The following is a 72089-nucleotide window of genomic DNA, read 5'->3' as shown; positions in this document are numbered from 1 at the left end:
AACTTCCCGTTGGAATTTCAATCACCAAGTATGGTCCTCCTTGACCCACTTAGATATTCCTCTTACCTAACCTCAATTAGGATTTTCCCTTACTAACGTGTGGTCATCCCTGATCCACTTGGACTTTCCTTTGCCATCGTACGATCCTCCTTAACCCACTTGGACTTTCCTTTGCCTAATCACAATTAGAACTTCCCTTTGCCTAACAGCAGTTAGGACTTTCCTTTGCGAACGTGTGGTCCTCTTTAACCCACTTGGACTTTGCTTTGCTTAACCCTCGAGTTAGGATTTTGCTTTGCTCAACCCTCGAGTTAGGATTTTGCTTTGCTTAACCTCTAGTTAGAACTTTCCTAATCAAGTATCTGATCAACCTTGATCTACTTGACTATTTCTCACATATTGTTCAAAATATATTGTCCAAACATCAAAACTCAAACTTGAATCCACTCAAGCTTAGTCAACTGGTCAACCTTGACCTGAGGACGATTATGTTAGGACCAAAAGAATTAAGATATCTCCACAATTATATGATATTATCCACTTTGGGCCTAAACTCTTATGATTTTATTTTTGGGTTCTACCCAAAAGGTCTCATACCAATGAAGATATCATTCCCTTATAAGTCCATGATCCTTCATATGTGTTTTCAATATGAGACTTTGTTCACAACCATTGCAACACAACAATCCCCCCCCCCCCCCAAATGAAATACCGCCCCCTCAAGCCTATCTTCTTGATATCATTTGGTCCTTAATCCACCAGGACTTTCCTCCCCCTCAATCCAACCGGCTTACTAAGACTTTCTTACCTCTCGGTCCACCTGACCTACTAGGACTTCCTTGCCTCTCAATCCAACCGACTTACTAGGTCTTCCTTACCTAACCACAACTAGGACTTCTCTACCTGGTGTCTGATTGTTTTAATCCAGATATGGGAGCCCCGACTTCCTTCGTTAAAGGTAAATATTTCACCCATATGGCTCGATTGGATCATAACTATTACGTACGCGGTTAGTCCTTCTGGCATTGTAGGCTCTAATACTAATTGTTAGGACTAAAAGAATTAAGATATATCTATAATGGTATGATATTATCCACTTTGGACCTAAACCCTAATGATTTTATTTTTGGGCTCACATACCAATGAAGATATCATTCCCTTATAAGTCCATGATGCTTTCTATGTGTTTTCAATGTGAATTTCGTTTGCAACCATTATAACCCAATAGATTGTACCAAGAATCTCTCAGCAATCACTTGTTAGAATTAAAAGAATTCACATATCTCTACAATGGTACCACTTTAGATCTAAACCCTCATAGATTTATTTTTGGACTCTACTCAAAATGATCCTAATGGATTTTATTCTAAACACCCTCAAACATCTGGTCAATCGAACTCAGTCCTCTCCTCTAAGATTTTTTTTTCACCACCTAGAGTTCACTCCCTTAGGATTTTCACCAAGCATCCAGTCACCTTGACCTGCTTAGACTTTTCACCATTTAGAGTTTATTCCCTTAGGATTTTCACCAAACTTTCAGTCACCCTTGATATACTTGGCCTTTTCACTTAGAGTTCCTCCTCTAGGATCCCCACCTCCTTGGTTCAACACCACTATTCCACCTATATGGCTCGATCTGAACTATAGCTCTAATATAACTTGTTAGGACCAAAAAAATTTACATATTTAATTTCTATAATTGTATGATATTGTTCACTTTGGATTTAAATCCTTATGCATTTATGTTTGTGCTCTACATAAAAGGTCTCATACTAATTGAGATATCTTCCACTTGTTAGGACCAATGTGAAACTTTTATGATATTCCTGATAGTTTAGTTGAAGAGTTCTATATTTGTGATGGTATTGAATATAATGATATTCCATTTTAATATAGACTCGTGAACATTTTGCTTATATATAATACTTTTATTATTATAGTATAATTGAGTTGGTGTAAAAGTAACACTTCAATAGAAGAATAGAAGTACTACTTTGTAAGTGCTTGTACTCTACATTTACACTCAAATAAACAAGAATTTGCACCATGACATAAGAGAACTATTAAATATATAAAATAAAATAAAATCTAATAATAGATAGTTAATCAGTGGATCAGCAATCTAATTGGCAACAAATATCTAATTTAAGAGAGGATTATGAGGAGAAGAAAAGACTTTGAAAAAGAGTAACCTTAGCATATTTCATAATATAAAATACTATTGAAAAAAGTGTAAACTTTGAAGAGTTGATATAATCGATTGACAATATGTACAACAAAAAAGATGCTAATATATATATATATATAATCAAAGTGTAATTGACCATCATTATGTTCTAGTCCAAAATTTCACTTCATTAGAGTGAAATTTTATTGTCAAAAATAACAATGTAAGATAAATGAGCTACTATATTTTGTGATAAAAATATCTTCAACCAAGATTTTTTTTTATTTTAAATACATTAGTAAGAGCTTATTTAGGATTTTAAATTTTAAGAGAATTAAGTAATATTATATAGAGATAAATTATTAATTGTACCACCTTCAAATATTTATAGAAATAATATTGAGTGACATAGACTAGTGATAAATTCCATTTTTAATTGTTGTGGAGTCAAACTTAGCAAATCATTCACTAATTTATTTGTTGGATGCGAAAACTTTTTGTTAGCCCAATGATTCTTTTAAGTGGTTTGGTGAGATTATTGATGTACCTCTATATTTCGTTAGTTATAGCTTGTTACTATAGATGGTTAGAGTAGACATCTCCAAATGATCTATAACACATGTAATGTAGCGAGATTATGATAACAACAGCAATCTTAGAGTCAAATTCTAGTTGAATAATGAGTTGGACGTATTATGATGAATACAATTTCCAAAAATCTAATCAAGCATGAGGAATGTTTTGAAATATATATATATAGATATATATATTCTTACATCATTAGGTAGGGTAATTTCCCTATTACCACATGGTATCACCCTATTGGTGATATCCTTGTTCATGAAGACTTTTTATATCTTTCACTCTATTTTTTTAAGTAAGATTTTTTTTAATAATCTCATGAGACAAAAGGGGGCCACATAAAACAGTGAATTTATCTTCAATAATGAAGTGTCATTATTCCCCTAAAGTCTATTGGCAAGCAAACATATGCAACTTTTTATCCATTCTACTTGGACCACACCTTCAAGTGGACTATAGCTCATCCATATATGTCCCTATCCTACCTAGTTACCTATATAGAGGAGGAAGAAGAAAGCATTAGGTGAAAGGAGATTAGTTAGCTCTAACCAATCAACTAATTAGGGGGAAGAATCCACACTATATTTGAATCATGGAATTGGATCACTTTCACATACAAACACTCAACACATACTTGCCCTCTACCGACAATTAAGTTAGCACTAGTCAATTCCTTGACCAAATGCATCCAATCAATTGAATCAAGTCAGATAATTAGCAACAAACTAAAGTGATTTGGCCTTAGTTTCGCAGCTATTAACTACTATTCGTAAATCTATTAATTTCCTTATATACATGTTGATGCACTTTTCTTGATCATGTCTTTGACAGTGACCATGTCTAGATACTCAAGAAAATTATTCACTTGGAGGCTTTTTGTCGTAGAAAGTGATGTCTGTTTTATTAGGGTGTGTATAGAATACAATTCTTCTACCTTGGATTCATGGGAGTTAGTCTCCTTTTGGTTCATTCAAAGTTGACATAATTGCTCAATATTTGAAAAAAAAATAAATAAATAAATCTACGAATAATTAATTCTTTGAAAGTGTGTCATGATCTAAAGATGCTCATCCAAAAGGCACCTAAAAGACACCAAACTCATATCATATATAATATACTTTGGGGACCAAAATAGATATCATATCATAATTATTTGTATATGTCCATGTGTTGTGTCATGATTGTCAACAATTAACTTTTTCATTTGGTTGGAGAAGGATGATTACACGCTAATCAAATTCAGTTGCTTCCAAGTTCATGGACCATCAATTCAATTATTGGACTCTTTTTCCATAGGCTTTTGTGACATAAATGCAACTACAATTAAACAAATACTTTTAGTTTATAAGAGCTATTACGATCGGGAAAACTTCAACGAAACACTTAATTTCTAGGTCAGTGTGGTTCGAAGTATAGACCCAAAAGCATATGAAAGATTCATTGATTGAAACTGGATTGAATATGAGCCAAAGTATAGGCATAGCTTAGATCATAAAAATTAAATACATATTGATCGGTGGACCATGCTCTGCTAGATTCAGATGTATCTAGATCGCCCTAGGCATAGTTCAATTTGATTTGATGTGCAAAATGTGATTGTCGAGATAGGTGCAACTAGATGTGATACAATAAATTATATTAATCATCTTGCCACCTTAATTAGGGTTTTAGTGGCTCCTCTACATTTTTGCATCTTGATTGATGAACACCGATACCTTAATCTTCTACCAAGGGGAGCATTCCAAGGGTCTTAAATGAGTTGCCTCAACATTAAATTAGGAATATGCATGCTTACAACAAGGAATAGCTACAATTTATTATCAATGAGAACTTCAATATTATGTTCTGGAGGGGCAGCTAAGGTGACGATTTCACCTTCGCTCCAATGAGAACTTCAATATTCCTGATAAATATGGGTGGAAGCACAAGATTGGGAATTAATTTAGCTAGCATGAAACAACTTAATTAACTGAAATTTTCATATAAAAAAACTACTTATAATTAATTGATCATTTGACTCTCATTTTCTAGTTTTTATTTCCGTTTTGTGAAATTTTAAAAAAATAATTCAAGGATCAATTTGGAGAATTAAAAACATTGATGTTTAATATTATAAATTATTTGCATGATGCCTCAGAGGCCCTCTGGGCTTTACAGCCTTCTGAGCTTGGATCAAGATCCATTTAGAATTATAATTGTCGTCCACCATCTCTTCGGACATCAAGATTACACAGAATTTTACCATGTCATAGCTGGGCTCGTATTCACCGTGATTTACTCCCTCTCATACTTGTGGGGCCGGGTTGAGGGGGCCGCTGGGTTGGCGGTTCCAACCTTTTGCAGCAAGATTACACAGAATTTTATTTTATTTTATTATAATATTATCGTGGAATAAAAACAAAATAAGCCCAATATATTAATTATCTATGATTCATCATCTAAAATTGAATACTACAAGGTAAAGGATCCTTTATCTACACTCAATCTCTATCTAATAAGCTTTTGACTAAATTATTTTTTTCTATTTATTATTTAAATTAAAATAAATTTAACAGAGTAAAAGTAACATTCGATTTATTTTAACTGTAAACTTTCACAAATACAAATCCATAATCATGATTTGTCTCTTCCCTGTTATTTTTCAACAAACAACTATTAAATTAAATCTTCTGCATGCAGCTAAAAGGGTCTTCAGATTAGAATCCGGAAGCTCGAGTTCATCATGATTTAACACGTCATGAAAAGCAGAATGCAATTACACGATCAGCTCAGGAGAGACAGCAGTAACATAACATATGAAAAGTTGAAAACTATCCCTGCATGTCATGTCATATCATCTCACTAGTTCAGTACCCTGTTAGCCATTTCCTTCCATGGGAAACGCAGGGGACATCTTTCAATGAGTGATTGCACGTGTGGTACTAGTAGTTGCAATTTGAGATGAAAGTCTTAAACAGATGACTGGAGAAGTTTGGTATGTACATGTAAGAACAGAACCAAAGTTTATTTAACTTGAGGACTATGACAAAGCAGAGGAAAGGATAGAGTGCAGTACAGATATCATCAGTTTGGCCGAAAGGAGATTCAACCATAGTATGCTTCCTGAACTTCAAGGTGTCGCCTTGTTCTGAAGGCCAATTGAGTTGTGCTTCTTTGAAGGCCCGGAAGGTGGTATTGGCACCCCCCTAGGCAGGAAACCCGTCAAGTAACCTGGGTTTTTCTTAGCAATGGAACTCACCCTGAGACCCCTTCTGTCGCTTGAGCCATGACTACATGAAACAAACAGCAGAAGCAGAAGAAGCAACGCTGCAATGACCGAGTCCCTTGTTGGATGACTCATTGGTCTTGACATGGCGAAAGGGGAGGCTAGAAAGAGGCTGCAGACCAGACGAGAGAAATAATGTCCGTGAAGGACAAGGGCTTGAACTTTTGGGAGACTGTTGGTGCTTGCATTGCACTTTTGGGAGACTGTAGGTATTTATAGTGTTGAAGAACAAGTTTGGGTGTAGTACAAGCACCAATAAACGGTGTGGCATTGAATGTGGGGGAGACCAATTGGCTAGATGTAGCAAACTTTTGAGGATTTACTACAGCAGATGACTGTAGAAGGGCTTGTGAGTTAGGAGTGAGGTAAAATATTGAATGTAGGACACAGGAAGGACAGGGAACGAGTCGATAAAGAGTGGAACGGATGAAAAATAGGCCAAGTCTTGTCTATTGTTAGGTGAGCAAAGAGGTCCACATGAATTCAAATGTCAATGCTGAATGAGGAATTGGAAGAAGCGCACGCAGAGATAGGTAATTGGATTCGTGAAGTTCTGGAACCTGATAATCAAAAGCCAATCAGAACATATTAATTTCCTCAGGTTTGTCAGTTGAGGTGAAAGGGGTATTAGTGATAAAACTCTGCAAATGAATCAAAGAAAGCACTGCAAGGCCTATACTATAAGTACCACCTGATGATATAGTTAGATCAAGAAAATTTTGTCCTTGGCACTCTGTTGCATGGTGCTTACCAGAATCCACTCAGTCATCCATTAACACTGAACTGATCCAAATTGATGAACATGGACACACAAAAAATTGCCTACTTGGTTGTTTGCTTGGCTGGATTAGTGTACATGTGCAATTTCTCTAGCGTGCAAATAAGAAAAATTCCTCATAAGATGGATACGTAGACACCAGAAAAGGAAGAAAACCAACCTGCTTCAATTATGCATATACTCCATCTGCTTTCTGGGAATTCATTAATTTCTTAACTGATGGATGACCCACCAATCAAAAAAAACCTACTCTTTTCAACCGAAGGATTACCACATATCAGTTAAGAGTTGGGGGGCTTTAGTGATTTTTGTGGTTCCTTGGATGACATACTTAACTAGGCTTTCTATATATATATATATTGTTTTCCATAAAATTGATAGTTGGGAACTTAGGAAAGGGTGGATGGCTACTGATACTGGGCAAAAGAAACCCTTCACTGCCCCAGACACAGCAAAATACAACATTGGGAGGGTCACACTAAAGTTATACTTGGCCATTCACAATGAGCACTGCTGATAATGCTGTATGATGCCCAATATCCAGAATTGGCATCATGGATCAAAAGATCAATTTCTCATTCAGCATTGAGGAGATATGCAGAAACCATGGACTAGACCAATGGTTAGACAGTAGAGTATTTCTCATTCAGCATTGAGGAGATATGCAGATATCTCCAGAAACCATGGACTAGACCAATGGTTAGACAGTAGAGTATTTCTCATTCAGCATTGAGGAGATATGCAGATATCTCCAGAAACCATGGACTAGACCAATGGTTAGACAGTAGAGTTAGACTGTAGGTAATGGTGTGTTAAACTAATTATAATTGACAAATTATTTGGTTTATTAATGGTTAATTTGGGCATGATTGGTTCAAATACAGCCATTGTTGTTGCTCCAATAGTGGTCGACTTCCTGGTCTCTGACTGTCAAGGCCCGGGACCTAGGCGTACCGACATCGGTATTGTTCGTAAATATAAATGTTTGAAAATAACAAGTCTCATAAAGTGAATACCAAATCAGTAATAATATAACAGAAATATTATCTTTACAATGTGAAAATCCAAAAGAGAAAAGCAGAAGCGTACAAGATAACATGAACTAAAAAGAAAAAATCGCTTGAACAGAACTTCATTAGCAGCCTCAAAACGTCTCTTTGTCCTCTTTCTCGATTTGTTCCTCATGTTTATCTGGGGATGGAAGTAAAAGGATGAGTGCTTGGAAAAACACTCAGTAAGTGGGGGTCGATCGAATACAAACCATAGAAAGACATTTGGAATTCATGACAAGAACATAATTCATGAAACATGGCAGAAACATAACTTAATCGAAAACATATACTTATAGTACTGTTAATCACCTTTTTTTTTTATGGTGTTACTGATCAGTCCCCTATATGTAATTCCTCTAAGGGATGAGGTCATATGTCACGCCCCGAGGGTAAAGTTGTCAGACGAAAAATCGAACAACACCTCTCCCATAGTAATGACAAATGAAACATGTATACAATGTCACAATACTACTCACAAGTTATCAACAACAGTTCACACGGCTGAAATATATACAACCACGCAGTTATATACACAGCTCACACGGCTGGAACAAAAGAAAACATAATCACATAATTATATAATGAGCAACCCACACGACTGTATCAAAACACAGAGGAAGTCACAAAATAACAATCTTAAAACCATAAAACAACTAACTGCGAGCCGGCTCGACTTGACACAACAACAAACCAAAATACATGCAACCACAAGACTAAACTCCAAATCCACATCGAGTTATTACAATACCAAGTTCACAAATTCAAAACACAAATAAAGCAGGAAACAAAAACATAAAACTATCCTCGGAAGTGACGTGAGGCTGACATTCAGGATCCTCCAAGTGTCCTTGTATCATCTACATGTTACTTGACGAAAGAAAAACCAGTTCAAGGGGTGGTGAGTGCTAGGACTCAACAGGTAATAGACAGATAGTGCATGAACATAATATATAGAGAGAGAGAGTCAAAGGTATACGTCTCATAGGAAAAAAAATATCATAAACTACAGAGGTATCATAATGAATGTCCATACCTGAATTCATATACTAAGCTAGTAATAGAAGTCAAGGGTACTGAGGAACTGTAATAGTACTGCTCATAACTACAAAGATAACATGTGAGGTATATACATACTATAATAAGTAAGTCATTGTCTAACACATGAAATAGGTATATAATTCAACATATGTAAGCATATCACATGGATACAATAAAATAATTGCATAAGTAAGCAATCAACAGTATAAGCAAATATAATAACAAAAGCATATGCATGGATGATCACTCCCGCCCGCCCCTCTGCACCACGACCCCTATATGATGGAGAGGCCGGAACAATGACAACTGTACACACTCCAGCTACCACTACTCTCGAGTGGCCGAGTGGACAGGTGTTGAGTAGCTAACTAACTACATAGCAATGGGGTCCCTGTTGCTCGCAACTCTAGCTACCACTACCATAAGTGGTCGAGTGGGGGCACAACAGGACAAGCAGTATCTCCTCCAGTTACCACTATCCATAAGCGGTCGAGTGTGCGACACTAAAAATGGCTGACGACTCTCTCACACCACAAGAAAGACAATAGTTGTCAGTATGCATGTAATGATATAATGCACAAGATGCAATAGTCATACATAAATAAATAGGAACCAGATATGCTACAGTAAGCCAGCATACTCAATAAGGTATGTGAATAAACAACAATCAAAACAAGTAAGCATGGTATCTAGTATCCGCTAAATATCATGGATGACAACGAGAAACTGTATAGATATGGGTTCGATCAGCTCAAAGATCAAGCAGATAAGTATCAAGCTCAAGAAAAATACGAATGGAATCAAGGTAGTACAACAATTATCCGAATATATAACTCATACACTAAGGTCAAAGTATTAAAGAATCAAGGTAAGAAGTACCTGCCTTTCTCTGTCAATCGTGCTAAACTATCCCACGTCGAGACACTCGTCTCGAATCAAAGTCCTGCATCAACATATGTACGGTTTCAGCTAATTTAAAGTACACTAATTAGCTAAATTCAACCCCCAACTTAATTAAGAAAAATCCTAATCGAATGACCATTAATTATCCTAATTAATGATTAACTTTAATTAATCCAATCCGCCATCACCACTATTCATCACACTAATCAAATCCTATGTAAAAACGAAATCAACTCTAAAACTCACCCAAATTCGGATGCTGATCCAAGCGTTGCTGGTCAAGCCTTCGTGAGGAGTCAATGGTGATCTCCACCGGCAATGAGGGGAAAGCGGGGGCATGGTGACGGTGGAGAACTAGCGCACAGAACGAAGATGGGGTGCAATCGTGTCTGGCTGCGAGCTAGCCACATCTGGCCGAGGTGGCGACAAGGCGGCAGTGAATGGCGGCCAGCGATGGTGACGGGGTGGCGACGTCAGGCAAAAACATGAGAGAAGAGGAAATCGCGAGGAAGAGAGGAGAGGGCGCGATGAAGAGTCACGGAAGGAACTCGGGCGGAGGAAATAGGAACCTAGGTTTATATACTTAGGTTAATAATAAAAACTTTAGGTTAATTAAATCAATTAACTCCCACTTACGTGATATCCCAAATAGACTTTCTTTTAGCTTATAAATTCATCCCCTTAAACATATCATACAGACTCTGTTTAAATCTCAAAATAATTATAAAAGAATCCCGAAAAAATCCAATAAGATTATTTCTCCTAAAACCCTTATTATTTAATTTTTCGTATCTTATACCATATATTGGTTATTATTACTCGCCGCATCAGGGTCATAACTTGTCATACCTTATCATGTTATTGGAAATTCCCTTTCCCATATCTAATTTGAGTCATAACAGTGCATCTTCGAAATAAAAAAAATGAATGAGCAATATAAAATGATCAATAATGAAATGAAAACATAGATCACAAAAGCCTAAAGAACAAATAGAATGGTACAAAATGTGGATTGAATGGAACAAAAACGCAACGTGTTAAACTCACGATATCAGAAGGGAAGAAAAATAAAAAGTCCACTTACTGTAGGACCGTTAGATTCGATAGAGGGGGGGGGGGGGTGAATATCGATTTAAAAAAAACAAGAGTTTAAACGCAGCGGAAAAGTAAAATAGACACAATGGTTTTACTTCGTTCGGAGCCTGTGACGACTCCTACTCGAAGGCCCGTGGTCCTTGACCACTTTCGTTGAGCAATCACTAGCAATTCGGAATAATTACAAAAGAACCGTACAGGGAATGCTAATGAAACTGAAAAACAAATACCGACAAAAGGGAAAAGAACGGAGCGTAGTGTCGGAGCTTTGTTGGCGTCACACTGAGCGTCGAGCAGCAAGACCAGCAGTAGAAGAGTTCTCAACTTGATTGATTGATCTGAAGCTCCTGTCTGGGGCTTCTTTTATATGCTGTTCCGGGCGCCTGGATTCCTTCCGGGCGCCTGGAATGTGACGAAACTGCTCAAATCGAGATGGAATTCGCCTTCCGGGCGCCCGGACCACCTTGTTCCAGAAAACTCCCTTTTCCTGCAAAACAAAGTTAGTCCGAGGCAAATATACATCCTGTAAAACAGATTGTTAGCACAGTTAAAGTTCAACAGATGGATAAACAGAGTATGACTTAGATTCCGTCTTTCCGAGACCGGAATCTAGTCACGATCTCGACTTAGATATCCGAAATGGATCTAAGTCGGATCGACGCCTAATGTTCCCTTCCCGGGAACGCGTCCTCACAGTCACTCCCTTCCAGTGACTTACCTTGCTTACCTACCAGACGTCCGGTCAGCCCGTCGACCCGTCTGGACTTCTCGCCAAGCGTCCGGTCAGCCCGTCGACCCGCTTGGACTTCTCGCCAGCTATCCGGTCAGCCCGTCGACCTAGCTGGACTTCTCGCCAAGCGTCCGGTCAGCCCGTCGACCCGCTTGGACTTCTCGCCAGCTATCCGGTCAGCCCGTCGACCTAGCTGGACTTTTCCTGCACACTTGATCAAAGTGTCAGACAACAACACAACTAACTTAACCTATTTGTCATTCATCAAAACCTGGGTTAGACCATTAGTGCTACCCGCACCAACAATCTCCCGCTTTTTGATGGAATGACAACCTGGTTAAGTTAGTGAAAACATATGCAAGAAAACAACATGCATTTATGTGGTTGTAAAGTTTGTTAGTTTGTATTTTCAAATTGGTTTAGCTAACTTAACTAACTTAACCACCTAACCCTCCTCTCCCTTTGGCATTCATCAAAAAAAATGAACACAGGTAAATAACCATAGTGAAGAGTTACTGTAACAGGTAATCAAATTTTGAAAGATAGCTAAGTTTGGTTCAAAATTTGAAAGATAAAAGTGTAATTTTTAACACCAAGTTTAAAAAATAGTCAAGTTGACTTGGGGTAGACATGTTGAGTAAATATTTATGTTTAAGTAACATTTAATTTTCAAAAAGGTAAATTTTTCAACTTCGATTTAAACTTTTCAAGAAATAAAATTTTGCCAAAATTAATTTTTAAGGCTAATTTTGGAAATAGTTAATTTTTCAAATCAGGTTTGAAAATTAGGTGGGATTAAACTTTCACATTTTTCAAATACTTAGTTAAATTTAACTTTTTGTAAATCAATTTTCAAACATAGGTTAGGTTTTAAAAGGCATTTTTTCAAACATACAAAATTTGAGTTTATTCTCCCCCTGAACTTGATACTTACTCTAACCAGCTGTCTAACCAATTAGCTACTAACTGACTATCAGAAGATAGTAGCTTTCACTTGGTTAGTCAGATTAAGTTAATTATAACCAGTCAGTGTTTGACTTGACTGATGAACTTTAATCTGATTAATGTCTGAATTGTATTTAACGTCCAGACTTATGTTGATGCACTGAAATAAGCATCTTAAGTCCAGACAGTTGGCCTATGCATCTTACCCCTTTCTATGTTTGTCAAACACAAGCAAGGTAAACCTAAGGTGTTGGTGAGATGCTCAAAAACTAGTCCTATGAGTACATGCTTTCTAAGGATTCAAAACTAGTCTAAGGCCAAAACTGTTTTTGAAAATCTAAAAATGGACAGTTTTGAAAACAACCAAATTTGACTTATAATTTGAAATAGTGATTTTTGAAAACAAGTTTGAAATTTAAAATTCCTAGTCTATTGAGATATAACATAATCAATGTAGGTCTGAAATATTACTAGATAAATCCAAAATATTTTACAAGTAGTGTAGCTACAGAAGTAGGTCATCACTAAAGCTACTGAGATGATGAAGGGGGTGGTCCAGATCCCAAGGATCGAAGAAGTGCCATCAGCTCAGTGTGTCGGGTGTCTCCGGCAGCTCGTAACTCGGCAACCTCTCGCCGTATGTCCCGATGAAAATCAGAGTTCTCCTGCTGGAGACTCGCCATAGCTCTCTCTAGTCCGGTCATACGGTCGGCTAGAGTGCGGGGAGCGTGTCGTAGTGCTCGAGCTGGGGGTGGTGGTGGAGCCGGTGCGGCTTCCTCTGGAAATAGTGCGAGATGAACTCGTCCATCTGTGGGTCTGGATCGAGCTGGTGCTGTGCCCCCCTCCGCCAAGACATAGTCCCGTCATCTCTATCTATCTGGATGCCGGCTAGGGAAAAGTTCCGAGAGGATATAACATCGAACTCGGTCATATGGGCAACGTCTCCTCTAGTGACATCAATGTGCAACGAGGACATATAGGCTGTCAAAATGTGACCAAATGGCATATGGACTCGACTGTCAGTCACAAATCCAGCTGAGTAGATGATGGTGGAGAAGATATGTAGGCTGATGTCAATTTCTAACCTATGAATCAGGGCATAAAGTAAGAATGAATGGAAAGGGCGCATCACAGCGATGTCTCGAGTAGTCAGTGGTAAAATGCAAAGGACTACAACCCTATAAAGAGCGTAGTCCTGGACTCGAAATTCTACTGACCTAAACTGTGTCACCGTGGGATCTCTCTCTCCCCCGAAAAAATACGAATAAATCGTATCGAGAGTAATATGTGAGTAGGGATCTTCGAACGGTAGATCCCTCGGAGGATAGCACAAAAAGGAGCAAGTAGATGGACGCAACTCTAAAAACTCTCGGATGGTCGTAGGGGAAAATACGATATCGGTGCCTGCTGCCCTAGTGGTATAGGTGAAATCGTCTACTTTTGCTAGGTTATTGCAAAATTCGGCACACAGACTTATGTTTATTGGACTGGTACATTCGACAAGGTTCCTTAAATTATAGTGACATATAACCTCTAAAGCAGAGGGACATGACCTTAGAAAGAATGATCTATCTATGCAGGTAGTCCTAATGGCCTTGTAAATGGTGGACTCAAATTTAATCCTAAGTTCGTCTGTGGGAAACCTAGGGTCTGTACTAGCATTGGAGGGTCCAGCACCAGTATTTGTTCGTTTCCTACTGTATATAAATAAAAGAATATTCAAAAAAAATTTAGAAGACAAAAAATAAAATTTTAGAGAGGGGAAGAATTTTTTACCGAGGAGCCATCGAAAAATATAGATTTGACGACCTCGGTTGAATCGCAACAGCGTCTTCACCGTAAGAAAATTTTGATTTAGAGTACTTTCGCACTGAGGTTCAAAGTGAACCTTGGCAAAAGTGAGAAGTAGTGGGGTAAAGGTTGGGGGCGCCTGCTGCCCCTTATTTATAGGGGACTCCGGGCGCCCGGATCCTTTCCGGGCGCCCGGGATTGCTAGGGCGGGGCACCCGGAACCCCTTCCGGGCGCCCCGGAGGGGAATACCAGGGGCGCCCGCCCCTGGTTTTTGACCTTTTTTTTTTTTTTTTTTTTTTAAATTAGGTTTGAAGTTTAAGTTTTAAGTTTGAATAAAATTTTGAAATTAAGTTTAAAATTAAAATTTTGAAATTAATTTTTAAATTAAAATTACAAAATTAAAATTTTGAAATTAATTTTTAAATTAATTTTTAAATTAAAATTACAAAATTAAAATTTTGAAATTAATTTTTAAATTAATTTTTAAATTAAAATTACAAAATTAAAATTTTGAAATTAATTTTTAAGTTAAAATTTAATTTTTAAAGTTAAAATTTAAATTTTGAAATTAATTTTTAAGTTAAAATTAAAATTTTGAAAAAAATTTTGAAATTAATTTTTAAGTTAAAATTAAAATTTTGAAATTAATTTTTAAGTTAAAATTAAAATTTTGAAATTAATTTTTAAAGCCTTATTCATCTCACCCGAACTATATTATCAATCAGGGAATCCTATGATTTTGTGAGATGAAATTGGTTTGATTACAGACTTTTGGTTTAACTTGTGTTAGATTCAGACTTAGCTTTGGTTTCCACAAATAGGCATTCTTCGGATAAACTTCTAAGCTTGGTGAGTCACAAGGACATCATTAGAAGTAACCAACCTTTCGAGGTTTTCCGAATAGTCCTATCCACGGAACTTAATACTAAATCTTGGTCTAACTGGTTAGGATTCGTTTAAGGGTAGCTTCGGTCAGTTCCACTTGGCCAAATGCACCAGATCGAAACCATATCTTTCTAGACATGCGATGCCCAAGTTTCCCTAACGTACTATCATCCAAAGATTTCACCAATACCATGATTCAAGTTAAACTTGGTCTCTAATTCTAATTGCCCTGCCGGGTTTGTTAGTTTTGGGTTACCCTGTCGGGTAAGTTAGTTTTGGAGGTGCCAGCTATTCTAGAGCCTCCCCCTGAATTATTGGCCATTAATTTAAGTTTTAATTTTAGGCTTGTGTCGATTCTTTTTATAGTTATAGTTAACTTGGTGATAATTTTGTTGTTTCTTAAACTGTTTAGATTTTAAATTTGATTTAGGTTTGTATTTTGGATTTTGGTTTGGTTTATTTATATAATGTATTTTTTCTTTAGGTATATAATATTGATTAAGTCCTACTTGCGTGGTCAGACACGCTTTCGGAACCCAAGCTAAATTGGTTGACTTGTATTGGGTTATTAATGATTTGAAGGTTTTATTTGAATTCGACTTATATCCTAGTCCGGTTTTATTATAACATGCTTTTTGATTATTTAGGATTAAGTCTAGATTTTTTGATCTTGTTGTAAATTTTTCTAGCATTTCTTTTAAATCTTTAACATCATTTTTTAACGATAGATTTTCCTCTTCAAGTGTTAGATCTTGAGTTGGATTCGAATTTTTTAATTGTTCCTTGAGGTTTTGATTTTCCTCAAGAAGTGATTTATTTTCATTTTCTAATTTAGTTAATTTACTGTTTAAACGGGAAATAATTCTAAAAAAATTTTTGTTTAAATTAAAGTATACCTCATTCGGGCCTTCGGAAACGAGTACGAACTCGTGGCTTGTTTCGGGTTCAGACCCGTCTTCATCTTCCGACTCGTTTTCTGTTTCGGCTTCGCGGGCTATCAGTGCGAGGTGGCTTTGATGTTTCTGCTCTTCTTCCTCCGATTCGTCCGAGGAGTCGTCCCACGTTGCTTTGAGTGCCTTCTTTTTGGTTGGCTTTGGTTTGTCGAACTTTAGTTTTGGACATTCGTTCTTGTAATGTCCCTTTTTGTTGCAGCCGTAGCAAGTCACGTTCTTTTGTTCTGAGGGAGAGCTGATCTTTTGAAGATCCTTTTTGCTGAAGCTCCTCTTTCTCCTGGTGAACATTTTTCTTACCAAGTTCACCAGGTGTTCTTCGTCTTCAGAATCTTGATCGGAGTCTTCTTCAAGTTCAGACTTGCTTTTCTTTTCTTTGGAGGAACCTGCAAATAGAGCTATACCTTTCTCGGCTCCAGCATTAGTTTGTTCGTGTAATTCTAATTCACAAAACAGTTCGTCTAATTTTAAGTTGGAAAGATTCTTAGAAATTTTGTAGGCATCCACTATTGATGCCCACAAACTATTACGTGGAAAGGCGTTTATGTAACGACCCGCCTTCTACTACTAGGCTGTAAGGCGAATCGCTACAGTTATGGTTAAACTATACTGTGCGGAAAGCTAGGCTAATTAAAATTTTTCTACTAAACTGATCAAAACATAATGCTCTGGGTGTACCTAGGAGTTGTACACTTGCTAGGGGAGACAACCTATGCCTCCCGAATGACCTGCTAGCTGTAATCAGGCATTTCAATCGATCCACAGGTCGATTGGGCTGTCGGATCGATCACGGGATCGATCCAGCTTGATACTGGCACGGTAGAAGTCTCTGGATCGGTCGGCGGACCGATCTACTGACACCCACGCGAACACTGGCTGGATCGGTCTGCCGACCGATCCAGCTGCTCATTGATCGGTCGGTGAGACCGATCAGTGGCTCACTGATCGGTCGGCCGACCGATCAGTGACTGCAGATTTCGTCCCGAACTCTCTGTTCGCGGATGGATCGGTCGGCTGACCGATCCTGGGAGATACAGTAGCTACTGTATCCATCTGGATCGGTCGGCTGACCGATCCAGGAAGAGGAATGGCACTGGATCGGTCTGCTGACCGATCCAGGTTCTAAAAGTCTGAAACGAAATTAGAGTTTCTGATTTCCAGCACTGATTCGTGCCAGAAATCGCATACACAAGTTCTAGATACATGAGAACACTCTAGCATGCAAATACTAACATTCTAACATCAGATATTTAACATTCTAAGCATAATCTAAAGCATGGTTCGTTAACTCATGTCAAACATGGAAATACTAAAGTTCATATGCTGAATTGAAATTACTAAAGAGTTCAAATGCGTAATTTAAAGCTTGTTAGAGCCCTAAGATCTTTCATTCCAGTTCCACACACACACATCTTGATCTGCATTGCCCTCCAGCTTCCTCTGCTAGTCCATTTTCCTTTTACCTGTATCTGCAGTATAAGGAAAATAGTATCTGTAAGCCAAAAAACTTAGTAAGAAACCATCTACCTCACAAAAACATGCGGCGATGCGAATATGCTTTGAAATCATGCTGTTTAAAACATATGCTGAATGTACTGAATAAACTAAGCATGGCATGGCATATAAGCATACAATCATGGCAAAGTAACCAAATAAACACTGAACTGAATATAGGCTAAACTAACTGAAACTAAATCTGTAACTGGAAACAAACTCCACTAGCATCACTGATTTTGAGTTTTGAAATCTAATACATAATAAGTGAAAATACTAAACATGTTGTTGGGCCCGGCAACTGTACTTGCTGTGCGCGCATCCCTACTAGACCCGGGGTTGCAAGTCCCGAATTTAGCAGGGTTGTCTAGGCTGTCTGAACCTAGGGACGACTGTGGGAGTCCAACCCAATGGATATCTAATCCAGTACAGTGCCACTGAAAATAAAATACTGATATCTATAGCTAATTGATATAACATGCTGTTTCTAGGTTATCTGAACCTAGAGCTAGGTTATCTGAACCTAGAGCTAGGTTATCTGAACCTAGAGGCGACTGTGGGAGCCCACCCCTTGGACCGTAGTCCCATATAGCTAAAATAAACTGATTTACTGTTTTTAAACGCTTCTAATGCATTTAACTGTACTATTAAAATGCCTAAGTTGCTTTTTTACTGATCTAGTTATTTTGTCGAACATTTAGTATGCCCCAACTCTCCTCTTTATTAGGGAGATCACCTTTAGGCACCCGACAACGTCTACAACCCCAACTGAAGAGGGTAAGCGTGTCCGGCCCATCTAAAGGTGCTCAACTAAAATCCCTAAATCTAAGAGGAGGGTTAAAACACCCTACATGTCAACAAAATCTACATATTGCTAATCTAATGCATAGAAAATCCAAACGGAGCTATTATACTGCAGGTGAGGGGTTTCTTACCTCTTGATCGTAATTTCTTACGATTCTATTCGCTAGAGTTCCGGTGGAGATGATCCTCTCGACGATCCGATCACGTCTTCGCGTTCCTCTCGCGGAGAAGAACCTCTTTCGTGTTGGAGTCGTCGCCGGAAGGTGAACCGATGGACCTTGGGCTTGGTGTGCCGTGCGTGAGGAAGAGGAGAAGAAGAGGGCGCCGGCGTGAGGGTTTGAGAGGAGAAGGTGCCGAACCAAAATAATAATAATAATCCCCCAACTCCAACTTAAGTTTATTATTTATATTAAGTGGTTTAATGAACCCAACTCTAATATAAATATATTTGGTTCTCCTTTCTTTCAGCACGGCCCTGCTGGGTTCACCGGTTACTAATCTTATCTGTAAACCATAGGTCTCGGGTTCGATTCCCGCCTAAGCTATTTTACGGTTCTAATTATTTTTGCTACTTCCGGTACTCGGAAAAATTCTGAAAAAATATCTAAAAATTCCAGAAAAGTCATAGAATAATTCTAAAATAGTTTTGAGAATTTTCGGGCGTTACAATCCCCCATACCTTATAAAAAGTTCGTCCCCGAACTTAAAACAATTCTGGGTACTTCTGTCTCATGCTGACCTCTGTCTCCCAAGTCGCCTCTGCTGCTGTGTGATTTTGCCAGCTGACTTTGACTAATGGTACTTCCTTGTTCCGTAATTTCTTTACTGCTCGGTCTATTATCTGAATAGGCCAACTGTCATAGCTGAGATCATCACGGACCTGTACCAACTGGGGCTCAATCACCTGGGTGGCGTCTACTTCTTCAGCATGGAGACATGAAATACATTGTGGACGGCTGACATCTCCTGAGGTAGCTCTAGCTTATATGCTACCTTGCCCACTCTCTTCGTGATAAGGTATGGTCCCACATATCTGGGAGCTAGCTTGCCCTTCTTCCCAAAACGCATGACTCCCTTCATGGGAGCTACTCTGAGGAAAACTGTATCCCCAACTGAAAACTCTAGGGGTCTGCGTCGTGTATCAGCATAGCTTTTCTGGCGGCTCTGTGCTGTCTCTATCCTCTGGCGAATCTGCTGTGGTATCTGCCACTAGATATGTCTGAAGCTCTAGTTCCTTCTGTTCACCACTCTCGTACCAACAGATTGGTGATCTGCACCTCCGCCCATAGAGTGCCTCATAAGGTGTCATGCCGATAGTGGTCTGATAACTGTTGTTGTATGCAAATTCTGCTAAGCTCAGATATTTACACCAACTTCCCTTGAAGTCTAGGGCACACGCTCGGAGCATATCTTCGAGTACCTGATTTACTCGCTCCGTCTGACCATCTGTCTGAGGATGGAAGGCTGTGCTGAATTTCAATTTAGTGCCCAATGCTGACTGTACACACTCCTAGAAGTGTGATGTGAACCTGCTGTCTCTGTCTGAAATGATGGTTCGTGGGACTCCATGTAGTCTGACAATCTCCTGGAGATACAACTGAGCTAGCTTCTCCATGGAGTAGGATATCTTGATAGCTAAAAAGTGGGCTGATTTAGTCAACCTGTCGACTATTACCCAGATGGCATCAAAACCATTCGTGGTTCTGGGTAGCCCCACTATGAAGTCCATCGAGATATCCTCCCACTTCCATTCGGAATCAGATAGCAGAACTCCTCACAGTCGTGATGTTACGCCTTGACCTCTCGGCGGTGAGGCGGATGCTAACATATCTGGCGATGTCTCGCTTCATCCCGCCACCAAAACGTTTCTTCGGTCTTGATACATTTTGGTGGAGCCCGGATGCATCGCATAGGGAGTCTGTGAGCCTCATCTAAAATCTCTCGTAGTTCCTCCCGATCCGGAACACGAGTCTATCACCAAAATACAACACCCCGCCATCGGACACTCAATTCTCTACCGATTCTGTTAGCCCTTACTTGATTTTCTGAATTTCAGGGTCCTGATCCTGAGCTGACTGAATATCACCAAGCAAGGTAGACTCTAAGGTCATAGTAGAGAGCTTTCCGACGATGAGTTCGAGACCAAAATCCGCGATCTCCTTCTGTAGGGGTGGTGACATGGCTGCTAGAGATAATAAAGTAGCGCTGGATTTTCTGCTAAGGGCATCTGCTACCCTATTGGCTTTCCCTAGGTGGTAGAGGATGTCTATGTCATAATCTTTGACTAGCTCTAGCCACCTGCGCTGTCGCATATTCAGATCCTTCTGAGTGAAGAAGTACTTCAGACTCTGATGATCTGTATACACTCTGCACTGAGCTCCATACAAGTAATGTCTCCAAATTTTGAGAGCGAACACTACTGCTGCAAGCTCAAGATCATGAGTAGGGTAGTTCTTCTCATAATCCTTGAGTTGTCTGGAGGCATAGGCGATTACCTTGCCATCTTGCATCAGCACTGCTCCTAATCCCAATTTAGAGGCGCCACTATATATATCAAAGCTATCTATTGTCAGAATAGGTGCACTAGTCAATCTCCTCTTGAGTTCACTGTAGCTTTCCTCTGTCCACTGAAATTTCTTGTTCTTCCTGGTGAGAGTTGTCAGTGGGGAGGCTATCCTGGAGAAGTCCTCTACAAACTTCCTGTAATATCCTGCTAATCCCAGAAAGGTCCTGATCTCGCTGGCGTTCTTAGGTCTCCTCCATTTACTTACTGCTTCTATCTTGCTGGGATCTACCATAATACCATCCTTTGAGATGACGTGACCCAGGAAGGACACCTGATTTAGCCAAAACTCACATTTCGTGAACTTGGCGTATAGCTAGTTCTGCTGAAGGGTCTGCAATACTAGTTTCAGGTGCTCTGAGTGTTCTTCCTGAGTTCCTGAGTAGATAAGAATGTCATCGATAAACACAATAACAAACTTATCTAAATACTCCCTGAATACCCTGTTCATGAGATCCATGAATGTAGCTGGAGCATTTGTCACGCCAAAAGGCATGACTACGAACTCGTAATGTCCGTATCTGGTCCTGAATGTTGTCTTCGGTATATCACCCTCCTTGACTCTGACTTGGTGATATCCTGATCTGGGGTCAATTTTTGAGAACACTGTTGCTCCCTTTAACTGGTCGAACAGGTCATCTATTCTGGGAAGAGGATACCTGTTCTTGATCGTGACCTGATTCAGTGCTCTGTAGTCTATACATAGCCGCATGCTTCCATCCTTCTTCTTCACGAATAGCACAGGCGCTCCCCATGGTGAGTGACTAGGGCGTATGAAGCCCTTGTCAAGTAGCTCTTGTAGCTGCTCATGAAGTTCCTTCAGTTCTGCTGGTGCTATGCGGTAGGGCGCTTTGGAAATAGGATTGGTGCCGGGGAAGAGTTCTATCCCAAATTCAATCTCCCTGACTGGTGCTAGGCCTGGTAACTCTTCAGGGAAGACTGCTGGGTAGTCACATACAACTCGGACCTCTGCTAGCTGTTAGTCCTCGTCCTGGCTGGTAGTGACTACATGTGCTAGGTACCCCGTACATCCCGAATCCATCAACTTCTGTGCCTTCATAGCTGAGAGAAATTTTCTGGCTTTTCTCTTTGGTTCTCCGATGTACTCGAACCGTGCTTCGCTTCGGGGACTCTTCTCTTACGGCACTCTATGGAAGCACCGTATTTGATCGAAAGTCCATCCCAAGGATGACGTCGTAGTCGGCCATTTCAGCAGGATCGGATCACGGAAGAGTTCCTGTCTGCTATAATGACCGGCGCCTGAGCCAGTGCGTCGATGCCATGACCTCTCCTGAAGGTAGTGCCGCCACTGAGTACTCTGGGGTATTTCTAATTTCTCGGAGAACATCCCGGCTATATATGAATGGGTTGCCCCGATCAAATAGAACAATAGCACTATACTGAAAAATGCTAATCTGACCTGTGACGACTGTCGAGGCATTTGCTAGTCCTCTCCGGTGAGTGAGTAGATCCTCGCATTCATAGCTGGAGGGGCTTCTAATCGGCCCTAGCCTGATGAGTGGACCTTCTAGAGCGGCATGCATCTGATGTAGCTGTGTACTGGATCTGCTGTGGCTGAGGAAGACCGGTCTTGTTCGGGCAATGCTTGGGCATGTGCCCTTCTTGTCCACATTCAAAGCATCCTCGTGTGCCCTTGCGACAAACCTCTGGGTGGAATCTCCCACAAGTGGCACACTTTGGATAACTGGGTCGCTTGCTAGATGGTCCTCCTTTTGAGTCACTCCCTGATTTGCGCTTGCTGTTGGAGTTCCCTTTCCAGTTAGAGCTGTGGCCTTGCTGTTTTTGAGTGTGAGAGTTTCCTTGGCCCTTGGACTTTGAGGAGACTTGCTTCTGCTGCCTCATGCTGTTCTGGTAATACTCTGTGGTCAAGGCACTGCTCACCAATTCCTCTGTGGTTTGTGGCCTATGTATGCCACCAGCCACGTTTACTGCTATCTCTGGCCTTAGCATCTTGAGCATCAACCTGATCCGTTCCTTTTCTGTGCTGACTAGCTCTGGGCACAGACGGGCCAACCTATTGAATTTCTTCACGACTTCCTCAACTGATAGGTTGCCCTGACGAAACTCAGTGAACTCGTCATAGTGGCGGTTTGTAACCCGCATATGAAAGAACTCCTCAAAGAATTCCTTCTCAAAGTCAGCCCATGTCATCTGGTTCACTGGGCGCTTCGTTCTGATTCTTTCCCACCACATGCGTGCGTCTCCTGTCAGGCAGAAGGAGGCACACTTCGCCTTCTCGTGTTCTGGCCAGTCCAGAAGCTCCATCATGCTCTCCAGTGTTTTGAACCATGCTTGTGCATCCCATGGTTCACTAGTGCCTGAGAAGTTCTCTGGCTTGACTCGCTGCCACTGGATCAGATAGGCTTCCTTTCTTGGCTCAGCTGCTGGGACTGCTGGTGCTGGTACTGGTGCTGGCGCTGGCGCTGTGGGCTGAGCTGGTGGGTTAAGGTGGCTATCTCCTGTTGCTGTTCAGCGAGCTGCTGCTGTAACTGAGCCACCAGTGCTGTAAGGTCTGGAGGAGGCACTGAACTGCCTGCCTCTTGCTGGGGCTCAGTAGCTAGTGCCCTTCTAGCTGGGCGTCCTCGTGCCATTTCTAAAGACATAGAGAACATATGTATAACTAATACTATCACAGTTCTATAATCACTGATATCATGTTCAAAAACTATCTCATACTAGCAGGAAGTAGGCATATAAACATGAATTGTAATAATAAACAAGAAGCATAAATAAAGTAGAGGTGTTCTTACTTGGAAGCTGCAGGTACAATGCTGATGTGTGTGTAGGAAGTATGGAACACTGCTCTGATACCACTCTGTAACGACCCGCCTTCTACTACTAGGCTGTAAGGCGAATCGCTACAGTTATGGTTAAACTATACTGTGCGGAAAGCTAGGCTAATTAAAATTTTTCTACTAAACTGATCAAAACATAATGCTCTGGGTGTACCTAGGAGTTGTACACTTGCTAGGGGAGACAACCTATGCCTCCCGAATGACCTGCTAGCTGTAATCAGGCATTTCAATCGATCCACAGGTCGATTGGGCTGTCGGATCGATCACGGGATCGATCCAGCTTGATACTGGCACGGTAGAAGTCTCTGGATCGGTCGGCGGACCGATCTACTGACACCCACGCGAACACTGGCTGGATCGGTCCGTCGATCCGGACAATCCTAGCCGTCCATCACCTGCATCCTGCGCAATGGTCGAATCCCAATCGATCGACCGATCGATTGGGAACATTTGGATCGATCGGTGACCGATCCAGAAGAGGATGTGCTTCTCGGATCGCGCGAGACCATCCCTGTCCAAAGTCTGAAACGAAATCAGAGTTTCTGATTTCCAGCACTGATTCGTGCCAGAAATCGCATACACAAGTTCTAGATACATGAGAACACTCTAGCATGCAAATACTAACATTCTAACATCAGATATTTAACATTCTAAGCATAATCTAAAGCATGGTTCGTTAACTCATGTCAAACATGGAAATACTAAAGTTCATATGCTGAATTGAAATTACTAAAGAGTTCAAATGCGTAATTTAAAGCTTGATAGAGCCCTAAGATCTTTCATTCCAGTTCCACACACACACATCTTGATCTGCATTACCCTCCAGCTTCCTCTGCTAGTCCATTTTCCTTTTACCTGTATCTGCAGTATAAGGAAAATAGTATCTGTAAGCCAAAAAACTTAGTAAGAAACCATCTACCTCACAAAAACATGCGGCGATGCGAATATGCTTTGAAATCATGCTGTTTAAAACATATGCTGAATGTACTGAATAAACTAAGCATGACATGGCATATAAGCATACAATCATGGCAAAGCAACCAAATAAACACTGAACTGAATATAGGCTAAACTAACTGAAACTAAATCTGTAACTGGAAACAAACTCCACTAGCATCACTGATTTTGAGTTTTGAAATCTAATACATAATAAGTGAAAATACTAAACATGCTGTTGGGCCCAGCAACTGTACTTGCTGTGCGCGCATCCCTAGGGTTGCAAGTCCCGAATTTAGCAGGGTTGTCTAGGCTGTCTGAACCTAGGGACGACTGTGGGAGTCCAACCCAATGGATATCTAATCCAGTACAGTGCCACTGAAAATAAAATACTGATATCTATAGCTAATTGATATAACATGCTGTTTCTAGGTTATCTGAACCTAGAGCTAGGTTATCTGAACCTAGAGGCGACTGTGGGAGCCCACCCCTTGGACCGTAGTCCCATATAGCTAAAATAAACTGATTTACTGTTTTTAAACGCTTCTAATGCATTTAACTGTACTATTAAAATGCCTAAGTTGCATTTTTACTGATCTAGTTATTTTGTCGAACATTTAGTGTGCCCCAACTCTCCTCTTTATTAGGGAGATCACCTTTAGGCACCCGACAACGTCTACAACCCCAACTGAAGAGAGTAAGCGTGTCCGGCCCATCTAAAGGTGCTCAACTAAAATCCCTAAATCTAAGAGGAGGGTTAAAACACCCTACATGTCAACAAAATCTGCATATTGCTAATCTAATGCATAGAAAATCCAAACGGAGCTATTATACTGCAGGTGAGGGGTTTCTTACCTCTTGATCGTAATTTCTTACGATTCTATTCGCTAGAGTTCCAGTGGAGATGATCCTCTCGACGATCCGATCACGTCTTCGCGTTCCTCTCGCGGAGAAGAACCTCTTTCGTGTTGGAGTCGTCGCCGAAAGGTGAACCGATGGACCTTGGGCTTGGTGTGCCGTGCGTGAGGAAGAGGAGAAGAAGAGGGCGCCGACGTGAGGGTTTGAGAGGAGAAGGTGCCGAACCAAAATAATAATAATAATCCCCCAACTCCAACTTAAGTTTATTATTTATATTAAGTGGTTTAATGAACCCAACTCTAATATAAATATATTTGGTTCTCCTTTCTTTCAGCACGGCCCTGCTGGGTTCACCGGTTACTAATCTTATCTGTAAACCATAGGTCTCGGGTTCGATTCCCGCCTAAGCTATTTTACGGTTCTAATTATTTTTGCTACTTCCGGTACTCGGAAAAATTCCGAAAAAATATCTAAAAATTCCAGAAAAGTCATAGAATAATTCTAAAATAGTTTTGAGAATTTTCGAGCGTTACAGTTTAAAGCGTACCTTATTAAGTCTCTGTTCTCCATTTGGTGGCCTATCGCATGAAGCCCGTTGAGGATGTCCTTGATCCTCGCGTGTAGTTGATTCGCTGTTTCTCCTTCCTGCATTTTTATATTAAAAATTTTATTTAGAAGCAGGTCTCGTTTTGTTACCTTAGCGTCGCTCGTTCCCTCGTGCAGTTCGATCAGCTTGTCCCATAACTCTTTAGCATTTTTGTGTGGACCGACTATGTTCAGTTCTTCTCTTGTCAATCCGCACTGTAGAGTGTTGATCGCTTTATTTTCTGTTGATGCCTTTTTTTTTGAGATCTGCTGTCCAGTCTTCAGGATCCACTAGATTCCCGGCGTTGTCCACTGGATTTTTGTAAGGTTTCGTAATGCTCATCCACTGGTCGAAGTCTGTTTTGAGGTAGACCTCCATACGCTTCTTCCAGTAAGGGAAGTCGTCCCCGTTGAAGAGTGGAGGTCGCACTGTGTTGAATCCTTCTTGTTGGGACATTCTGTGCACCGGTAAATAACCAAAAAAATATCCCAAGACTTGGTCTTGGATTAGTAGTGCGGGAAGAGAAAAATAGAAAAAAAATCTAGATTCGTGTTGCACTAATTTAAATTGATTAGAGAAATATTAAGTTAACGAAACACCAGTTTTAATTATTAAAAAAAACAAAAACAATTCACCCCCTGTCTGATTGGTGGTTGCACCAAATCAGAGCGGTACCTGCTCTGATACCACTTGTAGGACCGTTAGATTCGATAGAGGGGGGGTGAATATCGATTAAAAAAAATAAGAGTTTAAACGCAGCGGAAAAGTAAAATAGACACAATGGTTTTACTTCGTTCGGAGCATGTGACGACTCCTACTCGAAGGCCCGTGGTCCTTGACCACTTTCGTTGGGCAATCACTAGCAATTCGGAATAATTACAAAAGAACCGTACAGGGAATGCTAATGAAACTGAAAAACAAATACCGACAAAAGGGAAAAGAACGGAGCGTAGTGTCGGAGCTTTGTTGGCGTCGCACTGAGCGTCGAGCAGCAAGACCAGCAGTAGAAGAGTTCTCAACTTGATTGATTGATCTGAAGCTCCTGTCTGGGGCTTCTTTTATATGCTGTTCCGGGCACCTGGATTCCTTCCGGGCGCCTGGAATGTGACGAAACTGCTCAAATCGAGATGCTCCACGTGGCGACGACTTGGCTGGATAGAATTCGCCTTCCGGGCGCCCGGATCCCCTCCGGGTGCCCGGACCACCTTGTTCCAGAAAACTCCCTTTTCCTGCAAAACAAAGTTAGTCCGAGACAAATATACATCCTGTAAAACAGATTGTTAGCACAGTTATATAGATAAGCAAAAAAGAGTATGACTTAGATTCCGTCTTTCCGAGACCGGAATCTAGTCACGATCTCGACTTAGATATCCGAAATGGATCTAAGTCGGATCGACGCCTAATGTTCCCTTCCCGGGAACGCGTCCTCACAGTCACTCCCCTCCAGTGACTTACCTTACTTACCTGCCAGACGTCCGGTCAGCCCTTCGACCCGTCTGGACTTCTCGCCAAGCGTCCGGTCAGCCCGTCGACCCGCTTGGACTTCTCGCCAGCTATCCGGTCAGCCCGTCGACCTAGCTGGACTTCTCGCCAAGCGTCCGGTCAGCCCGTCGACCCGCTTGGACTTCTCGCCAGCTATCCGGTCAGCCCGTCGACCTAGCTGGACTTTTCCTGCACACTTGATCAAAGTATCAGACAACAACACAACTAACTTAACCTATTTGTCATTCATCAAAACCTGGGTTAGACCGTTAGTGCTACCCGCACCAACACTTACTTGGTCAGAAACTTGTTCGGTTTTGGACAGAAACTTTACGGGACTTGAACCTGTACTTGTTGATCGAAACTTGGGCAGAAACTTGCACGAAATGTGGTCGAGGTTTGGACGAATTTCTCTTGGATAGAAAGTTTTCAGCGGTTTGACACTGATTTTCAAAGGATTTGAGTGTCTATTTGGAAGACAATGTCTTGACTATTTATAGGCGTGAAGGGGTGGCCAAGGCATATGAAAAGATGACTAGATGGAGGGTTATCCATTAAAAAGGTTAGGTGAAGGGTCATGGTTAGATGAATGGTCATGGCTAGATGGAGAGTCATCTATTAAAAAGGCTAGGTGAAGGGTCATGGCTGTTAGGATCAGTGCGGGCAGAAAGAGGGGGTTAATAGCCCTGCAAAGAAAAACGAAAAACCTTTCTCGAACTTTTATAGCTTTATCAAAATTAACACTTGCATAAAAATAATTAAGAAACTAAAAAAGATGAGGTACAAAGAAATTACTTGGTTACAACATGGGAGGTTGTTAATCCAAGGAAGTTGAAAGTGCACTAAACAAATTCTCCTTCAGGCGGAAAACATCTTACAACGTTGATGGCTCACAATAACAAGGCTGGAATCAAGTGGAATCAATTACAAGTGTTCTCAAGTGTTGTTCTTATTCTTCTAGGTTTCTAAGACCAGGGTTGTATTTATAGCGCTGGTCGGGGCGCCTGGAAGGGTTCCAGGCGCTTGGAGGGGGATAAAAATTTATACCCATCGCAACGGATCGCGTCAAACTCGATCTGGATAAAAATCCTGGTCCAGACGCCCGGAAGGGTTCCGAGCGCTCGGAGTCCGGCGAGTCCGAGCGCCCGGACCAAGAAAGTCAGCATCCTGTTGACTTTCAGTCCCGATCTTCTGCTCCAGTTCCACTCTCTTGGGTCCTGGTCTTCCGCTCCAACTCCGGCTCCACTTGGGTGATCTCGGCCTTCCGGAATAGGGCTCACCCGAACCCAACTTCCGGCCTTCTCGAGCAAACTTCCGCTCCAGCTTCTCGTCCCACGAAATCGCCGCGTGCTTCCTTCTCGTCTGCCGGCGTACTCTTCCGCAGCGCCTCATCCCTCGGATGCACCGAGCCCGTCGGCTCTCTCTTGTGCCGTCTTTCTTGCTAGCTGTATCTTTTGCTCGTCTCTCGAGCAATCTTCCACTCTAGCTTCTCGTCCCTCGGAAACACCACACGCTCCCTTCTCATCCACCCTCATACTCTTCCGCAGCATCTCGTCTCTCGAACGCACCGAGCCCGTCGACTCTCACCCGTGTCGTCCTTCTCGCTAGCTACGTCTTTTACTCGACTTCCTGTGCTCCTAAGTTCCTGCACACTTAGACACAGGGTTAAAAACCAACAGGACCTAACCTGACTTGGTTAATCACATCAAAACTACCTTAGGGTACTAACAATGGCTAGATGAATGGTCACTATACCATTACAACTTAGCATGGTGTCCACTAGTGTCCATCTCCATGTCCAAAATCGGGTCTTCACATCTCATCCTCCTTATTGGAAGCTTCATCCTCGAAACTTGAGCTTGCTTGATCTTCGAAGAGATATGGATAATGCTTGCGCATCTTTTCCTCGGGTTCCCAGGTAGCTTCCCTTTCAATATAATTGGACCATTGTACTTTGACGTACAAGATGGTTCTTTGTCTAAGTACTTGATCCTTGGTATCAATAATTCGAATGAGAACTTCTTCATACTTCAATTCTTCATTCAAGTTTCCTTCGATTAGGAGTGATCCAATTTCCAGAATGTGGCTCGAATCTGGAATGTATCTTCTTAGTTGGGAAACGTGAAAGACATTGTGAATCCTTGACATATCCGATGGTAATGCTAGGTTGTAAGCTAGTGATCTCACTTTCTCGAGAATTTTGAAAGGCCTTACATATCTACGATTCAGTTTCCCAACTTTATTGAATCGAACTACTCCCTTGTGAAATCTTTATATAGGCCTTATCACCTGTTTCGAATTCCACTGATCTTGTTTTTAAATCAGCCTAACTTTTTTTTCGATCCTGAGCAGCCTTGAGTCGTTTCTTAATGACAGTCACTTTTTCTACCGTTGTTTGGATAAGCTTAGGTCCAGTGATAACTTTTTTCTCCTACTTCATCCCAATATAGAGGTGACCGACACTTTTGCCCATATAGAGCCTCCTATGGGGTCATTTCAATGCTGCTATGATAACCGTTATTATAGGCAAACTCGATTAAGGGCAGGTGCTCACTCCAATTACTGCTGAAGTCTAGAGCACATGCTCTTAGCATGCCCTCAAGTGTCTGTATTGTTCTCTCAGTTTGGCCATCAGTCTGAGGGTGATAGGCCGTGTTGAGGGTGACCTTAGTCCTCATAACTTTTTGAAAACTTTGCCAGAAACGAAACACAAATCTTGGGTCTCTATCGAATAGTGTGCTTGCCGGAACTCCATACAGTCACACAATGTTGTCCATGTATAGAGTAGTCAACTTATCCAGAAGTTCTTCTTCAAATCCCTATACATCTTTGTACTGCCAGGGTGGACAAAGAATTTTTATTCGTGGGCCTCAAACATTACTTCTTGTTGAAGATTATCAATATCAGGCACCCACAACCTTCCTTTCATCCATAGGATCCTGTTATCATCTGTTTAAAGATCAAGTGTTTTTCCCTTTTTGATCTGCTCTGTAAGTCTTGTCAACTCTGGGTCTTTCTTCTACTTCAACTTAATTGTTTCTCGAAAGCATGGTTGTGCTGAGAACGATGCCAAAATTGTCTTGCCCATGCTCTTCTGACTTAATGCATCAGCTACCTTGTTTACTTTGCCTAGATAGTAGCTTATTATTAAGTCATAATCCTTTAAGAGTTCAACACATCGTCGCTGCCTCATGTTTAATTCTTTTTGCATAAATAGATACTTGAGACTTTGATGATTTGTAAATACTTCGCACCTGGCACCATATAGGTAGTGTCTTCAAATTTTTAGTGCGAATACTACCGTAGCTAGTTCGAGGCACACCCTAGATCTCCTTTTGATGCATCAGTGAAGTCTGTATCCTCTGCGGGCAGTACTAGTACTGGTGTAGATGAAAGCATTTTCTTCAAAGTTATAAAACTCTTCTCACATTCTTCACTCCAGTTAAATCTAGAGTTCTTTTGTGTGAGCTTGGTGAGAGGTATAGCTATCGAGGAAAATCCTTCAACGAATTTTAGATAATAGCCAGCTAGCCTAAAAAACTTCGAATCTCTGTTACTGTCTTTGATTTTGGCTAGTCTAAAATTGCTTCCACTTTCTTGGGGTCTACAGAAACGCCTGCTTTAGAGATTATGTGATCCAATAAGGTGATACTTTTTAACCAAAATTCACACTTTTTAAATTTGACATATAGTTCATTTTCTCTCAGTGTCTGGAGGTTAAGGCGAAGGTGCTCTTTGTGGTCTTCTTCACTAGGTGAATATACGAGGATGTCGTCGATAAACACCACTATAAATTTATCAAGATATGGTCTGAACACTCTATTCATGAGATCCATGAATATTGTCGGGACATTGGTTAAGCGGAATGGCATTACCATGAACTTGTAGTATCCATATCTGGTTCTGAAAGTCATCTTTGGTATATCTTCGACCTTGACCTTCAGTTGGTGATAGTCTGACCTTAAATCGAGTTTGGAGAACACTGTAGTTCCATTAAGTTGATCAAAGAGGTCGTCTATCCTTGGAAGGAGGTACTTATTCTTGATTGTGATTTTATTCAATTCCCGGTAATCGATACATAAACTCATACTCCCGTCTTTCTTCTTCACAAATAAAACTGGGGCTCCCCACGGAGATGCGCTCGGTCTAATTTACTTTTTGCCAAACTCTTGAAGTTGTTCTTTGAGTTCTGCCGAGGTCATTTGGTAGGGTGCCTTCGATATTGGCGTCGTACCTGGTGCCAAATTAATTTCAAAGTCTACTTTATAGTATGGAACTGTGCCAGGTAGTTTCTCAAGAAATACATATAAGAATTCTTGAACGACTGGAATTTCTTCTAGCCTGACCTTGGTCCTCTCTTCCATCTCACTTATCATAACTAGATAGATTTCATCACCGCTCCTCATGGCTTTCCAAGTCTGAGATGTGAACAGGAGCAGTCTCTTTTCCCTGGCCTTGCCATGGTAGACTATTTCTGCTTGGCTCGAAGCCTGAAGTTTGACATTCTTCCCGTGGCAATCCACTAATGCGTGGTTCTTGGCCAACCAATCCATTTCAAGAATGACATCAAACTCAACCATATTTAGTTGAATCAGATCAGCTTCGAATGTATGATTACCAATACTGACTTGACAGCTTCAATGCAACTTATGAGTTTCGATAGCCTTATTAATGGGCATCACTACTCTATATAGTTCACTAACTATTTCAGCTCTGAGTCATAACTTCTTAGTGAATCTTTTAGATATAAAAGAATGAGTGACACCACAGTCAAACAATACATAGGCAGTCATTTTGTTGATTAGAATGGTACATGCCACCACATCACTTACATCTTCCGCCTCTTCTTGAGTCATAGCGAACATTCGAGCATTGGGCTTATTCTCCTTTAGTTTATTCTGGACCGCTACAGAATTTGACCCCGTCCCTTATTTCTTGGGTTCAAGACAATCCGCAATTCGGTGTCCCATCTTCCCACATTTGAATCATGCACCGGAGATCCTACGACATTCCCCGAGATGTCTAAAGTTACAAGTAGGACATGGCTTAACGCCTTGGGAGGGCGAAGTGAAAGAGGGTCCTTTTGATGGGCCACTCGATAGGTTGGGCCGTTTTAACCTTTGTTCACTTGGAGAAGACTAACTTGCGAGGGGTCGCTTGTTCCTGCCCTCGTCTTCACGTCGTTTGATGCTTGTTTCAGCTCTAATGGCTGCTCCCATCAGATTGGCAAAGTTGGTTGGCTTGTAGATTGCTAACGCTGATTGAATTCGGTTACTCAAACCCTTCTTAAAGCGATGTAGCTTCAGGGTACCATCTACCATGATGGTTGGGGCATAGGTCCCGAGCGAGTTGAACTTTGAGGTGTACTCCAGTCAAAACATACTTGGAGTCTGAGTAAAGTTTTCAAATTCACTCAGCTTCTATAACCTGAACTCAATCGGATAGTACTGCTTCAAGAACATCTCTTTAAATTGTTGCCATGTCACTGGTCCGACTTCAGTCATTGCTGGTGCAACTATTTCCCACCACTTGCATGTCTTATCTTCTAGGAAGGGTGTCACGACGTCCACCTTAAACACCTTCGGGATTTCCAGTAGTCGAAGCTGAGTCTCAATATTCTTGAGCCAGTTTGGACTACTTCTGGTCGGGGTTGCCATCAAACGTCAGGGCTATGTTCTTCGGAAGAGACTGGTACTTAATGCCACACGATTGGGCTTCTGGTAGCGGGTTGACATTCTGATTAGCACTTGGGGTCTTTAACTCTTGCAGTGTGGCTGCTACAACGATAGCGATGGCCATTAAATCTTCTCAGCTGAGGCTAACTCTTGGGGAAGAGTTTGCATCTTCATTGTTGTTGCGGTTGACGTAGTTGAGGTTACGATTATTCCGGATTGATCTGTCGGCCATTTCCTAAAATCGGATAAGTGAAATGGTTCATGGTAGTTCAAAGATAACTGCTTAAGTAATGAGGAGTATGGAAAGATTGACGAAATCGGATTTCGACTTTCCTACGAGAAGTTATAGGCAATCGGAAACTTTCTTGAAACGGCAAAAACGTGATTTCGGAGGCCTAGACGATGGAATTCAGCAGAAAAATGACAAGCGTCACGATGAAGGGATCATGATTTTTACTAGTTAGGCCGTTTTAGAGGGGGCACTTGCCATTTTAGAAAATCCAACTTCGTCAAATTTGTATATAAAACGTCCCAATTGGATTTTAGAACCTGGCTCTGATACCACTTCAATGTCATGCCCCAGGACCTAGGCGTACCAACACCGGCGTTGCTCGCGAATATAAATACTCGAAAACAACAAATCTCATAAAGTGAATACCAAACCAGTAATGATATAACGGAAATATTGTCTTTACAAAGCAAAAATCCAAAAGCGAAAAGCGGTAGCATACAAGTAAAGATAACATGAACTAAAAGAAAGAATCGCTTAAACAAGGCTTCATTATCCGCCCCAAAACGTCTCTTGCTTCTCTTTCTCGACTTGTTTCTCGTCTTTATCTAGGGATGGAAGTAAGGGGATGAGTGCTTGGGAAAACACTCAATAAGTGGGGGCCGATCGAACATAGAACGACATAATACAAAACATAACAAGACATTCATAATTCAAGATAGGAACATAATTCATGAAATATGGTAGAAACATAACTTAATCAAAAACATATACTTATAGCACTATTAATCATCTTATTTTTTTTTATAGTGTTACTGATCAGTCCCTATATGTAATTCCTCTAAGGAGTGAGACCATATATCGGTTAATATTACCCATCGCATCAGGGTCATAACTTGTCATGCCTTATCATATTTTTGGAAATTCCCTCTATCATATCTAACTTAAGTCATAACATTGCGTCTTCGAAATAAAAAAAATGAATGAGCAATATAAAATGATCAATAATGAAATGAAAACATAAATCGCAAAGGCCAAAAGAACAAATAGAATGGTACAAAATGTGGATTGAATGGAACAAAAACGCAACGTGTCAAACTCATGATATCAGAAGGGTAGAAAAATGAAAAGCCCGCTTACTTGGTCAGAAACTTTTTCGATTTTGGACAAACTTTACTGGACTTGAATTTGCACTTGTTGATCGAAACTTAGGCAGAAACTTACACGAAATGTGGTTGAGATTTGAACGAATCTCTGCAGCCCTTAGACAAAAAGTTTTCAGCGATTTGGCACTAATTTTCAAAGGGTTTGAGTGTCTATTTGGAAGACAATGCCTTTGCTATTTATAGGCATAAAGGGGTGGCCAAAGCATATAAAGAGATGGGTAGATGGAGGATCATCCATTAAAAACGCTAGGTGAAGGATTATGGCTAGATGAATGGTCATAGCTAGATGGAGTGTCATCCATTAAAAAGGCTAGGTGAAGGGTCATGGCTACATGAATGGTCATGGCTAGATGAATGGTCACCATACCATTACAACTTAACATAGTGTCCACTAGTATCCATCTCCATGTCTAAAGTCGGATCTTCACACTGACAAACTGGGACCAGCCAGTTGGAGCAAAGACAAAGTGGGTCGTGACCTAGGCCAGCAAGTTCATCAACAAGGAAAAGTGAAAGAAGACTAATTTTTCGATAGGCTTCATTCTTGAGTGACAAATCAAAGGCATTCTACCAGGTGTCCGCTAGGCCTGATAATTGATAGCTTGCCTTCCTTTCCTTTTCAATAGGCTTCATCATTTCCAGGTGTGAAAAAAAAATAGGAGCATTCTTTCTCTTAATTGATATATAAGAAGAAAAAGACATTGGAATAAATATTTATATTCTCATAATCGTTTTCTTAATCTTATATCAAAGGAAGGGGCACACCTATCTCATTGAGTTTATCTGCTTGCACTTTCAAAACTTTAAATATGGATCAAGCATTTTGACAGTATTCAATGAAACTCAAGAGCATTTGGTGAAACTAATAATGCTTTGAAAATAGCAGGATAGCAAGGGGAGTTTTCAAAATAAACTACTCTAGAAGGCATTAATATGTCATTTAATCTTTACAACTGCTTTTGATACTTTTGCTTGAGAGGCATCGAAAGCCCTAACACTGATATGTCAGATCTCATTGCCCTTAAGAAAAGGTGGGTATTATATCTTGTCAAACCTGAAATTAAGCAGCGAAATAAGGCACTTTGATGTTCACTCGCCTGAGTAAAGCCCAAGAAAGTCGGGGAGATATTAGAGACTTTAGACATGTCTGACTCAATAGATGAGAGACTTATTTAGATAAACCTCCGAGAGTGTGTTTAGACTGGCTGACATTAGACTAGTTGATTGTATATATGTTTGTGTGCTGATTGCCTGATTAGCAGCAGTAAATGCACGACGATCACTGCTTAGGTAGCTTGTTGCTGTTGGCTTTGAAATAAAAAATACTGCTACCAGTCAGCCATAGGATTAGCATGACCATTAAGGGCAATGGTTCAAGTTACAATTACGTTTATGGTTTTAATCTTTGTTTCCATGCATTAACCTTAACAGGAGTCAAGTTGGTCAGATACCCAACAATGTGCATCCGATAGTCAAATTTGAGATTACCATCTCAGGTCCATGGAGCCTTCCTGTTACTTGTTTGGTTGGAGCCCATTTAGGATTTTGTATTGGATTAGACCAACCAACTTGCTTGGAGTTCCTAGCAGCATCGTGATCACCTACCACTTCAGGGCCCAACCGATTCAGATTTGATCTCTTCCCAACAAGAAGCAAAGAAATATCTTCTCAGTTGACATCTCAGCCACTATGGCTTTGGTGGAATACAAGTCAAAGCACCAAACTTTCATATGCATGATTACTGGACACTTTCGAAATGGCGAGTCCTATTGGATCCGCATATCAACCACATGCGTAAGGTGGTACCACAGCCAGAAGAGAAACATTGTATCTGCCTGACAACTAAGATTTTATTAAAGATCTCTCTCCATCTAACCATCAAAGTTTATTAGGCATAATTATCAGAATCAGAGTATCTCTTTTTATAAAAGAACACTCCATCATATTTTTTGTACAGAAAATACAATTATTTCAGTGTTGATGTTAAAAGCCGCGGCGTACCTGCTACAACATGTAGCCTCTGTACTATAGCTGCTACAATATTGTACGTGTCAAAGTATATCATTTTTTTCCAATTTAATTTGGTCAAAAATACTATACATAGAACACTTATATAAAAAATTCTTTACCTACTTGGTTAATATTGTTTAAGTTTGATCAAAAATAGCTTCAAAAAAGTCAAAATTGTCATAAGATTGTTGTAACAGCCACTAAATTGCTGCTACAAATCACTGCTACAATAATTTTACGGTGATTTTGGCATTTTCAAAGTGATTTTGATCCAGTTTAAGCAATATTTACCGACTTGGAAAAAGTTTTTTTAATATAAAAGGGCTCTGTATAGTGTTATTAATCAAGTTGAAGCAATTTATTTTAACATGTTATAACAGTTAATTTTAACTGCCAAACTGCGCTGCAGTAAGGGTAATTTCAAGATGAGAAATATACTAGGACATTATTTTGACTTTTTTTTTTAAACAAAAGGAGTACTCTTTCGACAATTATGATAATTAGGAATGCTCTTTTGATTTTTGTCCAAGTTTATTCCTATGGAGTTTAATTTGGCGAGTCTTCTCTCCAATTTGTGAATTCCTCTTTAGGGAAGTGGTCAGTTCAGCACTCTATAATCTTAGATAGTTGAATCAAATCATAGTAGGTGGGGCTTGATCATTTGGAGCAGTCTTGCATATAAAACTTTCCCACTTAAATAACGAGACACCGGGCAGTACCACCTAATTGATTCTAACCAAAAACTATATACAAGAACAGCTAGGAAATAGGTGTACTTAACTTCTTATACCATAAAAAAACAACTCCCAAGTCTACTTAAGCTTCCCATGATTTTTTATAGATCTAGGACTTGCCAAACCATGATTGGTGAGGCAAGTACCCCCAAATGTCAAGCCTATGATGCCAAACTACAAGAAAAGATTTCACAACAGATTTAGCATACGACATGAAAGAGATTTTGGTTTGACCAACACAAGCATTAGTATAGCATTTGTTTCAATGACTTCAATCCTTGGTTTCAATGACTTCAATCCAGGATCGCTGAGAGCAGTGCGATATCATGTGATGTTCTGGAAAGCTAACTTAAGATTGAAGTTTCAAATAAACATGCAACCAAGTCAACGTTTACCTACTTATTTTGAGGTTTTTTGTAGCTCTCAATATGCCACATCAAAAATGAAAAAACCCCTCTACAATTTTTTTATGGATCCTACATTACATAATTCTCTATATTACAAATCACAATACCACACTACTTTATCATTAATTACAAGTTCCATCTTCGAAAGAAAAAAACAGGTTTAAGTTTTCAATACTGCTTTTTAACTACAAACTTCTAACTTCATCCCTACAATGGTTCGGACTTTTTTATTGAGATTTTTTGATTTTACAAACCTCTCACAAAGCTTGCATTGGAGATGCTCTTAGCTTAAAACCTATATCCATTTTTCCTGTATTGGGATCTAGATTGTAAAAAATATACGTCTTTGGACTCGAAAAAGCAAAGACTTGCAATTGTTTGACTGACAACAGATAAACAGTAAGGTTCGCACTAAATTCCAAGTTATATAATGAGCTCCAGCGATTATTCAATGTGCATGATTAAAAAGTCGAATAATGACAATTAATTTTCATTTATTGAATCTAACAAGAGCCGCAAAAAGAGAACTAAAAAATGCAAGAATAAAAGGAGTAAAAGGAGGAGCAATCACTAACGTGGACTTGGAAGTCTAAACAGGCGGGCCCGGTGTTGTAGTATTCAACAATCCCACGTCGTGCTCCCAAGTCTCCCCTACTAATGGCAACTTGGAAGACCAGCAAAAGGCTATCGACGACCCACACAACTCGTTCTCCACCCTGTAAATCTGTAATATCAAAAATCCAATTCGTCACTTTCCTGCATTTACACCATTGGGGCCATCTTACAGGCAGCATCTTCCACAATTTTGTCTTCCTGCCGATATTAATTGATTTAGACACCTTTGACCATGACCAACTAAGCTTGCCTATTCAACACACTCGTTATATAATATTAGCACCAAGAACAGTTCCTTTACCTTGTTCTTCCGTGGCGTTGTTGCGTCTGTTGCCCTTAAGTTGCAGTCTCTTCTAGCGTCTGCAAGCAGCCAAGCAGAGACAGAAGCCTGGGAGCGGAGTATCGTATGGGGAGAAAGGAAGAGAGGCCCGGGCAGGCGTTGGAGGTGAAGGTACCGAACCTATTCCGGTGCCCCATATCGCTGGACGTGATGCGGTCACCTGTGAGCCTGTGCACCGGAGTAACTTACGACCGTGCCTCCATCCAACGGTGGCTTGAATCGGGAAACACCACGTGTCCGGCCACGATGCTCCCCCTCCCTTCCACCGACCTCATCCCCAACCTCACCGTTCAGCGCCTGATCCACATCTGGTCCGCCTCCGCCTCCGCCGCCGCCTCCGCCTCCTCACCATCCGCTGTCCTCACTCGCCGGGTCGCCAGCGACCTCCTCCGAGAGATCAACTCCTCGGCCGCCGATCACGACACGGTCCCCGCTCTCCGCAAGCTCGCGGACTTCTTCTCCAGCGTCGAGGTCGATGAGATCGACAAGAACGACCTCGTCAACGCCGGTGGATGCCCCACAGTCCTCGCCCCCCTTCTCCTGCGGAAAGATTCCAAGCTGGAGGTCTCGGCGGCGGTGGCGAGGGTTCTCGCCTTGATCTTGACTTCCGATGTCGTCACGGAGGGCAATAAGAAGATTGTGGTTTCCACTCTCGTTTCAGATCTCCATCGCTCGATTTCGGCTCTGGTGCGGCTTTTGAGGGATGAGGAGCGCATCGAGTCGCGGATCGATGCGGCATGGGTCCTCGATGCAATCGTAGCCGCCGCCGCGTCCGACGCGGAAGCCAAGATGTTGATCGCCGAAAATGAGGAGATGATCGGAGAGCTTGTCCGGCTCATCGAACCGGCCGATGAGAAGGGGACTGCAATGGATTGCCGGGCAGTCGAGGCGGGCTTAGGGTGCCTGGATGGGATCTCTTCGGCGAAGCGTGCCCGGCCGCGGATGGTGCGGCTGGGGATCGTGGAGGTGCTGACTCGGGTGTTGGGTGCAGATCCCGCAGTGTCGACGCCTGTGGCAGCAGGGAAAGCGCTGCGAATAATGGAGGCGGTTGCCGGGTGCGCCGAGGGCCGGGCGGCGATCTGTGAAGAAGGTGCAGCGGCGGTGTCGGCGGTCGTGAGGAGGATGGTCAAGACAGGGAGAGAGGGGGCGGAGGCGGCGGTGGCTGTGCTGTGGAGCGTGTGCCACGCATTTCGAGACCGTCGGGCAGCTGAAGCACTGGCGGCGGCCGAGGGAGGGGCGACGAAGCTGCTTCTCGTAATGCAGAGTGGGTGCTCGCCGGCGGCGAGGCAGATGGCGGCGGACTTGCTTAAGATCTCCCGGGTGAACTCCAAGAGCTGCCTCGCGGGGTACGATACCAAGACCACCCACATCACTCCTTTCTGAAAGAGTTAATTAGAAAGGGGGAAAAATCACTAATTTTCTCGTTCACAATTATACATGTTCCTTAAAAAAAAAATCTTTGTAAATCGATAGAAATTTTTGACAGATGGAAGTGATAATCCAAAAAAAAGGAAAAATGAGAATTGATGGATTTTTGTTGTGATACAAGTTCATTGGCCATGTTTTGGCTATTTTAATGCTATAATTTAGTTGCCTTTTAATATTTTATATAAAAAAAATTTGATGATTTTGAAAATGGAGAAGAATAGGGGTGGTAAAAATAAATCCGGACATCCAATTTGAGTCTATTCAAAAAAATTAAGTTCAGCTTAGGATTTTAAGGTTCGGATTGGAAGAATTTTGGATTAAAAATTTTCAGTCTGATTCTGATCAAATACAAATTGATCCGAATATAAGATTTAGTGGATTTTTTAAAAAATTTAATTTAGTCTAAAAATTAAATTTAGTTGATGTATTCAGTTTAATCTAATAAGAAATTTTAAAATCAAATAAGAATCGAATTAATTAATTTTTAATAAAATGAAAATTTCAAAAGAATTGAATTGAATTTTAAATTAGATCTATTTATTTGGTATAACTGATTTTTTTGCTCACATAAATACGAGTTGCATTTGCAATTTTCATGACATTAGTGTAAGAATGGTAATGTATGTACGACAAACAAATATATGACATCGATATAATATCTAGACATGCTCAGCAACTAATCCATTTCACATTGAAGAGGACATTAGTGATAACCGAGGTTTATTGCCTATGAAAACAGTGGAACATAAACAATGGATTATACTAAAAAAAACTGAGTGTGAACATTCAGAACCATCGACGCTAGGATTTTCCAACCTCTCTACTCTTGTTTTTCGTGTATGACGGAGCAGAAATGTAGACATATTATGAAAATGACAATACAATTCACTTTCGTACTCTTCTATCTAAAAAATAATAATATTTATTATAAATAAATAATAATTAAATGTATATTATCTTCCTTAATACTTGCGATGAGACTCTGCCTTAACCGATTGATTTCGTTCTTTGTAACTAAGTACTTCTGTTTAGGTGTAAAATAATCTCATGTCTATGTTTGAAAGAGAAGTTATAAAAAATTAGATAACAAAGTGGTGAGTAAGGAATCACATTAAGATTAGGCTGGAAGTAGTCGATGCAAAGGGTCCAGCGTGATTTGGATTTGCAGGGGATCAGTGCGTGATTTGGATTTCAGATGGATCAGCTCCTCCTCGATCTAAATGGCTATTGCGGGAAGAACGACGGCCACGAAGAAACATGGTCTTGAAGACAAAATAGCACCGAATCTAAGATTAGTTCACTTCAAAGACATCTTTTCATCTTGCTCCAATCTCCATCAATTATATCGAATTGAGTTAATCAATTTTTTTTTCAAATTAGCCGAACTCAGTGAATTTTCTAATATAAATTTTATAAATCTATAAAATATCAATTAATTTGATCGAAAATAAAATTACTTGAAATAATTAAAATTTTTGAAATAATAGAAGATTTCATCAAAATGAAACAGAAATTTTTTTAACAATAATATCACGAGAAATTTACCAGTTCAAATTTTTTTATTTCAGTTTAATCAAATAAAAATTTTAAAACCAAACTAAAATAATAAAAAAATAAATTTTTGAGAGAACCAAAATGTCCAATTAACTGAACACTGAATTTTTTTTTTCATCCTAATTCTCACCACTAGATTAGGGTAAATCCCCTATTTTTATTCTACTGCACAAATTTGGTACTCAAGTTTTTCATCAGGCGGTCATCTCAAAAGACTTTTGCTAATCTTGATATCTAATTTTTGAAACCAATTAATTTTAGAGATGATTAGTCCGATTTTATAAAAATTTCTTATCATCCACTAAAGTAAGTCAGGAAATACTCATGGAGACTCATCCAAATGGTCAACACTCTTAAGATTATCGTCCTACCATATAAAAAAAAAAAATCCTACAATATATCACAGTTAAGATTTAACTTTTAAAATGTCTGATTAAGCACTTTAACTTGTAATAGTTTTGTCGGATCATTTTAGATAGTCTCTAAAATGAAATAAACAAATTTGAAGATAAAAAAATAAAATAATGAAAAATAGTCCTCGTACTCATTTGAGGATTCTTCATGAACACAGATTCAAAAAGGCTCGACGGTTGTTGAGAGATGTGGGCATTCTTAACTCTCTTAAGAATTTTTTATCTTTCATTTTCAGATTACTTATCCTTTGAATGCATCAATCAACATCCGATCAACTTTGATATCCGACCAACCTTATTATCAGGATTTTATATCAAAAAATAGTCCTCGTACTCATTTTCAGATTACTTATCCTTTATCTAACATCCGATCAACTTTGATCTACCAGGACTTCTTTTGCTTAACATCCGACCAACCTTATCAAAATTTTATTATTGTCTAGCATTCGATCAACCTTAAATCGTTGCTTACCATCCGATTAACTTTGACCTACCAAAACTTCACACTATCTAAATCTAATTAACATTGATCTATCAAAACTTCATGATTACATAACATTCGGTCACTCTTGACTTATTAAGACTTCATCACCACTAAACATTTGGTTCTCCTTGAGTATGTCTTTGTCAACTCCTCATTAAACTTTTAACCGCTAAGTGTTCAATCAACAATAACTCACTTAAATTTCTCTATTTGTCGACTCCTTGTTAGACATCAAACTGTTAAATATTCGATCAAACTATGATCCATTTGAATTTCTCAATCAACCATTAACAAATATATTAATTAAATATCAAAATTCAATTCGAATTAATTTCAACTTGATGAACCTTGATAGAGGTCAATTGCATCCAGAGTCACCATGTGGATATCAACTAAGCCCTATAATATATACTTTGCATCAAGAGTCATAATGTGGATATCCACAAATTTTATTTCCAGTCAATTTGATCCAATTGACTAGAATTCCCTATTATACTCGATCAATCGGAATGTCCTTTCAGAGTCCATCAATAAACATGATCCATTCGGAGTCCATTGTCAATTACCTTCAATTATAATAAAAAGAAAATTATATTCATTCTCATAATCCGTTTTTAAATTATAACTGACTGACAATTACCTTCAAGTAACTATAAAAATTATGTATATTTTTATCCTTTAGATTTAACAGGTCTACTTCATTGGTGTTAATATAAATAGAGAGTAAATTTATTTTCTATTTTGACTTGAATTGAAAAAAAAAAGAATTCTCTCCTATTGATAAATATTTAATGAAAAATAACTCGTACATCTTGCTCCATCTAGTTTTTTATTTCAATTTTTCAAAAAAAAATTACAAATTATTAAATTATTTTTTTGAAAATATTAATTACTTGCAGTATGTGGTCTACACGGCCTCTTCCACAGTCAATTTCCAATTTCCCCAATTTTTCTTTTAAATTAATTGGCAAGCACAATAAAAGCTAAACGATTCAGCGGCGTGCGTTGACGTAGGCGACGGTGGGGAGGATTTGCAGAATAATTGAGTTGCACTCGTATTTCCTTTACTTTCTTTTTATTTATTTATTTATTATTTTAAGAAAAAACGGAGAAATTTCTGTTTTAATTTAATTATTATATTCGTTGGTCAAAGATGCTGCTGATAGCGCTGAGTCAATAAAACGGGCGTTGAAAAGGAAACATCGACTTTTGGTACAAAAAAAGGAAAAAGAAGAGCGTCGGACGATGTATTTTGGATAGACACGCATTTTTTTTTTTAATCAGAGAAATTAGCAAAAAGAAAGGCAGTGGGATGCACGCGTTTTGGCTCCATTTGGGTGTTTCGACAGAGACAGGAGACACGTTTTTTCTAACGGTAATTACCACTTTTGTCGTCCTTAGCCCATAGGATTAGGATATTTTCAAATTATTATTTAGTATTTATAATTTGATACATAGTTATGACGATTCTATACAGATTTTGTTAGGATACTTTAGAAGTTAGCGGGATGATTAATTTCAGTCCGATGATTTATAATGAAAACCTTAAGTAATATTAACCTTTTTAATTTTATTTAGTATTCAACTTCATAAGATAATTAATCTAAGGATTCATATTCACAGTACACTATGAAAAACCTCCTTCTAAGAGGTAGAAATGTCTCGTATAAATAAATACGAAAAATATAACAAAAATAAAAAAATAAATACAATAATAAATAACCTTTGTTCTTGATATCTTGTTGTTGTAGATTGTCTCTTGATGTTTAAAAATACAGAAGCACTTTGCTCTAAGAATCGCCAAGAATTGACGGAGAAGTTTGGAGAAGAAGATCTCTTGATTTGAATCTATGAAAGTTTTTATATCTCGCGGATTAGAGTTCCTAATCGATTGGTCTTATCCACAATCGATTGTCATGTCAGATCCAAGCAAATTCAGTTGTCCAAATCTCATAATGACTCTTTTCTTCTTCTCTCAATCGATTAGCCATTTGAGTGCGAGGCTTCTTAATTGATCACTTAATCGATTCAAAAGCCCACTGTTCGCTTACTAATTTCTTCCAATAGATCACGTGATCGATTCACTCTCGTAAGGAAGCTATTGTGCTTTGCGACACACTCCTCTTAATTGATCAACTGATTGATTAATAACTCGCTATTTGTCGTAAACTTTTTCTCTCAATCAATTACCTAATCAATTGAGATTGGCTTAATCGATTGCCTAATCGATCTAAGCCCTTTTTATTTCATAAAAAAGGCTTTAAATCGATCACTTAATTGATTGATTTTGACTCAATCGATTAACCAACCCTAACTTGCTTAACCCAATTCTAGGATTCCGTTGCCTAACTTTCGGTCAACCATGACCTGTTAGGACTTTTCCACAAAGTATCCGATTAACCTTTGACCCATTTGGACTTTATCAACTTTCCGTTGGACTTCCGATCACTAAGTGTGATCATCCTTTATCCACTTGAGTTTTCTTCTTCCCTAACCACAGTTAAGGATTTCCTCTTGTCAATGTGCAATCCTCGTTGTCCCACTTGGACTTTCTTTTACCAACGTATGGTCCTCCTTGACCCACTTGGACTTTCCTTTGCCTAACCACAGTTAGGATTTTACCTTGCCAACATGCGATCCTCCCAAATCCACTTGAACTTCCCTTTGCCAACGTGTTATCTTCCTTGACCCACCTAAATTTTCTTTTGTCTAATCGTAGTTAGGATTTTTCTTTGCCAACATGCGGTACTCCCAGACCCACTTAGACTTCCATTTGCCAATGTGTAATCCTTCTTGACCCACTTTAACTTTCCTTTGCCTAACCACAGTTAGGACTTTCTTTGCCTAACCGCGGTTAAGACTTTCTTTGCCTGACCCTCAAGTTAAAACTTTACACTTGTCTAACCCTTGAATTAGGACTTTACTTGTCAAGTATAGTATATGGTCTTCCGTGACATACTTGACTCTCATCTCACATATCGTCAAATATCCAATCAACCTTGACCTATTTGACCTCGTCTCACATATTGCCCCACATATTATCCAAAATATCAAAATTCAAGCTCGAATCCACTCAAGTTTAGTCGAACTGGTCAACCTTGACCTAAGGACGATTGCACCAACAATCTCTTCCTATTTGATATTTGACAATATATTTAAGTTAGGTTATCCCATATTAGCCCAACTCTATTCTTCATCCCATGCCAAAGCATGAATTTAGGTTTCTAATTTAAACCCCACATTTTATCTCCTTTTGACACACATCAAAAACTCTTAACCCTAAGAGTCAATTTTGTCAAAAGAACTCAATGAATGTCTCATACCTTTCATTGTACATATGCTCAACCTTAAGCATAATTCCATCACAATGAAGATTTCCAATCTTTCACTGTTTCAAATGCTCATCCTCAAGCCTTCATAACAATGAAGGTTCTCTACCTTCCATTGTTTCTTCATCCTTATATAAAAATTCATGCTTTTATGGTCTATCTCTTCCTCGAAGCATGCACTAAACTTCTATCATTGCACTAATAATGATTTGAAGTTCCTAAACTTTTAGGAAACCCAAAATTTAAAGTTTTAAAGTTCAAAATTCAATTTTGAAACTAATCCTCCTCCTAAACTTCAAATCAGTCTCTTTTAACCATTGCTTTTTTTTTATCAAAAAAAAATATCCTTAAATACTTATCAATGCATTTCTTAGGATTAGAGATAGTTAACTCGACTAAACATGACTTAATGGACTGAAAGCAGACCATTTAAACTAAAAATAGTCTTCCTAATCGATTGGATTTAGCTACCACTCAATTCAGGCATGTCTTAATCGATTGAAGTTGGGCTTCAATCGATTAGTGTCACCTTAATCAATTAGCTGATTGATTCCACAAGCCTCTATACTCATGAAAATGCATCTTAATCGATTGACCAATCGATTCCAACTTTTATTCGATCACTTGATCGATTTTGCGAGCCTATGTGCTCGTGGAAAAACCCTTTAATTGATCACTTGATCGATTCACTCAAGTCCCAATCGATCACTTGATCCATTGGAGTTTCTAATTTTTTTGAATTCAATTTCAAACAGAATTTAAGAAATTTCTAAATAATTCTATGATTTTTCAAAAAAATATGACATTTTACATGGACATTATTATTTTCAGGGAAAAATAGCTTTCTATGAATATAACTCTCATTTTCAAAGATTAATACAAAATTGAAAACCATTGAAAAATTTTAATATTTCACTCTACTTTGTATCCAACTAATCAATTGTGATTCCTATCAAAAGATAGACTTCACCAAAGTTTTTTAAAATAATTTTGAAATAATTTTCAAAATAAATTTTCAACTATATTCTTTGGACTAGATGTACATAACTTGTACACTTGCTTTCCCAATGACTAGACTTCACATAATCATTTGTTTTAATGAAACTAAAACTCCAAAAAGATGCACTGAAACAACATCTTGAGTTTTATTCATTCTCCTAACATCTCACTTATATCTAATGTGTTTCAATACATAAATAAGTCAAACATATAGTCTTTGTGAGATGTATAATAGGTTTTCCCTAAACTAAGAGATCATGCATTTCTAACTAGGTATTTAAACTTTGATCATCTAACCTTTCAATTTATGTCATTGTCCTTAATTACAAGGATTTTAAAATAATGTATGAAAATGACTATGACATACATCAAAATGAGTATTTCCAAAAAGAAATTTATCATATCTAAATGTTGCATGTATAATAAGATATATGATATTTCCATAAAAATATGAATGCAAAAATAATATGTCATGGCATATGACATGACATACAATCATGACAATTTTAGCATAAAAAATATCTAGATTATCTATCTAAGTATCACTAACTAATTGCTAATTTAAAAGTAATCTTAAGTTGCCCTTATCTCCTAAGAAAATACCAAAATACTAACTTAATTGACATTTCTTTAACTTCTATCCAAATTGCGACAATTTGATTAAACTCAATTCTTAATATTTTATTGACGCATTCTCACTCTTCCAAAGAGTAAAACTTAACTTTTTATTTTCAAAGTGTGACAATACCTTAAAAATGCACCAAAGTGTGAATTTTACTAAGATTGGGTTAACTACCCTTTTAATTTAAGTTAACACTCTATAAACTTATCTAGGGTGTAGAGAAAACACTCTTAGGAACCTAAAATTTATTGGTGCTCCTTGGGTGTTCTAGGTATTCATTAGAGATAACTTTCCTTGATACCTTCTTGATGACCTTCCTACGCTTCTTAGAAGCTAGCCTTGGTCATACTTGTCTCCTCTAGGTCAACTCTAGGGATACCTTCTCTTGTGACATTCTTAATGACTTTCTTAGACTTCTCAAAAGCCTTAGTCATACTAGTCTTCTCAAGGTTACCTCTAGGGATAACTTTCCTTGCTACCTTGACTTAACTCCTAGAAGTAGGGTTAGTTCTATAACTATATGAAATTCTATAATAAGATGGCATATTCTTTTTGGCTTTTGGTCTATATCCCAAACATCTCTTGCCACTAAATGGTTCTTGCCTATCTATCCCTAGATTTTATTCTTTTGACCCCTTATAGATGTTTTTCATTCTTTTAAGGTTCTTTTCTAATTTATCAAGTCTTGACCTCAAGACTTGATTTTCTATTCTTAAATCCTTAAATTTTAATTTTTCCTTATTTCCTGGGATATTTTTATTTTTAGCCATATATCTAAAATCTTTAGAGTTGTGGCCTAAATTATTTTCTACCTTGCTATCCTTAGATAAGATCGTTCTAGCATGAAATAACTTATAATTTTTTCTAGATTTTTAATGCTTCCTAGTTTCATGATAAATAGTATTAAAATGATAGAATTTATTTCTAGCATGCTTTTATCATTATTTAAAAAAATATCATTAACTAATGGTACCTTAGTATTGTTCTTTGAAGCCCCCTCCTCTTTATTTAAGGTTCCTCTCTTGGTAAGCCTTCCCTTAGGGCATTGACTCTGGTAATGTCTCTTTTGATTACAAGAAAAGTATATAATGTGCTCTTTGCCTTTGAATACCATAAGCCCTTGGGTGCTACTTGACCCTTCTTCTTAGTCAACTTTGGACACTTGCTCTTGTACTGTCCATTCTCCCTATACTCGGTATATAATGTGATTTTTATCTTTATAAATTGAAATTTTTATACCTTTGCTTATAGGGGTAGCACATGACTCTTCTTCATTTGACCTAGAAGTAGAAGCTTCTTCTTTCTCCGGTGTCAAAGGTTTACTCTCCCCCTCAATCCTTGAGGAATTTCCTCCTCAAATGTTGAACATTTTTCAACTTTCGAATTCTCTTCTTCTTGATCCAATAAGTCTCCGTTTTTGGATTTGTCTTGATTTGGCAAAGTAGAGGGATCTTCATGAAGCTTGGCCAATTTCTTCCATAACTCATTTGCATCCTTGTATTCTCTAATTTTACATAAAATAGAGCTTGGCAATAAAATAATCAAAATTTTGGTTACCTTCTCATTGACCTTGCATCTCTTGATTTTCTCCTTGGCAATTTTCTCTTTGAACATCTTGGATCTTCAAAGCCCTCCATTAGAGTAAAGCATTACTCTATCTCCATCATGAAATAGTTTTCAACCCTTAATTTCCAAAGATCAAAGCTTTCCAATCCGAATGATGGATGTGTCCGGGTGTTGTATCCGAATTCATCTTGGAAATCCATTTGAAGTTAAGCTCCTTGATGATTGAATCTTTAACCGTTGAAACTAGAGTTTCACTTCAAACTTCTTCTTCTTCCTCTAGCTCATTGCTCTTTCGGTGATTAGTCCAGTGAAGAGTGACGTCGCTCTGATACCATTTGTTAAAACACTTTGGGAGCTAAAGGATGATGATTAGCTTAAATGGCTTTGTTGATAATGATTTGTAGTGGAAAACTTGAAGCAATGCTAACACCCTTGATTTTACTTGGTATCCACCTCCTTGAGGTAAGTAATCCAAGGGTCCACTCTTCTCACTCATAGTACACTATGAAAAACCTCCTTTTAGAAGGCAGAGAAGCCTAGTATAAGTAAATACACAAGCAAATATTAGATATAAATAAGAAATACAACAAGAACAAAAAAATAAATACAACATTAAAAGACCTTTGCTCTTGATCTATTGTTGTTGTGGATTACCTTTTGATGCTTGGAAATGCAGCAGCACTTCGCTCCAAGAATCACCAAGAACCGGGGGAGAAGTTTGGAGAAGAAGATCTCTTGATTTGAATCTTCGAACACCTTTATATCTCGCAGATTAAGGTTACCAATCTATTGACCTTACTCTCAATCGATTGTCATGTCATATCCAAATAAATCCAGCCGTCCAAACCTCGCAATAGTTCTTTTCTTCTTCTCTCAATCGATTATCCAATCGATTACGAGACTTCTTAATCGATTACTCAATAGATTCAAAAGCCCATTGTTCACTCGTGAACTTCTCTCAATCGATCACCTGATCGATTCACTCTCGCGAGGAAGCTATTGTGCTTCGCGACACACTCCTCTTAATCGATCAGCTAATTGATCAATAACCCACTGTTTGTCACAAACTTCTTCTCCCAATCGATTACCTAATCGATTGGGATTAGCTTGATCGATTGCCCAATCGATCTGAGCCCTTTTTGTTTCATGAAGAAAGACTTTCAATCAATCATCTGATCAATTAGCTTTAACTCAATCGATTACCTAATCGATTAACCAATCCTAACTTGCTTAACCCAAGTTGCCCAACTTTTGATCAACCATGATTTGTTGGGACTTCTCCATCAAGTCCGGTCAACCTTTGACCCACTTGGATTTTTCCAACTTCCTATTGGACTTCTGATCACCAAGTGCGGTCCTCCTTGACCCACTTAGGTTTTCTTCTTACCTAACTGCAGTTAGGACTTTTCTCTTGCCAACGTGCGGTCCTCCTTGACTTATTTAGGCTTTCCTTTGCTGACGTGTGATTCTCCTTGACCCACTTGGACTTTTCTTTATCTAACCACAGTTAGGACTTTATCTTACCAATGTGTAGCCCTCCCACTTGGACTTCCCTTTTCCAACATGTCATCCTCCCTAACCTTTTTGGACTTTCCTTTGTCTAACCACAGTTAGAACTTTCCTTTGCTAACATGCAGTCCTCCTTGACCCACTTGGATTTTCCTTTGCTTAACTGCAATTAGGACTTTCCTTTGTTAACGTGCGGTCCTCCCGGACACACTTGGACTTCCCTTTGCTAACGTGTCGTCCTCCTTGACTCACTTGAACTTTTCTTTGCCTAACCGCAATTAGGACTTTCCTATATATAACCCTCAAGTTAGGCCTTTACACTTGCTTAATATTGAGTTAGGACTTTGCCAGTCAAGTATTTAGTCCTCCATGACATACTGGACTCTCATATCACATATCGTCAAATATCCTATCAACCTTTACCTATTTGACCCCATCTCACATATTATCCAAATATTGAAACTCAAGCTCGAATCCACTCGAGTTTAATCAAACTGGTCAATCTTGACCCGAGGACGATTGCATCAACAATCTCCCAATAGATTTTTTTTCTCCAAATGAGGTGCGCAACAATGAGATGTTGAGCTTCTAGACCACCTGTTGCAAGCGCTTTCTGATTTACTCTGACGGCTAGTGGGAAAGTTTCGTGGGGTCAGACAGGTGACCCCAAATTCAGTGTTATTTGATTTATCATTTTTTAAAGTAAAAACATTCTAGTCCCCACATATTAACACAGTGAGTACTTACATAATATCTAATAGGTTTTGAGGTCGATTCTTAGTAGGTGTAAAATACCTTATTGGATGTCTAACCTCTCATGCAAAAGGCCATTATGCTAGGGTAAAATATCCCTCATAATGTATCTACCTATATCTTGTCATAAAGTAAGTGATACTAGAGCATTTGGAATGTGTGATATCACTTTTTACTTCAAAAGATATTTCCAATGGATGAATTTCTTTAATTGACAGTTCACCTAATAACTCTGGACCGATGGATCATCCGTCGTGAGTACTTTCTGATTTATATTAATAGTCGGTGATGAATTTTTATGGGGCCGGATCAGTCACCTCTAAAATTAGTTGGTATAAGTTAGATATATGATGTCAACAAAAAAAAATAAAGGCATTCCCAACTCCGGGACAATGGTGCAACTATAGAGCACATTCTCAATTTCTCATGCATCTAAACATTGAGTTCTAGCTTCGATGAATTATCTAATGAATTTTTCTTAATTTACCGTTGACCTAAGAATATTGGATTCATCTCCTTTAAATATTTTTATTCTTTGGATTCACCTCCTTTAAATATTTTTAATTTATTCTAATGGTTGATAAAAAATTTTCATATAACCGAATCAATTATCTTAAAATTAATCGAAAATTGAATGGTTGATAAAAAATTTTCATATAACGGAATCAATTATCTTAAAATTAATCGAAAACTGAACATTGGAAGTCAATTAGCAAAAATGAAGGCATTCCCGACCCAAAGGTTCAGAGAGAAGCAAAGCCACAGGAACTACAGTGGTTGGTATGTTTTAGTGACCTGAAACTTGCTTGAGTTGCATTAGCTTCTCGCTCTGAGATCGTTTTCTAGGTCTTACCTAGAGGTCCAGTCACATAATATGATGTGCAGATGAACATGATGATCGCTCAGGACCATATCGATTAGCGACGGATTAAGAAATTAAAGATTAGCTGATGTTTTTTAAGTTGGTAATAGATATTAAATTTATAATCATTAATTATAAGAGTAATCGGTTCGATCTTATGAAAGATTTATCTACTACATGAGTAAATCAGAGTGCTTACAGTGAACAGCCATCACCTCAAGTCAATTATCTATTCAGATAAATTTATTCTTTAATTCATAAACTATTCTTAGATAACTCAAAAATTAAGAAAATACTCTGTCATGTATCATTGTCCGGAGGTGTTTGATTGTGGAATTGATGGATTTTAATGGGTTAAATTAAAATTTTATATAGATGATTGTAATTTTATTTTGGGTAAATTTGCATGCACTCCCCATTGGTAAACATAATTTTACATGGAGTCCCCATCCATGAAAAACTTTCTTTTCACTCCCCAGTCAAACATATTTACCTAATTGCCCATGATATTTTTAGGTACAAAAAGTCCAAAAATCAGTATAAATCCTCTTAAATTCAGTATATTAAATTAGAATTTAGTATATTTTCTATTAAATTGAGTACGATTCTTTTTTCACCTCAAAATATACTCGATTTTAGTTTAATGTGCTGAATTTAATAGAAAATATACTCGATTTTTAATATAAAGACTGATTTTAAGAAGAATTATACTCATTTTTGGACTTTTTGTACTCAATTTTTGACTTTTTGTACCTAAAAAATATAGGTTAATTTCAATAAAAAATATACTCGATCCTAGTATAGAGTACTGGATTATAGTGGAAAGTGCTGAATTTAACAGGAATTATACTTATTTTTAGACTTTTTATACCTAAAAAATAAGAGGGATAATTTTGATAGAAAATATACTCGATTTTTAATATAAAGTACTGACTTTAAGAAGAATTATACTCGTTTTCAGACTTTTTGTACTTAATTTTGGATTTTTTTGTACCTAAAAAATCTGAAGGACAATTTTGGTATCAATATTTGTATGAGGGAGTTGAAACAAGTAATACTTTACATGTAGGGAGTGGAAATAAAGTTTTTTAGGTATGGAGATTGCATGTAAAGTTATAATTATCATTGGATATTTTTCTTTAATTTACCGTTTTATTTTAATTGTACTATTAAAAAATATAAATATGAATACTTAATAGGACTGGGCTAGAGTGACAGCTCTGATCCATGCCGACTTAAGTGTCATACCTAAATGAATACCTTCTTGTGATTATTTTATTAGGTTATTTGAGTGATTGTTGGAAATAATTTCCATCCTACTTGATATTTTATATGACTCGCCTAACTTACAAGATCTTTCTTTTAATTAGTCTATTTAGCCTCACTTGTCTACTAGCTTGCTTGCTCTAAGTGACTGGATTGCTCTAAGTGACTATTGGCTCATCTAGTTAGGTTGCCTTGCATGATAGGCTTGCTTGTCTAGCCCGCCGAATTTGTCTAGTCTGTCTCACACCCAATGGTGCTCCCGGCTACGGTATATTTTGTTGGTTCTCAAGTATCCACAACGATTCCCAATTATGACGTACTATAAAATATTTTTCTCTAAAGAATTGACAAATCTAGGACGTTGATTCCTGGATAATGAGATGCTTCTATTTTTAAATTTACCTTCATAACTAGCAGAAAAATTTAAGGACCAATCACATCCAAAATTAATGGGTTCCAAAAGCTAGAAACTTAAATAATAAAAAAATATATATACATTTTGTCACCCGATAACCCACCTGGCCAACCTAAGCAATTTAGTAACACAATCAACCTAATTGACTCATTCAATCGCACTGACTCAGGACCCATTTGGTCTGAATGGACAGTCAAATAATTATATTTATTATTTAAAGAATAAATAAATAAATAAATAAAATAATTATTTCTGTATAAGTTAGGGATAAACAATTCAATAGAAATTAAGTTTCATTTCCTATTAAATATGGAAATAATCCATAATAATCACAAAAAATGGAATAAATATTTGCATAAAAAACACACATGACACGTGCAAATTACACATCTTCAAAGAATATATGAGGATATTCATATTACACATTCACCATGTAGGTAGACAGGTATTTTCATTATTAACTCTGTACAGAGTGAAACCCACCAGAGAAGGTCATTCATTCCCTTACAGACATTAGTTTGTAATTTAATGATACAAAATCCATCAACTCCTAATTGCTACAAGTTACAGCCAACATAAGTGCCCTTCGAGTCAATTACCTGCACGTAGGCTTGTGAAGGTATTATTTCTTACATCAGATCATTGATTTGGCATCACATCACATGAAGTCCATCGGATCGTTTGGAGAATGGACACTCGGTGTCTGACCATTGCAGGAACTTTGAGTTTTCGATGGATGTATGGGAGGAAGCTGCTGTGAGTGAGAATAGTAGTTTGATATAGACTGCTGAAACACTCCATTGAAGTGATCTCCGCTTGCATTTGGAACTTGTCCAGTTGCTATCCTAAGCCGCTGCACTTCTTCTCTTAAAGCTTCATTCAAAGCTGTGTGGGAAAGGAAAAAAAGATCATGATCAGGAATGTCATGCATCCATACAGAGATCGAAATTAGAACCTTTCGGTAGCGTAAAAACTTGTTCTTAAGGATGTTAAGCTCCCAGCAACTGGTCAGGTTGGTGAAATTAACTATTGGACTTGAGAAAATTTTTGTTAGTAAATCTCCCAATTGACCATTAGAATTGATAAAGGAAATGATGATCTTACTAGATCACATTTTCTCAATGATAAAGTGACAATTAATTTCTACATACTGATCTTAAAAATCCTAAGGATTGCCTCTAACATCTTTAGCCCCTACATCGATCAAATGGCATTGAGACGGCTGCACAATGCTGATTGAGTGTCAACCTCCCAATGATAGCATTGTCGGGCTTAGGCAAGTCCATGAGTAGGAATCTGGTAATGTCACACCAATGGGGCACCACCCTGAGTTTTGGCCGAGACTAGCCACTCCCTGAGATGCCGGTCAAGTGAATCAGTGTTATCACAACTAAGAAGTCCACCATGAATCCAAGTTTAGAGAAGGCTGAATAAGACGATGTTACCATTGTGGTCTTGGTATCTAACAATATTCAACAAATGTACGCATGGGAGATCTCCACTGCGATGACCAAGGTGTTATTCTACTCGGAAGATATCACCCAAGGTTTGTCTTCCAAGAAAATGTGAAGAACTCTGTTGACTCTGATCACTTGACACCAATTTTGAGAATTTGTTTGGGCGTAGGCACACTGTTCACTCGATGAATCTCCTTTGATTATTGGTCGTCCAAAAATCATGCCTGCAATAGGCTGGTGGGGATCCAAGGTTTTGCATCACACCTCTTTCTCTCATGACCACCACAGACTTTAGCATGTGCCCTCAATGGATGAGCTTCTCAAAATCCACCTGCAATTGGTGGTATTCTTTCACGGTGTGGCTTGTGTCCTGATGATATCAATAATATTTTACAGGGCTTTGGTGTTACGAGGGAATCTTCAAAGGGGCAGGCTACAAAAACAAGTTCTGATCCTTCTAAGAATTTTTTTTCTTGGCCGGTGGTGAGAGAAGTGAACTTGATCGAGAAAATAGGTTCATGTCTTTCATGTTTGTTGTTCATGTCTTCTAACCTTCATTACTAAAATCCTCTAGGAAACTAGAAACTCGGACTTCGCTCCTTTTTCATCTCACGAGCTCACTTAGCCTCATCAAATTAAAGTGTGCATTTTATGAAATGGTATGAAACTCTAGGAAGATTGTGATGCACATCAAAGGTGAACTCGAATCCATCAGCCCAGTTATGGTGACCGTGAGAAAGATTTTGAAGTTCTTTCCATGTTTCAGTTTCCTTCCGCATCGAGTCTTCACACATAGTCTCTAAGAGAGACTCTTCTTCCCAGTGCTTGATGTTAAGCAAGTATGAATTCTTCTTCCAGTCAACATCCTGCGAAACGCTCAATGAATCTTCAAGTGAGTTGGGAGAAGATGAATGGCAACCCTTAGCAGGTCCATATACCACCATTATGCGACCCTTTTCAAGGTTGTTAAGAAAACTCAGCATAATAGGGTGGGACCTAAATTAGTGGATAGATATCTGGGTTCAAAAATTCCCTAGATGGTGCTCAATGTCAGTTGAGTCATTGTAAGATCAGAAGCACACTAGGAATAGACTAAAACCACCTCTTTTGTCTGCTTGAAAAAAAAAAGGTTCCTTTATCCCATGACCCCATCTTCCTCCGACGATAACTCTTCCTTCTTCCTCTTCCATGGTGGCAAGAGACGCAGGAGGCATCAACCACCTCTTTTATGAGAGGTTTTCTTATGCCCAGCCATAGGGTCCCTCTTAATATTGCATTCACGATCACCTCCAAGTGAGGTTGTCAAAGCATTCACAGTGCTCCTTAGGACCTCCGTATGTGCAATAGGTTGTAATCAGAGTGGTGAGGGATTGTATGGCTTTCAAACATGGACTTCATCACCATTTCAGGACAATTGTGGCAAAGACTATAGTGTGAGTATCAGCAAGACAACCAATAAGGGTGTCTGGACAAAGGGCAGGGCACAATAAGTCAAGGCTCTAAGGACCACAAGGGTGTTTGGGATTCTAAAATGGTGTATACACTATTCGTCCTTTATTCCATCGGATTTCATCTTATCAATAAGGTCCTCCTATTGTCAATGTTAATGATTATGGTGGTAGGGGATGGTCTGAATCATTTGGCAATCCAATTTAGTTGGTCTAAGTAATTCAATGAGAAAACAGTTTGAATGAGTAGTTCAACACATTATCGAAAAGGTTGAGTCCAAGGGAATTAAGTCCTGTAGCGGAAGACCCGGATCAAGGCGAACTGAACCGAAGCAGAGGGTCCGGACCGAAAAAGTCAACTCTGTTGACTTTCTTGATCCGGACGCCCGGAACCAGTCTGGGGCGCCCGGAACCCTTCTGGGCGCCCGGACATGGATATTATCCAAATCGCGGTCAAACGCGATCTATGCGAGAAGGGATAAAGTTTTATCCCTTCCTAGGCGCCTGGAACCCTTCCAGGCGCCCCAACCAAGGCTATAAGAAGCTCAATAACTCAAACAATTAGCATTTCCAACCCTTGTATGCTTTCTTTAGAGTTTAGCTTCTATTTTTCTGTGTGTCATTGTTGTAAGAGGCTTCTCCGCTTGAAGGAGATACTAGTGCGACACATTCCTTGGATTAACAACCTCTCCGGTTGTAACCAAGTAAACCTTTTGCCTCCTCTTTTAGTTTATTGCTTTTATTTACTTTATGCAAGTGCTATTCTGAGAGTTCGAGAAGGGTAATTTTCTTTTACTTTTGCAGGGCTATTCAACCACCCCCCCCCCCTTCTAGCCGACCAACGCGAACCAACAAGTGGTATCAGAGCGAGGACGCTTCAGGAGGACTAAGCACCGAATTAATGGTCGGACCAAGTATCTACCTGCCGAAATTCGAAGGGGAATTCGCTAGCTGGAAAAAGCGAATGCAAGTATTTTTCAAGACAGACTTTGATTTACTTTTAATTATGAAATTCGGTTTTGTAGCACCGGAGGGCAAAGAAAAATACAAGTGGACGAAAAAGGAGCAGGCCGACTACGTAGTAAACGGTAAGGCAGAATTCCATCTGCTGAGCGTTCTTCCGCCACAAGAAGTCAACTGGATCGGCAACTACCACTCAGCAAAGGAACTATGGGAAAAATTCCTTGAGCTGCACAAAGGAACGTATGAAGTCAAGTGATAACTATGATTTTGCTATATTATTTTGAATCATAATGCATATTTTTATTGGTCTATTCATAGCTTAATCTCACATTTACATCATATTTCATAATTGCATATGATTTTGGAACTAATTGCAAATTAACTTATTTTCATGGTATTTGATGCTAATATTTTATTATTATTTTGTAGGCATCAAAAGGGTCATGGACCCGATCAGATCAGGCCACATTTAGGCTCAAATCTAGGGTTAAACAAGGCGATCAAGCTTTGGATCGATTTGGACTGTCCATTGAAGATTGGAGAGATCTGAGCCATCCGTCAAGCATTTGGTCCATCCAACCTAATGGGGAGTAGATCTGGACTGTAGATGAAGATCAGTATTGTTGGATCAGATTTTAGGCTATCTTCCACCGTTGATCAAGCTCCGAGAAATCTCAACCGTCCGATCAGATTTGGGAGGATTTAAATAGCCGCGAGAAGCTACAAGGAAGCTGGGCTCGGCGTTTTCGCGACTATAGTATCTTCTTCCCTTCTTCTCCGCAATGCCGAGTTCTCGTTCCACAATTCAGATTCGAGAGCAGACTTTCTTCTCCGACGGCGATCCTGAGCTGTCGGCGTCCATCTTCCAAGATCGGAGAGTGCTAGAAGGAGGTTTCTCGGCACGACTTGGAGTCTGTTTCAACGCCGCGATCCGGTGAGAGGGAGGTTTCTCGATCAGCGATCTTCGCATCCACTAGAGCTTGAAGGGAGATTTCTGAGAGTCTCTGATCATCTTTCCGATCTCCATTCCACAGCAAAACTTGGACGATGCGGCCATTCAATCCGGTTTGTGAATTTACAAATTCATGCTCTGTTCTTTGTTTGATGGGGTTACCAGTCGGATGTGAGTTTGAGGGGAGGTTTCTAAGAGCTGTGATTGTTCTCTGGTGATGGTTGGGAGCTTAGTTGATTGTTTGTTGGATGTTGGAGGGGAGGTTTCCAAAGACATATCTGTTGACAGCAGATTGATGAAGTTTGGTTACGGTTTGGGTTTGTGGAATGTTTAGGGTTTTAGGTTTCTTTGTTTTGACTTTGAATTGTTCATGTTCATGCTCAGATCTTTAGATCTGAAACTTTTTTTTGCAATTCCAATTTCTGTTTGAGATTTTGTATTTCTGATTTCAAATTCTTGCTTTCAAACCCAGACCTACTGTACTTTGGCAAATGATCTTTGTTCTGTTAGGTTTATTTTGCAATACTGATACTGATAGTTTTAGACTTTTGTGATCTAGTTAGTAAACCTTTGTTCTGATTTAGATCTTTGTACTTGTAATCTTGCTTGAATGAAGATTGATAAACTCTAGCTATGATTGTTACCTCTGTTTGGTATAATTTTGTTTGAGCTTACGATTTACTTGTTAAGTTTGATTGTGGATGTGAATTGAAGGGTTGATGACTGATTTTCTTGATTAAATAGTGCATTTAAATCTGAATTTAATTGAAACTAACTTTGTGAGAACGAAATTGTGTTGTGAATCCTTCTCTGATTTCATAAATGGTTTTATTAGATGAATCCAAATTGTGTGTGAATCAAGTGGAAAAGCATAATAGACCTTGATGATGCAATAATTTCATTTGAATCAATTCTAGAGCACTCACACATTTACTAGTTACCCTTGGAAAAATACGACTTGGGACTCCTTACTACAACATTTGTCTTAATCTTAATGAGTTTCAATTTTAATTAATTTAGAGCACCTCGTGACATGCTAAAAGGTCGACACCATCAAGCTCGCAAGACAGGATTTACTTCGCAACCAGCTCACCAGCATGCGACTTGAAGAAAACGAAACAACCGCACATCTGCACTCGAAGATTAAGGAAATCATCACCGGACTTTCGAATCTCGGAGAAAAGATAAGTAGCTGAAATTCGCTAAGGTACGCACTCAATTCATTTCCTAGAAATTCAAAATGGACATCACTAGTAGATGCCTTTTATATTTTGAAAGACTTAGAAAAAATACATTAGAAGAATTATTTTCCACATTTGAAGTACATGAATCAAAATGTGCAGGTACGAAGGAGCACAAGCAAAACATCGCCCTCAAAGTATCAAGAGACGAATATGAGTCAGAGTCTTCTCTCGACGACGAGGAAATGGTTATGATGGTAAGACACTTTAAGAAGTTATATAATTATAGAAAAACTAACAATTCGCAGGTAGAAAGAAAAGGACGATCTGCTGCTACCACTGCAACGAAGAAGGGCACGTGAAGGACAACTGTCCCAAGCTAAAGAACAAGGACAAAGACAAAGACAAGAAGTCTGTCCAAACAAACAAGCGCAAGGTCTTAAAGGCGACGTGGGACGATACGTCGTCTGAATCGGAAGTCGAGGTCTTCTCCGGACTTGCATTACTGGCAAGTCATCAAGACGAGGACTACGATTCAAGCTCGTCCGAAATGAGCATCGATGAAGAGGGAGCTATTTCAGAAGAAAGCAGCAGTTCAGGGAGAGACACGGATAACGAGATCGACAAGGTAAGTCAGGTACGGTCTCTTCCTCCCGATAAACTCTATAAGTTTGTTAAATTGTTAACTAAAGTCTGTTGCAAGTTAGAAAAGGAAATTAAAAATTTAAAAGTAATTCTAGCTAAATCTTGCCCATTAGAAGGGTTAGACAAATTAAAGTTAGAAAATGAAAATTTGAAAAGACAAATAGATTCTTTAAATAATCATGCATGTTCCCATAATACAAATTTTAGAAAATACAACAATTTAAATTGGTATTTTAGATATCACCAGGGACAAATTAGAAATATTTCAAAAATGTATGCCCTTAAGAAATTTTTAATTAATCCAGTAGGCTGAAATCTATATTAGGTTCCAAAGTCTTGTTTAACTTGAATTATTAATTAGATTTAGCGCTTTCAGCGAGAAAATTAAACAGTTAATTTTTTTATGAGGCTCAATAACCAAGAAGGCCTAGTGTCTCGCCACTATCGGAAAGCCAAAATATTGAAATGAAATGTTTAATTAACTTTCTGATAAAGCATTAAAGTTAAAATTAAATAATGCTTTAGAAAGTGTTTCAAATATTTTTTTTGGAAATAAAAAAAATGCTTAGAAAAATTTTCTTGCTTAAGTTTTCTGCTTAGAAAATTCTCAAAAATAATTTTGATTACAAAAACTTAGAAATTTTTCAAAATATTTTTTTATGCAAAATTGTCTAACTTAGATTTTTTTTTCTAATTTAGAAATTTTCTTTGAGATTTTCTTTTACTTAGAAATGTTTTCTAAAAATCATTGAAATAATTTTCAAAATTTTCTAAGTTTTAACCCTTAGATTTTTCTTGGAATCCCATTTTTTATGTGATCAAAGGGGGAGAAAGAAAAGTATAAGTTTAAGGGGAGGCTACAATTTTTCTATCCTTTTGCACTTTATTGCAATATTAGTTATTTTATTTTTATGTCTATTTACCCTACCTTAACTTGGGTTGCTCACATCAAAAAGGGGGAGATTGTTGGAGCCCCAAGGTTGTTTTGATGTGATCAACAAGTTAAGTTAGGTCCTGTGGTGTTTTAACCTTGTGTCTAAGTGTGCAGAAGCTTAAGAGCACAGGGAGTCGAGCAAAAGACGCAGCTAGCGAGAAGGACGACACAGGAAAGAACCGACGGGCTTGATGCGTCCGAGGGACGAGGTGTTGCGGAAGAGTACGCGGGCGGGCGAGAAGGAGGCAAGCGGCATTTCCGAGGGACGAGAAGCCGGAGCGGAAGGTTGCTCGAGAAGGTCGGAAGTTGGGTTTAAGTGAGCCCTATTCCGGATGGTCGAGATCACCCAAGCAAACAGAGCCGGAGCGGAAGACCCGGACCGAGGCGAACTAAACCGGAGCAGAGGGCCCGGATCGAGAAAGTCAACTCTGTTGACTTTCTTGGTCCGGACGTCCGGAACCATTCCGGGCACCCGGACCTGGATATTATTCAGATCGCAGTCAAACGCGATCTATGCGAGAAGGGATAAAGTTTTAACCCCTACCAGGCACCTGGAACCCTTGCAGGCGCCCTGACCAAGACTATAAATATAGCGTTGGTCCAAGAAGCTCAATAACTCAAGCAATTAGCATTTCCAACACTTGTACGCTTTCTTTAGAGTTTAGCTTCTATTTTTCTGTACGTCATTGCTGTAAGAGGCTTCTCCGCCTGAAGGAGATACTAGTGTGACACATTCCTTGGATTAACAACCTCCCCGGTTGTAACCAAGTAAACCCTTTGCCTCCTCTTTTAGTTTATTGCTTTTATTTACTTTATGCAAGTATTATTCTGAGAGTTCAAGAAGGGTAGTTTTCTTTTACTTTTGCAGGGCTATTCAACCCCCCTTCTAGTCGGCCAACGCAAACCACCAAAAACATACCGATTGGAAGAGGGAGAGTTGATGGACTTGTAGGTCCAACCAAGAGTTGTTCCCTTCTTATAGACACTATATAGGCCAAGGCTGTGGTTTCACTAGGACCGTTTCATGCTCCCCCAAGGATTACTCCTACTGCAATCCATACACAAGAACTATAGTTGTGAGCTAATGAAATGGTCCACCAATGTGACAAGGAGAGGTAGATGCAACCATCCCATGGTTTGGCAATGGCACAAGTTTCCAATGTTACTTGTGTGGCAAAAGGCGATTCACTTGTCCCCAGCACCCACGCCAATTCGTCCCTAGGCCAACACGGAGGAGGTAAATCACAGATGACTACTATTCATTAGTGCAAGTGACCAAGGCATGTGGGAGAACATACTCAGATGCGCCGAGTTTTGACCCTAAGACCTCATGTGGCAACTCCTCATGCCTCAACCACCACACCGCCCTGAGGGGACAAGTTTCCAATGTTACTTGTATCATATGATTGTTGCGTCTATTAGGTTCAATGGAGCATGATCTACAAAGGGGAGAATGATTCTTGACTATCAAGGATCAGCATGTCATTCAAGTGAAGAAGTCGTTGCAATTAAAGCATGACTATCAGCATGTCATTCTCACTACCAACTCAACTGTTGACATTTGGTTGTGCTAGCTAGGTGGTTAAGAAAAATATAACCGGTTTTGATACCGTGTTAAAAAAAATAAGAAAAAGGATGTTTTTATTAGGAAATTCATTCTCATACATATTAATATGTATATTAATAAAATCTGAGGAACGAATTTCTTCAATGTTTTAGACAACAATTTGTGGAGTCAATTGAGAGATTTGATTGATGTCTTTCTTCCATTTCATTTTAGAGAACTAGAGATTCCAACTACAAAGAAGTAACTAGATTCTTTCCATAGTTGTGAAAAGCGCACGTCGCCTAGGCGTAAGGCGCAGCCAAGCGCGTCATTTGCACTTGGGCAATGACCTAGGTGCAGTACTTAGGGGTGTCAAAATTAAACCCGACCCGATGACTCGACTTGACTCAACCCGAAAAAAATCAAATTCGGATTGGGGGTTTCAGGTTCGGGTCGGGTTTGGATCGGAGATTTTCGGGTCGAATTTAGGTTGGCCCAGATTGAGCCGAATTTAGGTTTTAGTGAGGTTTTTTTGGATTAAATTAAATTAAATTTTATTTTGGAAATTAAGATGCTTTGATGTATATCAATATCAATGTTAGTATAATAATGATGGAGTATTAGATAAAAGTGAACAATTATTGGGAAAATAGTAAAAAAAAAATCATTTTTTTAATCGGGTTATTCAGGTTGGGCTCGAGTTAGTCGAATTTAGGTTTAGGGGTTTCAGGTTGTATTCTTCGTATCACGTTTGGGTTGGATTTTTTTTATAATTTTTTTTTCAACCCGACCCAAGCCAGACCTGACCCATCTGAATTGGCACCCCTAGCAGTACATGAATGAAGAGCGCTTAAACATACGCCTTTTGAGAGGTTAAGGCATGATTTTCCTAGCCTTATTGAAGTTTTAAAGATAGACGGTTCATTAGTAAAAGTTCTTTGTTTGGTTGACTAGGGAAAAAAACCTGCAATGGGATGCGTTTACGAGGCAATGGATAGGGCTAAGGAAGCTATTGATGCCTCATTCCATAGCAATGAAGATAAGTAATTAAATATTTTTGACATCATTGAAAAAAGATGGTCGATACAACTCCATCGACCTTTGTATGCAGCTAGTCATTTTTAAACCCCAAAGTTCTTCTATTCGGATTCTAAAATACAAAATGACATAGAAGTTGTGATGGGTTTGTATAAGTGTGATGTGTGAAGGTGATGAACTACAAATTAAAATCACGTATCAACTACCAATGTATAAAAGGGCTAAAGGATTTTTGGAATGCCCATGGCCATTAGACAAAGAACCAAAGAGTCGCTAGGTGATCATTTTTTTTCCTTAATATATTATAGGTAATGTTATTTGAAACGACAATTGATCGAAGGATGCATTTAAAGTTGCAAAATTCTCAAAAGGCACAACGCACTTTTAAATTTCCCAAAGGGCGCACTTGTTTCTTATTTTACCCCTCCCGCCAACTACGGTGCTGTATTTAAAGAACGCACCACTGTGGTGCTGATTTTAAGTACCACAGTGGTGCTGATTTTTGAAAATCAACACCACGTTGAAGAGGAGGAAGAAATGAGTGGTACTGTTCTTTGAGAACTAAGAGAAGAACTTCTACAAATCAACTTATCGATGAAGAGGAGGAAGAAATGAGTCTTGAGGAAACCGAGAAGATGATGAAGATTTTGATGATTTAGATATTTGAAGTTTGTTTTTTCTTTAATTTGAAGTTTGATTTTGATTATGAAGATAAACTATTTTAATATTAAAATATTAGTGAATTTTATATTTACATTATTGTTTAATATTTTATGGACTATAGTGAAATTCCCTATGTGTTTGAATGGTAGAAATTTATACCCAAAGCACCTTACTTCAATAAGGCATATGCCTCACCTTATGTCTAGTTCCTCAGGCCCCACAACACTTGTGCGCTTTTGGGCGCCTCCTGCCGTAAATAACTATGTCTTTCATATCCATTAGTGTGTTGTCGGCTTTGTCAACTTCAAATAGCCCTAGATTAGAACAGCTTTTGAGGTGTTTGGGTCCTGGATGCACTAGCGCTCAACACATTGAAGGAGTGCTTGCCAAGGTTTCTCAGTCTAGTATCCCACACCTCGCTTTTATAATATCCACATATTCCACTGGCCTTGCAGACATGGTCTCAGCACACCCATCTTATATGCCTCTTTCATGACATGCTTTTGTTCCAGTTAGAAAACAAAGTGAAGAAAAGAGAAAGGGAGGAAAGTTGTAGGAACAGCTTTTATGTCCTCACCTAGTTCATTAGATTGATTATTAGCCAGGTGAAAATAGGAAAGTGGGGAAGAGGATAAAGGATGGTAAAGTGTCAACTAACTGAAATTGCAACAGTGCCCATTATAGCCTATGTGCTTACTATTATAGTAATGCAACTGGGTAGGCTTTTAACATCCCACTCTTAAAAAACTGAATTTCAAGGATGAAATATGTTGAGCCACTTAAAACCTCCATCAAACAAACACAAAAGTAAAGTTATTAAACTCCTATCTGTTTTTTGTCACCATAGATGGTAAGTTTGTGGTAAAGGAAAACCATCATGAATTGTAGTTAGCATACTTCCTGAATGGCCATCATTTATACTGAAGAGCATAGGAAAAAAAACATGTAAGTTGATCTTGCATTGTGTGAGAAGAAAGCAAATCTTAGGATATGATGATAGTAATTCTTAAGTATTGTGTGAGAAGAAAACTGCATGTTAGAAAGCTTTGGACTACCTTCAATGTTCTTTTGCAGGGTGATAATAAGAAAATTCGTCCCTTTGCAGTATAAAATCAATCAAAAAAAAATCCTATGTTTATGAGATGAGCCATATTATATAATGCACTTGAGGAAATAACAAGGCATCCTAAATATATTTCTTAATATTTTTTAAGTTAGGGAGAGGAAGCAAAAATAATAATTCATGCCGTCTAGTTATTCCTTTAGTAACTTGAAGCTACCATGTGATTTCTTGATATCAATGTATTTCCTAAATTTAGAAGATTACAATGGCACACTTGAATCTTTTGGCAAGAGTTATTTGCCAGTAGTACCTTTGACAACTAAACTAAACTCGTCTGCCCATTTAATAAAAATCATAACTAGAAATTGCTAATGTGTTTCAAAGCTCCAAAAACAAGGAAAAAAAAAAGTAGAAGAAAATATAAATCTGAGCATGAAAGCATACCATCACGAAGTTGAGCCTGTTGTTCCATAGCCTGCAACCGCAACTTGAGCTCCCTATTCTCAGTGGTCAAATCAGTGGTATCTCTCTGCATTATTAAAAAAATCAAGTCGCTCATCTCTCTTATTTCAGATACTTACAACAAATAGAACAATGTGAACAAAGAACTTTTGGTTTTTTAATCTTGTGAAAACATCACGAATCAATTTTACTTTCATAGGATGCTTGCCTAGCACCAAAAAACACTTAAATTTTCATGATGATTTGAAAAGTTTAAGTGGTATCGAATGGTGAGCTCTAGTTCAAACCTGAAAAACCGTGAGCTGTGCAGATAGTGTAGTTGCCTCAGTCTGAAGTGTTTGCACCTTCCGTTCAAGTTCACCTGTGTAACGGACTTTCCTTTCCTTAGAACGCGCAGCAGATTGTCTGTTCGCAAGGATCCTGTAGCAAGAATTAGACAAAGAAAAAAAACTGTTACACGGCGAGATCAAAGAAAAAGGCTAAAAGAGATTAGAATAAAGTGAACAAAATTAGTATACTCAGTTGAACAGATAAAGCTAACCAATGAACAAAAAAATACATTAAAAAGGAGGCAAAATTCACATTTGAGAACAGCCGAAAGGTGAAGGACCAAACATAGCTGAAAAAAGAGGTGGAAAAGAAGGATAATCGAATGAGAATAGTCAAAACAAATCATATTTGAAGTCGAAACAGAAAGTAGCAAACGATCGAACCTAAAGATCAAATTGCACGTTATTGCTAAAGAAGGAGTTGAATTATTGTAAGGAATAAAAGGGGCAGATGGAAAGAGGAGACAAAGATGGTGCCTTTTTGCCCTTCTGGGGTCGAGGAGGGCCAGCTCCGCGAGCTTATCAGCCGGCATGGCCTTCTTCGCATAATCTGATAGAAGCGACGCCGAGTCTTCCTCGAATGACGAGATCGACCCATCCATGGAGCCGCTCCGCCGATGGTGCCCTTTCCTTTCTTGTCCCCCTTCGTAGCTGCCACCGGCCTGGAACCCCAGCCCCTCGAAGAGCGCGGTATCCACCGACAAGCTCCTCAGGTGAGCCCCCGGGACCGGCCTCGTCGACGGTGCCGCCGGGTGATCCACCGCTCCATGCTCCGCTAGGAGCGCTCCGGAGCTGCCCGCCTCGCAGCCTCCTGACACGTTGTCGTCCGAGAGGGAGGGGAAGTCCAAGTCAGAAACCCCGAAATCTGGGTCGGTGTCGAAGAGTAGGTCGTCGGGGAGGCTGAGGAAAGTCTCGGAGATGGCCCGACGGTGAGCTCCTCCGCCGCCGCCGCCGCTGCGAGGGTTCGGCATAGGGATCTGCCCGAAGCGGTGGCCGAAGGCCGAAGGCGCCAGCGGTGGACCTCCCGTCTCCATGGCCGCGCACCTACCGGTCGGAGTGACGCACGCCGCTTGTCAAAGAAACAAAGACATGGCAAGCGGAAACGCGTCCTCAGTCAAAGGAATACGCCGCACCCGACGGGCGAAGTCATAGAGTTGGAAATATAAAGCCTGGGCACCGCTACATGCATTCCCCTTGTTTACTCACTCACTCATTGGTCAACTGATAAGGACCCCACGGCTTGTCTTGGAGACTTCACCGGTGGCGGTCTCGCTGTAACCGTAGGAAATCAAATAATTTAATTCAGGAGATAAAAAAAAAAAAGGGCAAAGAATAAAGAAATATATCCTTTTTTTATTAAATTTATTTTTTAATTTATCATACATTTACTATTCCATTTTGAATATTAAAATATCATTAAAGTGGCTTGGCTACCTGACTTTGCTAGTATCAAAGTGGCAAAGTACGTACCACTAGAAAATCATTAAAAAAAAAATAAAAGATTTATGAGCTCCTTCATTATCTATCTATATCATGTTAAAAAGTAAAGAACCTATTTCATTCCCACATTTATCACTATATATATTCCTCGTATCTTCTTCATATTTTAATTATACATAATTAAGTTTTATAAAATTTAAATTTACAAATTGTTAATATGAAATAACATAAATAATTAAAAAATATAAATAATTACATGTATCACGATTAATATTCCCTAACTTTCTAAATATTTTTATTATTTTTATTTTTTAAAAAATATATATATATATTTATATTTAATAAAAAATAACGAAAAAGCAGCTCCGTGAACCCTCAAAATTAACGAACGTTTGTTGCATTCCCGTCAAAGTGCGAGCTGTAGATGCTCTTAGAATCATTTAAACAATTATAATGGTGAAAATGAAATGTGTGAATTTTAAATATGTGTTTTGTCCTTTAATAATTATCAAACTCGAAGCGTGACATAAATAAAAACTATCATTTTATTTTATTTATTTAAATGAAGAGGAATAAATAAAATAAAATGATATGGAGATAAGGTCGTGACAAGAGGAATAAAAGAATAGAGGGAAGAAAAAAGTTAACCAAACTGTCCATTTTCAAAATTAATTAAATTGTAAGAACTGACTACCTAATTAAAAAAAACAGTAAGAGCTTGATTGTTAAAAAAAATTAGCCATTAAGATTTTCAATACTTTTAGGTTTGAGGTCGCTCTCGCGAGGATGGAGTTCTTGAGAAGGTGAGATTCCAAAATCATGTCATAAACAACAGGACATTGAAATTATTGGGTTAGTTATCGTGTTCAATTAAAAAATTAATTGTTAGGGAACACTGATAAGACATCGAAGCTTCACTTCTTTTTTTTTATTTTTACCAAAAATAACTTTAAATTAGTTATGATCTCACTTATACTGTGTGTTATAGTAACTAGCTAGGACTTATAATTGTTATGATATGATGTTGATCCTAATGCTTATCTAATTGTCGGTTCAATTTCTTTGCCTTTAGATTGGTCGAGTAAAAAGAGATAATTCAGGTAAGAACAATAGAGTAAGATTTATTTTGACAATTCAATTAAAAGGATATTATTTTAATTTTGTCAAAAATAATCATGATTATTTGGTAGGCTACGATTTGATGTGTGCAGTTTGATGTGATCCTCAACTAAATCTTCGCTATTTGTTTAAAGTTTTTAAATAAAAATAAAAATAAAAATAAAAAGATTAAAGATTAAAGATTAAAGATCGATCGGGACTGACCAACTAACGTTAGATGAGGGATATGAATATGATCCCTGTTGGCGGTTACATTGTTCATTTCCTAAAGAGGTTAGAAAAGGATAACCCAAAAAGTCTTTTTTTTTCAATAAAAAATTAATATTTCAGCTAACAACTATCTATCACAAGAAATGATTCAAATAAAACCTTTAAGAAAAAAAATCAAAGTTATTTAGCAAATAAAAAGAAAAGACATACAACTATACTATCTGATACAACTATACTATATATCTGATCTTGTTCGTGAGCTAGGAGACTACACTCATATTGACTAGGTATCGATCGAAGATGACATGAACCTCCTACGAGCTGAGCCTGCAACCACAAGTCGTTAGTGCCGAGCCAGTGAGGGATTCCCGGCGATGGTCCTCCGACGCTCAAGTCAATCACTGCAGTAGGAGAATGAAGAATGAACTAGAGAAAAAAGGAGCAGCGTAACTGTACCTACAGTAATCAAAGCATACCTCCGTCGAAATCTGGGGGTCCTTATATAGGGCTCCCGAGAGACGCATGCACGCTTCCCAAGACGTACACGCTTCTCAAAGCATACCTGGAAAGGATGTGTCAGAAAAGCATGTCTGACGTCATACCTTAACAGTCCGGCCATATCTCTAACGTGATAGTGGAAGTTTCCACCGTACGATTCTCTGTCTGACCATGTCGTCGACCACGCCGCCTGTCAATGACACTGATTCCCAAGAAAATATTACCAACTGCTCCCTTTGTCTATTATTAGGTCGAGCGGGAGAGTCGCTCGGCCATCCGGGCGATGCAACGGCCAGGCCGAGCGTCCGTTCGGGCGATGAGCTGTTACTGGCTACACCCCGTCGGGTGAAGGAGTCCTGTTGTCGAGTCAAGGCTGCATCCATTGTTTGGCCAAGCGGGATGGTCGCTCGGCCTTCGTGTCTCCCTGATTGAGCTTCATGAGCGTCGGAAGCTCGGTGTCTGACCGAGTTGTCGAAGTGTCGGACCGGCTACTCTTCCTGCTGACTATGGAGGTAGTTCGCCCGATCGGACGGCCGCCTAACGTTGACCACTTTGATAACCCTGCTGACCATGGAGGTAGTTCGTCCGATCGGACATCCGCCTAACATTGACCACTTTGACAACCTATCGGACGGGCTCTACTTTACCACCGGATTACGTGCCTCCCCCTCAAATCTAGTCGAAGGAAGCTGCAAGTCCGACTGACTGGACAAGTAGTCTGGTGACCGATTGGCCGATCCATCAATGGGTTGGTTGGATTTCGATCGGCCCGTGTAGGACTAACCTTTCTCTGCCGATTGGCGCTTTGAACCTTATCGCTTCTGGAGGGGTGCGAGCTAGGCGGTCAATGTTGACGTCGCCCAAATCTCCTCGGAATATGCGTAGATCACCCCCATTAAGGTTGAGCACGCGCTCACACCCATTAAATGTTGCCCTATGCAAGGGCGCCATGTGTCGCCGGCGCAGCCGTCACACGTTCGAGGTGACAGCTACTGATGTGACGTTTGACGATTCGAATTCAACGGTCGGATGTGCGCTCCAAGTTCCGTGCCCTAGATCGGACAGCTCTGGTAGGGGCACACATGATGTGCATATATTTTGTTAAATCAGGAAATACCGAATTTGGGACGACCGATCGTGCCACATAAAAGTTTTTCATCGACTACGAAGATAAATCGAGAAACACTCGTGGGCCCAGAAATCTAGTATTCTATTATTGCATTCTACATTTGGAGAACAAATTCTTACAAATGTGCCATATTTGGGGATTGAATCGCGGGTGCATGGGTGACAACTCAGCGTCCTTCAAAATATTGAATTAGGTAACACCGAATATAGGGTGACCAGCCTGGTCCCACGAAAATTTCCTACCGACTATTAAGGTAAATCGTGAAGCACTCAAGGCAAGCAGCCCAGAAGCTAAGCCAAGCATTCTGTGATTACGTGCCCCATTTGAAAAAAATACCTATAAATGCATCGTAACGAGAGATCGAACTGTGGATACTCAGGTAACAACTTACCACCCTTTTGTTGCACCGTAACCCCAGGAGCGACAAATGATAAACCAGGTAACATCAAATCTGGGCACGATCAGCCCAACCCCACGGAAGTGTTCCACGGACAACTAAGAGTAAATCGGGAAGCGCTTGTAGTGAGCGACCTAGAAGCCCAACATCCCATGGTTGCATATCCCATTTAGAGAAAAAATCTCTACAAATATATTGTAACTGGGGATAAAATTATAAGTGTGACAACTTGATACATTTCCGCTACACTATATAATGATGATATACAAATAATATAGTGGATGCCCATGGTAGGGCCGGATCCAAAAGTTTTATCAAAGAGTTAAAGAGCTAGATATGATAAAATACTTATATAAAAAAATTGATAATCTCAGTTAGCCTCATAGACTATTTCTGGGGTGATCGGCCCCGGCCTCACGGAAGTTTCTCATCGGCCACTAAGGTAAATAGGAAGCGCGCGCGGCAGTCAACCAGACACCCAGCATCATTTGATTGCGCTCCCCATTTGGAGGAAAATT

General features: G+C 39.1%; 2 protein-coding genes across 2 annotated transcripts; one reads left to right on the top strand and one right to left on the bottom strand.

The window, feature by feature from the left end:
* Positions 1-38855: 38855 nt before the first annotated feature.
* On the top strand, positions 38856-40440 carry LOC122024796 (U-box domain-containing protein 27-like). The gene has a single exon (XM_042583502.1). It carries the CDS (start codon positions 38964-38966, stop codon positions 40278-40280), a length of 1317 nt encoding a protein of 438 aa, XP_042439436.1. The 5' UTR covers positions 38856-38963; the 3' UTR covers positions 40281-40440.
* Positions 40441-54466: 14026 nt separating this feature from the next.
* Positions 54467-67926, bottom strand: LOC122022469 (transcription factor VIP1-like). The gene is made up of 4 exons (XM_042580489.1): positions 67256-67926; positions 66737-66869; positions 66432-66516; positions 54467-54982 (listed from the first exon to the last, which is right to left on the bottom strand). Exons 1-4 carry the CDS (start codon positions 67810-67812, stop codon positions 54756-54758), a joined length of 1002 nt encoding a protein of 333 aa, XP_042436423.1. The 5' UTR covers positions 67813-67926; the 3' UTR covers positions 54467-54755.
* Positions 67927-72089: the final 4163 nt, after the last annotated feature.

This window comes from Zingiber officinale, chromosome 9B (assembly GCF_018446385.1).
Source record: "Zingiber officinale cultivar Zhangliang chromosome 9B, Zo_v1.1, whole genome shotgun sequence".
NCBI lineage: Eukaryota > Viridiplantae > Streptophyta > Magnoliopsida > Zingiberales > Zingiberaceae > Zingiber > Zingiber officinale.
The sequence above is the reverse complement of the archived record's forward strand: the minus strand, read 5'-3'. Positions and strand labels throughout refer to the sequence as shown.

Coding starts and splice junctions, on each gene's coding strand:
- LOC122024796 (XM_042583502.1), top strand. CDS start 38,964: ATGGGGAGAAAGGAAGAGAGGCCCGGGCAGGCGTTGGAGGTGAAGGTA.
- LOC122022469 (XM_042580489.1), bottom strand. CDS start 67,812: ATGGAGACGGGAGGTCCACCGCTGGCGCCTTCGGCCTTCGGCCACCGC. Junction 66,870..67,255: donor GACCCCAGAAGGGCAAAAAG/GCACCATCTTTG, acceptor TTCTTGCTACAG/GATCCTTGCGAACAGACAAT. Junction 66,517..66,736: donor CACAGCTCACGGTTTTTCAG/GTTTGAACTAGA, acceptor TTAATAATGCAG/AGAGATACCACTGATTTGAC.